Genomic DNA, 72089 nt, shown 5'->3' with positions numbered 1-72089 from the left:
ATTGAATTATTGTCTATGAGTATGAGTAGAATATTGACTGAGAAGAACTGAAGAGTTCTCAAACTATGGTAGGCCTATATTTCCTCTGTGGTTATACAAGCGTACCACTTTAAACTTTTGGTTATCAACCATGCCTTTGATCAAAGTCCTTCAGATATTGTTTTATATCACACTTGTTGTTTACACTGGAGGCTGTCATGTGACCTGAAGTCATTGAGTCTTCACACCATGTATCTGACCTTTAGGGCAGTGGTTCTCAAAGTGGGGTCCGGGGACCCACGGGGGTCCATGAAGGGGTTCCAAGGGATCCCCGGCAAAAAGTGTTAGTATTATCAGAATCAAAATAAATTTTATTGTCACATCACAGATTACAGGTGTAAGAAAGTGGGCGAAATGTGTTTTTGTGCAAGCTCCATCGTTTCTGTTGTTTTCAGTAAAATAAAAAGAAAAGAAGAGGGAGGGACAGGGAGAGCAAGGAGGAAGGAAGTCAAACAGTAAATAGAAACATGTCAGTGATAGGTGATGTATATTTATGGTCGAAAGAGTGGCCATATTAGTCTCCTGGAGAAGGGTTCAAGAAGGGAAGTTCCAGTCCAAGGTTTTCAGTTAGGTATCATTTTATTCCACCCAACAGGCAAGCTGCCAGGTTCAGGTCAGATTAGCAGAGCCCAGCATTCACATACAAACACAATAATTATACTGTCCCAAATCTGGCTCACATGGGAGGGGCAAAGAGTTAAGTCCCGCCCTTACTCCCTTTGTCAGCCAATCTCAACACAATACATGATACTGGGGAGTCGTGGCCGAACCCCCACAACACGAAAAACATTTGCATGCCTTCACAATGTATCAACTTGTGTTATGTCTAATTATCAAACTTTACTTTTGCACAAAACCTGGTTTAGTAATCCTTGTTCAACATCTTTTAAGCTTTAGAATAAGCCCACACACTTTATACTTTCATGTTTGCAAACAGCAGTTTAAGAATACAATGAGTCAAATAAAACCCCAGCAGTCACTCTAAGACTGACCCCTTCCTTTAAATTATATTTCTCTTTGTTAACAGCACCAATCTTAGTTATCAAGACTTTACTCATTTTAACTACATACTGCAGACCTAAAAGAGAAGAATATTTAGTGGGTAAACATTTTAGCTGGTTATTCCTCCAACCACACAGAGATCTTTTTAGAGATGGTAGAACAGACGCCTTCACCTCAGCCATCTCCCTTGCATAAAGACAATAGTACTATAATCAGCTCGAACCAAAACAAAAGAATGGCTCTGTTGGACTCCAGGGGGCTTCAAACATTCTGTATACAATAGGACAATAGGTCTCCCTTGTAGGTGTAAACACAAGTTTCTTTGGTTAATCAAATCAAGGCGCTGTCTCTGTACCTTCACCTGCGAGTGTCAACACCGGAATTCTAAAGATTTACTTCTCTAAAACAAGACACAAAAGGTTGGCAGAGCAGCCTGTTCCATTTCTCACCTCACCTGGGCTTCTAACACAATGGCCAGAACTTTAGGGAATGCAAATTGATCGCATCTCAGCCTCAGCCTTCATGAACAACTGGAGAAAACCCCCGACCAACATTTGAATTCATCAGTGTGTCTTTACTTCAAGCAAGTTCTGCTGTCTTATATCCTTACTTATATTCAAATACCACGCTTATGTTTGACAAGTATACATCATAGGCAACATATAATAATTATATACATAATGTAGCATAATCCAGCTGAACAGTATATGACATGCAGTGGTGTAAAGTAACTAAGTACATTTACTCAAGTACTGTACTTAAGTACAATTTGAGGTGCTTCCGGCAGCCGACATGGGCAGTCGCATGGACAATCGCTCTCTCGCGAGGAGAACCCAACTGCGTCCTCGTGTAATTTTCCTTATTCTCATCCTGTGGATTATGGATTCCCACCTCAACTCCGCATGGATTGTACACCTGAGGGATAAGGAATTGTACGAGAAAGAAAAGGTGGAATCACACAGTGACTTCTACCTAGCTACTGGATCTGAGAAAAAACATCCAGGCTACGGCATAGTGACGATCCACTCGACTCTCACAGCCAACCCGAAGCAAAGAAACAAACCCCTGAATGGTAGATTTAATCGCAAGATGTGCTTCTGCTTAATTCTACTACTTTCCGGAGACGTTGCCAGAAACCCTGGCCCAGTAACCACAAGGCAATCTGCTCGGATTGCGGCTGAAGCTAACAGGCTAGCGGCCAACGTTGCCATTAGCAACGGGGAAAAACAAAGCCAGGCTGTAACAAAGAACTTCCGGATCACCGGAGCTAGCCCAGCCAGCGTTGCTACCGAAGCTAGCTACGTCGACAACATCAATGGCTCCCCGCCAACTCAACTAGGCGAATCAACCCAAATGATCAACCGAAACACCCACGTTGTTTCCACCGCAGCCGTCGACGAGGACGCTTGCACCGACGTGCCACGGCGATCAACCGGGAGATGCAGCGTAGCCGAGGACGCGGAACCAAGGAGTCACCCAGCTGTTTTCACCGGAGCAGAGGCCCTGATGCACCGTTTTCAACCTACGGTTCGTTCCACGGCCAGGGTCCTAGCAGAGGCCGTGCTGGGGCAAGTACCTTGCCGAGAACAATCTAATTTACAAATTCCAATCTGGTTTCAGAACAAACCACTCCACTGACACATGCCTTCTCTATTTGAACGACTCTATCAAACAAGATGTCGACAAGGGCAAATATTGCGGCATGGTCATGCTGGACCCCCAGAAGGCCTTTGACACCGTTAATCACCCAATTATGATCAATAAGCTCAAAGCAATAGGTTTTGATGATACGTCGGTGAACTGGATGAGATCCTACCTGGAAGGGAGGGAGCAAGTGGTGGAAGTAAACGGCACCCAGTCCCCTCCCCTCCCAGTGACTTGTGGTGTTCCTCAAGGAAGTATACTAGGACCTTTACTGTTCCTGATATATGTGAATGATATGTCTTCAGCTTGCGACTGCAAACTGTTCCTGTTCGCAGATGACTCGGCTCTGCTGGTCTCGGACAGGGACAGGCTGCAGGTTGAGAAAACTCTCAGCACTGAACTCAACAAGATCTGCATCTGGCTCTCCGACAACAAACTTTCATTACACCTGGGTAAAACTGAATCCATCCTCTTTGGGTCCAGTCCTAACCTTAGCAAGGCTGAGAGTTTCACGATCAAAGTGGGTGATGATGTTATCACAAGAAAGGAGGAAATTACCTACCTGGGTTCCATCTTGGAGGCAAACCTCTCCGGTAACAAAAACGCCGAAAGAGTGATCAAAAAGGTCAACCAAACAACACGCTATTTGTGGAGGATTGATCGTCTAGTCAGTAAGAATACTCTGAAGATTCTTGCAGTGGCCCTCATACAAGGTCATTATGATTATGCATGCACTTCATGGTATCACAACACCTCCAAGGCCTTAAAAACAAGGCTCCAAACATCCCAAAACAAACGTGTAAGGCTACTTCTTGGCCTCAATCACAAAACCCATCTAACCCCTGCTCATTTTGCTAGGATTGGATGGCTTAGGGTTGAGGACAGAGTACAGCAACTTGCTATGGGCCTGGTCTTCAAGATACACCACAACATTGGGATCCCCCTGTATTTGTCAAAATACTTCCAAAATGTTAATGAAGTCCATGATCATAACACCAGAGGCAGCTCCACAAATCATGTTCAACCCAGATTTGGCTCAACAAAGGGAATGAACTCGTTCTCATGCTATTCATCAAAAATGTGGAATGCCCTACCAAAAGGAGTAAAGGAGTGTAAAACCCTACTCACTTTCAAAACTGCCCTAAAGATACACCTTCAGGAGGCTGCAATTCAAAAATGGCCCCTGTCCAAGTGTTAACCCCATGTCCTAACCTAACCTACCCCCCTACCCCCCCCCCTCTCTCTTTCTTCTTTTGTACATATTTTTCTCTCTTCATACCAGTAAACTGTAAACTGATTGTATGACATTCTGTATAGTAGTGTGTATATCTGTCTGTTTCTTATATGTCATCATGATTTGTGTGCATGGGGTTCTCATCTTAAACAAGCTCAGTGCTTAATGAGTTTTCCAGTTTAGTAGACCTTGTATTGTGAATTTGTACTGTCATGTACTGTTCTCATGTCTTACTAAATAAAGTATCAATCAATCAATCAGGTATTTTCTACTTTACTGGAGTATTTCCAATTTTCAATACATTTACTTCTACTCAACTACATCTCAGAGGCAAATATTGTATTTTTACTCCACTACAATTATCTGAAAAATTTAGTTACTAGTTATTCTGCAGATTTACTACATGACATGTACAGTATGTTATATTAAAACATACATTAACCACTTAGTCCTATTTCATACCATAGGCTATTTGTAAATAGACGATCTACAAGCTCACAACGGCTTGTAGATCTGCTATTTTCAAACATTTTGTACTTTTACTTTTGGTACTTTAAGTACATGTTGATTCCAAAACTTTTGTACTTTTACTCAAGTAACATTTTGAACACAGGCCATTTACTTGTAACAGAGTATTTTAATATTGTGGTATTGCTACTTGATACCCTTGATACTATGTTAGGCCTCCTTGCTGTTGTAATATGAACAGGTTGTGGCAAGCGTCACAATCAGTTTAACCACTCAACCCTATATATACATTGGCTGTTTGAAAATAGCCGATCTACAAGCTCCCAACGCGTTGCAATGCCACGCATTGTGATCTCATAGGATTTTTTTTTTAAAGTGTTTAAAAACATTTTAACAACACAAATTTTGTATGAGGGTCCCTGGCACAAAATAATTTCTGATGGGAACACATTTATTTGGCCACTGATGACAGTATCATGTCATGTCATGGTGACATGATTTGTTTTAATTATATCAAAGGGTAAAAAAATTATCAATTTTTTTTCTCAAGAATTAATAAAAAATAATAAATATTAATTCTATTTTTTATATCTTTAATAAATAATGAAAATAGTAGATCGACAAGCTCACAACATTGTAGATCGGCTATTTTCCGTAGTTTAGGTCCTGGTCAGACAAATGTATCTTTTGGGTCTCGAGCTAAAACGTTTGGAAACCACTGCTTTAGACCACATGTTTATAAGAAGATAAAAGTTATACATTCACATTCTACACCCCAAGAACAAAAAACACCAATGTTGTCTTTCATTAAAAGTATTTATTTCATAATTACAATTAGAGATTTCTATAAAGAATCACATTTTCATCTTCTATAATTGATAACATGCAGCTTCATAAAAGGACCAATCCTTAACATCAGAATCACTACATTCCAATTTTCAATGAACTCTTCTAAAGTAAATACAAAAATAGTTAGATTTATCCTTGAAAATTAATGAACCAAAATGCTGACTTGAACTTGAATGAAATACAAAATAAAATATACAATTAAGTCATTGTACAAAGAAATAAATGTAGACTAGATTTCAACAGTCTTACAAACAGGAAATACATTTTAACAACTTTAATCCTGGCGTTTCTATTTTCGGCCATGTCATTATAAGCAAAAATGTTTTTCAAAAAAGGAAAAAAACGAAACCCATTTGTTCAGAAAATAGCATACAGACAAGCTCACAAAGTGTCAAGATGCAGCATGTTGTGAGCTTTTTTTGTGCTATTTTTGAATAGCTGAAGTATAAACTAGGGTTTCACTGGTTAATATAAACACGTTTCAATAGAGAACTAATTTATCATAATTAGTCTGTAGTTGTACCTAACATATGCATTCTAATGAAAAACAAGACATTCATTTTACATTTGTGATGTATAACAGTTAAATGGCTTGATTTTACATGACAGCTAAATGAACCCTTCCAAATACACATTTGTTGTCTTAATTGAAAATTGACTGAGGATTAAATTAGTCTAATCTGTGTGACTGACAGGAGTGATGATCAGAGGAGTAGAGTTTTTACCACCATCGTTGACATTTGGATTTAGGATTGGATAGAGTTTGTCATTGAAGGTGCAGTCAGGGAAAGAGTAGAGATGAACTCTGGTCCTCACATCATAAAAGGAGACCAGACCCTCCTCATAATCCACAAACACTCCCACTGTCTGGACCTTCTCTGTTACAGGGAGGAGGACAGGAGGGTCAGTAAGAGCCTTGTACTCATTTCCATTCCTAAACCTTACAGTCCAGTAACCGTTGTTGGGACTCATATTGATTTGTTGCTTCCTGTTGATGGACTCTCTGGCCACTCCTACATTCCAATGTGTCTTCCCTTTAACCTGAACTTCATAGTAAAACCTTCCTGAGGAGAAGCTTTGTTTTCCTAAGACACGTGTACGTTCAGTGAACCTCTCTTTGTTGTTTGGAAGATTCTTCATTATTTCCCCAAGACTCACTTGTTTTCCATCCTCAGACAGGATGAGTTCACAGTGTGCTGTATCAGGGTCCAGAGTTACATTCACTGCATATTGCTGGATCCTCCTCAGTTCAGCATCACATAGCTTCTTCTCCATCTCTTGACTGAGTGTCTTCATAGCTGTCCTCACAGTCCCCACAAATGAAAACTGATGGACATTGACCTGGGTGGGTGGAGGGGTGTTGATGGAAGGGAAGTTCTGGAGGAAGTGGAGGTGGTCTTCAGTGTGTGAGAGCTGCTTCAGCTCAGAGCTTCTCTTCTTTAACTCAGTGATTTCTTGTTGCAGATCTTTGGTGAAGCCTTCAGCCTGTTTCTCTGTTGTTTTCTGCTTCTCTTCAATCACATCAATGAGCTCAGCCTGGCTTCTCTGAATACAGCTGATCAGAGCAGTGAAGACCTGCACACTGTTTGCTATCTCTCTGTCTGCATCTTTCTTACTGAGCTCTACTGAGTGTTGGACCTCCTGGATCTTCTTTTGTCTCTCCTGGATCATCTGCTGAACTTCAGCCTCTGTCTTTCCCAACTCAGTCTTCTTTCCTTCATATGCTTCTTTCAGAGATACAATTTGATGTAACTTGTGGTCTGACTTCATACAGATATGACAAACACACACGTGGTCAGTGTTACAGAACAGCTCCAGAGGTTTGTCATGTTTCTTACACATAAAGTCTTCCAGGTTCTTTACAGGGTCGATTAGCTTGTGTTGTTTTAACACTGTGACTCTCTGATGAGGCTCCAGGTGAGTCTCACAGTAGGAGATCTGACACACCAGACAGGACTTCAAGGCTTTGAGCTTGGTCTCAGTACAGACGTCACAGGACACTTCATCCGTTTCAGCAGGTTCTTGGTTTGTGCTGGAAGCTTTGTTCAGCTGCTTGGATTTCCTGAACTGATCAGCCATCTCAGAAATGAAAGTGTTGACAAGGACGTCTGGTCTCTTACAGAAGATTGTTTGACACAGTGGACACTGACACACATCACTAGTGTCCCAGTAATGTGTGATGCAGGTTTTGCAGTAGTTGTGTCCACATTGAGTGCTGACTGGATCAGTGAACACATCCAGACAGATAGAACACAGGAACTGCTCTTCAGACAGGAGAATGCTGGCAGAGGCCATGTCTACACACTGAAAATAAATAAAAAGAACAATAACTTCTCACAGCTTAATAGTTATGAATCTGATCGGGAATAGAGCACAATAGTGTTCACAATATACTGTACTACATGCTACTGTACTTCCTGTTAACCATACCAACTGAAACTTTAAACTGGGACATTTCAAGGAATATTATAATAGGGGAAGATCATGTCTGGATAAAGTTACAACTTAATTCTCAGTTACTGAATAATTATTAAGTCCTTATCTGCTTTACTCACCTTTTCACTTGCGTTCGTAAAAGTTGTGTTGAATGTGTTGTAAAGCTTGTTGTGTGGCTGCCTCAGTTTCACTGTTTTTTCATTTCACTAGATTTGCGTCACTGAGAAACTCCTCCTTGTACTGTAGTTGTTAACCCTTCACACCCTCCACTCCTCTCTGTCTGTCTCTTTCTCATTCCTCTCCTCCACTCAGCCTCTTGACGTCCACTTACATTAATTTAAGGAAGAGAGGGCTTTTCATTTCAAGGCGGCCATATCTGGGTGGAGTCACAGAGAGGTCATCTGGTAATCAGGAGGTCCCTGGTTTCTCTCCCTGATTGCCCTGAGTTAATCGGTGGGTGCCAGCTGAGCGAGCGTGGTCTAAAGAGCTGAAGGATAGTGGTGAATGATTCCTGTCACTTTGGTAGAAGTGTAGAATGTATAATGTTATGGAAACATAAACATAAGCACTGCTGTACATAACTACATGATTTAACAGAGCTTGCAGTGAAGAAAACACAAATAATTTACATTTTAAAACATCCCTGTCTGAGTCAGACGCAATAACACATTACAGGAGATAAACATTTTGAACATGCAGGGAAAAAACATGACAGACATAAATGAGACCTGGGCGTTATGGACAACCAAATATAACAATATTCTGCCTTCGATACTAAATACTTTGATAATACTGTAGACCTGAAAATACGAGCTCATCTTGTATAAAAAGTATAAAATAGTTCAAAGTATAAATTAGGGCTTAAGTGATTAAAACCAGGAAAAGATTTGAGTCTCATATGAATATTGATATTATGTTGTTGATACCATCATGTTGATATTGCCCAACTCTATACTCTGCAACTGCTGAAGGCAAAAACATGGACAGTGTACATTGTGTGAGATAATATTTAATAAATGACACCTGATGGCTTCAGTGACACAGAACAGTGTGTACTTCACAACCAGTGATAAATACAGAACAGTCATATACAGTATATACTATAAACATACATTATATATAATTGTCAAATGTCTTTTGGGTCTGCAACTGAATGGCAACATAACAAGTTGGCTTGCATTACCAATGCAACACTAAAATATATGACAGCTTGTAATGTGTGTCTGTAACAAATGACAAAGAAATATAGAAATATATAGAATGGATGGAGTGAGAATAGACAGGTGGCACACCACAATGTACAGCAATGTGTATGTAATAATAATAACAATAATAATAATATACTCGATACATGACAGTGCATTGGAGTTAATAATACCAACATAATCACAATACATTTTAACAGATAATGACAAACGTAAACAAAATACTAAACGCAATGCATTTAAATAACAGATTGAACATAGTCAAAATCTTAAGGCACTCATGTATTCATAGCAAAGATAGCTGATCTACAAGCTCACAATGTGTTGTGAGAACTTGTGACACATTGCATGTGGATCTGCTATTTTAGCTAGTTTTAAAAATGTGTGAAAAATAAAATAAAATAATAAACTAACATTTACATCAGGCCAGAAATGTGGAGGCCAGGATGAGAGCGCTTAAATTAAAATATATATTTTTTAGAAATGTTAAAAAATAAAATGGCTTTAAGTAAGTATACATGCTGCTACAAATTGCTACAAAACCTTTATATCCAATCATTTTGGGCATAAACAAGAAGTTGAAGGGTAAATTTAAGTCTGACAATGATGTACCGTGCATGTTCAAATCATATACTTTACATTACTTAAGAGCATTTTTCAAACATTTTAACATTTTGGACAAAAAAACATATTTTACCTCGAGGTACCCACACTTCCTTGGTGCGCACTCTTCTTGTATCCGTCTTTATCATAGAAACACATGACAGAAAGGTTCAAAAAACACTTTCTGTGGACAAACAGCCCTTTATATCAATATTATCTCACATCTGTAATTGAAAACCCAGGAGTCACCCCTGGTGGCTTTGAATCTCTTCTCATAATCTTTTCTCTGTCTTTCTACACAGACAGGTGTTAATAAATAAAAACAAACAAAATAAAACTAAACATGACATGACACAGAGTCTAATAACGGCGTGCCTTTCCTGCACATGTAAGTTACTGGGTGTATGCTTTATGAACAGAGCACCAGTTATGTGCTAGCTCACGGTTATCAAACGTTTTAGTTCAATGACCCCTCATTTGGTATGAGTTTAGGCCATGGACCCCCATAACTCTGAGAGTGTACGAATGGAACCAAATTGACCCTTATACAGTATGCCTGTAACTCTGAGAGTGTACCAATGGAACCAAATGGACCCATAAGGGTCCATTTGGTTCCATTTGTAAACTCTCAGAGTTACAGACCTGTAAGGATCCATTTGGTTCCTAACTATCAGTAGGCTAATTTAGCTGGGGACCCAATGGAACCTCCTCAACGACCCCTTGGGGGTCCCCGGAGAACCACAGTGCTAGCGCACTAACGTTGAGGTCAGCTGTGATTGGCCTAGCAGCGTCAGCTGAGCAGTGTGGTTCGCTGTGATTGGTCTACGATTGTGGGGGCAGACTAGCCTGGTAAACCCTCCCTCCGGAAATCTCATTTCCATTTGATTCCAAATGGAAATGGGATTTCCGGAGGGAGGGTTTACCAGGCTAGGGGCAGACAGAGATAGAGACCAACCCTGTTCTAGAGCACCAGTTGGTTCTCAAAGTGAGGTCCGGGGACCCTGACGGGTCCTTGAGGGGGTTCCAGGGGGGTCCCCAGCTAAATGATTGATAATTAGGAACTACTAAATGGCCCTTACGGGCCAGTAACTCTGAGAGTTAATGGGGGTCTGTGGTCTAATGCATATCAAACGGGGGGGTCCTTGAAATAAAAACTAAGTTTGAGAATGACTGTGCAAGATTTATGGCTAATCTTAAAGGAGTAGTTCACCCAAAAAAAATACTTATTTTCTATCAATTACGCACCCCTTGAAGCCTTGAATTCATGGGGTGAATTCATGGGCCAGTCATGACATTATTGGCTTAGGAATGGGACAAAAACAACAACAACAATGTAATTGATAGAGAATATGTAATTTTTTGGGGGGAACTACTACTTTAAGTTCAGATGGAGAAATGTAATGATGTTGCTACCGGGAGTAAACTGAATATGATAAGTAACAGCAGTTTTGTTCAATTTCAGTATAGGCTATATTGAACTGAAGTTTGAGCATAATAAATATAAATACCATCTGTAATACTGTCGTGAACACAGCTATGAAATCACTTTCTATAGTAGATCACTGGAGTTGTCTGGGTTACAGTTACCAGTTACTGAGAAAGCTACCACGGTATTTTATTATGACTTTAAAATGATATAACATTATTGTAATGTGATTGAAAATACTGTCTAATCCAGTGGTTCTCAAAGAGGTCCTTGAGGGGGGGGGGGGGATTCCATGGGGTCCCCCAATCAATGTAACCACTTTAACCCTAAATACATTAGCTATTTGAAAATAGCTGATCTACAAGCTTATAACTTGTTGCATGATCGCATCAATCTATTATTTAAAATAAATAAATAAATTGAAACATTTTAACTACACACACCTTGTATGGGGGTCCCACTCCCTGGCACAAAATATTTTCAAATGGGGGTCCATGGACAAATACATATTAATTTGGGGGTCCTTGACATGAAAATGTTTGAGAGCCACTGGTTTAAACAACATTAGCAAGGAATCCCAAATAAGCAACAACATTTTAGAAATAAGCCCCCAAAAACGCAACCCACAACCACCAATATTTGCAAGTGATTTTACAGAAAAACAAGAACAAAGTGTCTTATAATAAGTGGACTTGGCAACACTGTCAGAGTGGCGTTTGAATTGGTGGAGCACCCCCTGCTGGGAACAATGGGAATACAATTCTGAGAAATGTTGACGATTTGTGATGTTTTGAAAATAAGGCTTTAAAAGTAGTTGAAGCTAAGCTTCATAACAGTTTTGTATAAAGCTATAAAGGATTTATAGCAAAATGAGACTTTGGCAGAGGTTTATGTTGTGTTACTTGTGTAGTTACTGTGCCTTGATGTAACTCCATATATTGGTGAGAATAGTTGCTCCGTTGATTAAAAAAAAATATAATCCAAAATGATTCTCCTCATTGACTTACACTGCACAGTGAAACAGGTCTCAAAGTCACTCTTTTAACAGATATACAGTTAAAATACAAACACAATTTATTCTGACAATATCTAACATTATAAAATCTGACACATGTTGAATTTACTATTTGAAGATCCGAATTGGGATCTGTGGATCCAGTCCGGATCTTCTACCTAATTCCAACCCAAGGCACAGCCAGGAGGGCAAACAAGCGCACCACCTACGTTAACACAGTGCAGAGTGGAGCTAACAACCCTGCAGAGCTCAAGACCCTGATGCTGGACATCAGGGTGTGGAGGGCAGCGAGTTGGTGTTGGCTCTCGGATTGCATTGCATCAATAGGAAGATGCATTTTTATAAAAAAAATAGATTTCAAGTTTTAAATAATATTTAGTAGAATCTGCTTTGTTGGCATTCGTTCATGTGCAAAAAGAGTGACCATTTTCACTGTGCAATATGAGTCAACGAGGAGACTATTTTGAACTATAAATTTTTTATCAATGAAGCAACTACTATTCTTACATTAAGGCACTCCTCAGATCGAGGATAGTGATTGTCATAAAAACGCAAACATAGAAAGTACAGAGGACCCTGATTATCATAATGTCAACTAATATGGCTGACGTTTGGAAAAAACTACAAAAAGTTTCAACAACCAGTTTGTGTCCTTGAGCCAGGCACTGAACCTTACTGGTCAGCTACCAGTACAACAGTATTAAACCAAGGTTGTACTAGTGGTCAGTTCCCAGTACAACAGCATTGTGGTTCTACTGGTCAGCTACCAGTACAACAGTATCAGGCCGTGGTAGTACTGGTCAGCTCCCAGTAGTACAACAGTGTTAGACCGTGGTTGTACTGGTCAGCTCCCAGTACAACAGTATTAGACTGTGGTTGTACTGGTCAGCTCCCAGTACAACAGTATTAGATTGGAGTTGTTTTACTGGTACTACTCTGATTTAACTGTGTGATCAGTAAACCACACGTGATGTACAAAACGTTGAAAAGCTGTCACTGTACTCTGCCCTCCAGTCCAGTCCAGCTGGTTTATTCCTCAGTGCTCAGACAGTCTCCACTAGTAACACAGTATAAATGTCTTTTCACATGGGGGAGAGACTTAACATGTGCAAACTTGCACTGTGCTCTAATAGATAGACATTTCTATGCGTCATGTAGATCAAAACTCAACGCATATCAACTCTGGCAGAGTTGAGACGAGCACGAAAGCGACAGTTTCACAGGATCGTGCGCCTCCCCCCTCTCATTTAAAATGAATTACAAGACATGTGAAAAGCTCTTTACTACAATACCTCTGTTTGCAGTAGTAGACAGTAGCATGTCCACACAGTAAAGTCCTTAGTGACCCAGAAGAGTATACAAATGGAACCAAATGGTTTCCACGAAAATTTTTACTTTCAATGTGGAGGATGGCACAGTGTTCACCAAGTGACCAAGTGGTTAAAAAAAAGTCTTATGACTTTAAGATCCCAGGTTGAAATCCCTTGCCCCAACCGACCGTGAGCAAGACAATGAACCGTGACTTCCTTACCTCACTGTAAGCTGCAACGTAAGCATGCATGTCGACTACATATATATGTAAACGTAACACACCTGATCTTAAAGTCCTCACACACCGACACTCGGGCCATCAAACGCACCCATTGTTTACAATGGCTGCAGTCACACTGGAGGCACCAAATGGACGCGTCAAAACCTGCTGACACGTCTTTCAGAACTCGGTTCTGTTTTAGATTGTCGACGCATGGCCCAGACCGTCCAAAATTAGTTGGAGCAATGCAGAAAGGTAACCTCAAATTATTTCAAACTTGTATTGCACTCGTTTTCATTTGTCTGTTGACTGTTTTTAAATACACGATGTGAACAGGCGCAATCGTACAGTATGTCAATTCGCTTTGAGTGTGTCAGGGCCTTTAGTGTTGATTTAACTCGGATGAGTGTACAAAACATGTTGTACACTCATCCAAGTTTAATTTGCTGACTTCACCAACTGAGTGGTTTAAAAAAAGCATCTTATAACTTTAAGATCCCAAGTTGAAATCCCTTAGCCAAACCGACCGTGTCCTTGAGCAAGACAACGAACTAGGGGTGTGCCAATATATCGTCCTGCGATATATCGTGATAGGTTTTTTTTTTTTTACAATAACAATAATCAGGCATGCAAACAGCCCCGAGGTGAAAAGGGTGACAACATGTTTGTTTTTTTTCGGGTCAGGTGTCACACTATTGCCCTATTTGGATTCAAAACGGCTATTGTAGCTGAAAAGCTACAAGTTTGCATGTCTGAATAATGCAAAACAGAAGTATTTGTTTGCATTTGCTTCCCCCCCCCATATATTTTCATAATAAAAAAGTGCCATACTGTATATCGCATCGTATCGATATCGTATCGATGTCGTGAGCCCAATATCGTATCGTATCGTTTCATGGCACACCCCTACAACGAACCGTGACTCGCTTTGCTTACCTCACTGTAAGCCGCAACGAGTCATGTGTAAACGTAACACTTCTTACGTTATAAACACCTGTTTATTGATAAGTTCGAACCCCGCTCTCTCTCTCTCTCTCTCTCTCTCTCGCTCTCAGCACTCGGTCTCCTTGTTGTTGATCCGTCGTTGTCTCTGCAGTCTGAACGACAGGGCCTTGTCGCTCCGCCCTGCCACGGCGCCGTGCTCCGTCAGGTCCTCAAAGGAGCGGGAGCCCCCGGCCCTGGGGAAGGCCTGCTCCTCGCCCCCCCCCTCCTCCCCCAGGTCATCCTGGTCCAGGTGGGAGTCGAAGCTGGGGGCCTCCTGGATGGTGGCCATGCGAGGGCTGTCCAGCGGCGGGAGAGGAGAAGGAGGAGGAGAGCCGTGGTCGTGGTCGTGGACTGGGCTGTGGGCGGCGGAGGCGTGGATGTAGGCGTGGCCATGGCCCGGCGGGCTAGAGACGGAGACGGGGGGCGTGCTGGTCTGCTGGGGGCCCCAGGACTGGAAGGACGGGCCCCGGAGGAGAGCCGAGGAGGAGGAGAGCACCGGATGTTTGAAGATGCGGATGGAGGGCGACTCCAGGCTGCTCAGAAGCTCTACATTCTGGAAACATGCATATACGCCCGCCCGCACGCACAGACACACACACACACGCGCGCACACGCACACGCACACACACACACACACACACACACACACACACACACACTTGTGTTACTATACTTGTACTATACTATACAAACATCTTCTCTTATGAGGTCCCTGGCACAAAATATTTTTCAAATGGGGGTCCGCGGCCAAAGACTACAGTAGAGGGTCAACGTCCAGTATACTTACTTTCTGCTCATACTGCTGGTCCAACTTCTTATCCTGCAGGACAGAACACAGAGTCATCAGCATCATGATCCGACAATGTACGTTGTGATTACATTTTTGGGTCTTAGAATCCTAGACCACTGATTACCCATGTTTTGACCGATATTTTGAAAAGACAAAACCGTAAAAAAAAGACAACCACCTAAAACCTAAACACGTTTTTCTTTAAGTATATATAGTACATTAAACTTCAATGTGAAAAGAACGTTTTACTTGGATTATACAATGAACAAGCAAACAAGCAAACATTACCTACGTATGTAATACGTAGGTAAAACCTTGAGTCACATCGGCTGCATAATTACGGATTCCAAATATTGGCTGAAAAATTGGCCAAACCGATATATGGGTGGGGCTCTAGTTGTAGATGTCACATGAGCTGTTCACACTAGTTGTACATGTCACACATGAGCTGTTCCTACCACACAGTGGACCAGGATGCTGAGAGGAACCCAGAACAGCAGAGAGAAGACCACCACAGATCCCACGATGTTGTCCGCCAGGAACTTGCCAAACGTGTTGATGTCCAGCTTGTCTATGAAGTCCCACAGTCTCTCGATCACATCCTGCACCTGCTTCATGCACTTACCCTGATACCACAAACGCGCACACACACACACACACACACACACACACACACACACACACACACACACACACACACACACACACACACACACACACACACACACACACACACACACACACACACACACACACACACACACACACACACAGGGGTTTCTATAATTGTGCGGACATCAACATTTTAGGACGGCAAGTTCATGAATATCGTATTTTTTTTTACATTGTGTTTGCCATTTTTTAACCGGAACCCTAAAGCCTGAGTTATACGTAGTTGTGTGCTGGTGTCGCACACTGAAAATGAAATGAAAAACACATCGCGCTGTAGGCTGCCTTCGTGATTGTGTTAAAGGTTCTATGACGTTCATTTTGACTTTTTTAATTTTTTATGTTTTTTTTTGGGTTTTATGACCTCAATTACACCCAAAAAAAAAGAACTTTGAACATTCAGTGGATTTTCTGTGGTCTGGGGTTTTCTAAATAATTAGGCTGAAAAGTAATCTGAGCTTGGCCCTTCGACAGTGAGGTCACAGCCGATTAATCCCGCCCACTCTCCTCCTCGCCCCTCCCCTCCCCTATCCTTTCCTTTGGGGGGGGCGGAGCAGAGGCGATGATTGACAGGCAAAATCCCTCACCAGCGACACCCGCAGGCAAAGATTTCTTTTTTCATTGCAGTTGAAAAGGCTTTAGAAATGTGAGAGAAAAACACCTGCCATGGATCAATGGAGTGGAATTTTTTGTTAAAACTTTCTATACACGTTTGAAGGACCATGACAAAGACTTTTTATGTGTGGTAAAACTGAACGTCATGAAACCTTTAATGTGGCTGTTCAAATTCAGGTCTGAGTCCATGACTACACCAAGGTTAATGGCTTGGCTAGAGGTTTTTAACATTACACCGATTGAAGCTGGGCACCGACTTTCAATCTGTCTTCCATGGCTCTAAAAACAATGACTTCAGTCTTTGTAAAATTTAAGAAAATGATGGCACATCCAATTGTTGATGTGTTCAATGCATTTACTCAGTGCTTGTATTGGACCTCTGGTGATACGGTTACGTAAATGTGTGTAATAGTAGTAGTAGTAGTATTAATAGTAGTAGTAGTAGTAGTAGTAGTAGTAGTAGTAGTAACTTACATCTCCGTCACAGAAGCCCACGGTACAGGGTTTCCCCTTGCGGAGGAACAGGAAGTTCCCCAACGTGTCCTGGTAGGGAGCACACACACCACGGGCACTACGGCAACACACCTTACACGACGAGTTGGTTTCTAGTGAGGAGAGCAAGACATGGTGAGACAGAGATCACCCTCCCCTGTTAGGTTCCCACTTCCCACCCACGAACACAAAGGAGAGCCAGGCCAAGCCGGATGCACTGTGGAGAATTCAACCCTTTAGTCTCTGTGGTGGAGGCCAGGCACTTTACCCCTGTGCCACCCAGATGCCCTCAGGAGTAGAGGTTATGTTAGTACTGGGGGCGCCGATAGCAGAGTGGTTAAAGTGTATTTACCACATAGGCTCTGATGCCTGACGGCGAGCACCGGGTTCGATTCCCGAGCCCGGTGGACCTTTATTGCTGCATGTTACTCCCCAACTCTCTGTCCCTGTTTCCTGTCTCTCTACACTGTGGACTATTAAAAAAGAGTTCACGTTACCATTACAGGCACAGGACTGCAGGTTCAACATGGCCTCACAGAAGGGGACACACACTCCTCCACGACACTCCCCACTGTCCAGACACTCTGTCTTATCAGGAGCATTCTCTGGAGGAGGACACTCACTGTGGTTACCTGTTAAAACCATAAATACACAACACAACACAACACACACTCACTGTGGTTACCTGTTAACACAATAAATACACAACACACACTCACTGCTGTTACATGTTCACACTGGCACACCCTAATCAGATTTTTGTGCAATCCAGATTGGAATCAGATTGAACAGCATAAATTCACATGGAAACAGATTTTTGTGGATCTTACTTGCACCACATTCCTAGGTGGTTTTGAAATGCAATTCCAATATTATTTTTATACGCATCTCAGTCTGGAAAATAGCCTTGAAATGACTTGTGATGGCGACACGATGGTCCAAGGTCCCATAAAAGTAGAAGTGCCAGTGCCTCTGTTCCTGTATTGGTGAAACGGTGAACAAATTAACTAAAACACTTAAACCCCATAGGTTGAGCGGAGTCCCTCCTGGCTCTATACTAGTGTCTGTTCTGTTTTCTGTTATTGTGGGGAAAGCTTTCGCTGAAAATAGCCGATCGACAAGCTCACAATAGTGAGCAGTATACAATTTACAAGTAGAGGATTTTCCAACACAGCCTCCCTCGACACAGACGTACGCTACAACTATATACACTCAGTGCACTCACCTGTGCAGTAGGACCGGCCCTCACAGGTGGCGTCAATGAGCTCCTGGCAAACCTCTCCCTGGGCCTTGAACTGGCAGTCATTACAGCACACGCTGTTTCTGTCACTGCACAGGAAAACACACACACGTTCACTAGGGGTGGGACGATATGGGTATCTCACGATACGATATCTGTGGCGATATTAGGCCCTCGATAACAATAATATCACGATTATTTTTTTAATATCGATATTTTTCACAACACTGTTTCTGTCACTGCACAGGAAAACACACACACATTCACAACACTGTTTCTGTCACTGCACAGGAAAACACACACACACATTCACAACACTGTTTCTGTCACTGCACAGGAAAACACACACACATTCACAACACTGTTTCTGTCACTGCAGAGGTAGGCTGCACTAGCGCTCCTGTTTTTGTGTATAGAGGGGCGGGTGTATAGAGGGGCGGGTGTATAGAGGCGCGGAGAGATTGCGCCTGATCCCATTGGTTCACCGATCTGTCCGTCAACCCCCGCCCCGTTAACACAACATTACGAGCGACGCCCACTGCACTCTGGTTGGTTGGGGAAATGAAACACTTCCCATACCGGGTACACCGACGCGCTCCTCCAGGCTTTTATTTTTTTAGCAAAACTAAACAATAAAAGCCTGGCGATCGAGGCTACTGCACAGGAAAACACACACACATTCACAACACTGTTTCTGTCACTGCACAGGAAAACACACACACACACACACACGTTCACAACGCTGTTTCTGTCACTGCACAGGAAAACACACACACGTTCACAACGCTGTTTCTGTCACTGCACAGGAGAACACACACACACACACATTCACATTCACAGCACTATCAAAGTGTTATACCAAAGTTTAACCAGAGAGAAGAACACAGGAGAACAACACAATCATGAAACAGGAAAAAAACACAAAAAACACAACAACAAAAAAACATGTGGAAGAGGTGAGGACTGTTGTTTTTCAGAATTGCCGAGGCAGTACGATCCATTCTCCCCAGAACAGGCATGTTTGTGGGCTTAATACTTATATATTACTATACTTGTGAGGGCCAAATGTCCCCATAAGTACACTAGAATTTGAGAGACGGACATAATAAGGACAATTTTCCTGTTTTATATTTAGTTAGACTTTAGACTTACAATTAGCAATAGATTCAGATTGAGGTTTAAGGTTAGGAATCAGATTAGACATTTAGAGGTTAGGTTTAGCGGTTCACTTTAGGATGTGAGTGCGTGCGTGCGTGCGTGCGCGTGTGCATGTGCATGTGAGTGCGCAGCCCTTTACTGACCTGCACAGTGCGTGTTCTCTGAGCTTGCAGTCGGAGGTGCAGCAGGGGTCGGTGTTGAGGTGGAGCAGTCCGGGGTCACACTGCTCGCTCTGCTCCACGCGGGAGTTCCCACACACGTTACTGTTCCTCTGCCTGAAGCACTGTCCCGCCTTACTCCTCAGCCTCTTCACTATGGACTTCTTACTGCAGTTAGAGAACACCTGCACGCGCACGCACGCACGCACGCACGCACACACGCACACACACGCACACACGCACACACACACACACACACACACAGTGTTGCTGAACTATGGAGACACTAGGAGACAGGGTGTAGACACTATTGTGTGTGTGTGTGTGTGTGTGTGTGTGTGTGTGTGTGTGTGTGTGTGTGTGTGTGTGTGTGTGTGTGTGTGTGTGTGTGTGTGTGTGTGTGTGTGTGTGTGTGTGTGTGTGTGACCACAGCAGTATAGTAAAGGGGGGGGTGGACATCTAGAATGTAATGTTAAAGCTATAATCTCTAAGTGTTATGTCCTTTCCTGGCAGAGAGAGGTAACTGCAATCCTGTCAAAACTACAATAAAGACACGCACCCCTGGATTAAATACATTAAAGATACACTTCGTGTTTTTAGTGAATTAAATTGTATTTTGAGTTTGACCAATCTGTATGGTAAGAGTATGCTGATACAATATAAGCAACACAACAGTGGTCTGCCTGCTCTTCTGTTGATAACTTTAGATCCTGTGGTCTGGAGGGACCTCTACTGGTTGAAGAGTGGTACTCCCCTAAGTAAGAGAAGGCATAAGCTCTATTGGCTCAGTGGTAAAAGAAATGCAGCACTTGAGCAGGGGGGACCCGAGTTTGAACCTCAGGTAAAAGCTGCAAAGTTACAGATTGCAGCTCTACTGACCATGGGACTCAGTACTACCACTGTATTGTACTGGTATATCCACTGGGAGCTGCCCAGTCTTCTGTAACAAAAGACAACAGGAAGGGATATACTGTATCGTCTCTGTCGGGTGGAAAAGTCCAAAACTGTGACTTTTAAGGATTCAAATTCAAAAGCATCAAAAGTTGCAGATCTACAAGCTCAAAACACGTCACTTCGCGCCACATTTCGAGCTTGTGGATCTGCTACTTTTGATGCTTTTGTGTGACGCTGTAGAATGATCAAGTAGGGGCGTTCATTTATGAAAAAACACAAAGTTAAAATATGGAGATAAGAGGTTTCTACCCGACAGCAGTGTGGTTCCACAAAGATCAAACCCAGTAACTAAGGCAAGAACTGCAGTCCTCCACTGGACAATGGCCTGGGGCTTTATTAAAAAGCGTGCTGTGCGTCAGAAAATGTGAGATTGTGTCACGTTGCTACTTTGCTACTAATTGTTTTAAAGTTTTCACCTATGACCTACGCCAAGTAGTTAACTGTTGCAGTCCCTTCACGGTCCATTTATGCTACTGTATTTAAAAGAAATGGGGAAAAATGTCTACATATGTATGAAAATTATTTTATAGCAGTTACTGTATGTGCTATGCAACATGTGAGTTCAGGTACCCTGACGTTTTCAAAGCTGCTGGGGCTTTTTCAATAAATAAGAGATCTTAAAAGGACCAAGTGAGTGCTGGTGACCTTTTTAAAGACAGAACTATGGATGAGACGATAATCGTTATCGTTTATCGTGATAAAAAAACGCTCACAATAATCGTATCGCAGAGCACATTTGGTACACACAAATCGGTTCGCCAAAAATAGCAGATCTATTGTACAAGCTCACAACGGGTTCCAACGCAACCCGTTGTGAGCTTGTACATTTTTGGCCAACGTTCCCCCCAGAATAGGGATGCTGAACTGTGAACTACAACTAGCATCGCGTTGTCTTTTTTCAATGTACCTTGTTGTTGACGTGGTCTCCGCTCACAGCGATGGGGTACATGACATACTTCCCTCCCTGGTCCTCTCGGGGGGCGCAGTAGGGGATGTTGTCTGGGTCGTGTTCCGCTCCAAAGTTATGACCCAGTTCATGTGTCGTCACCAGGTCTGCCTCCTGTATATGAGACAATATGAAAGACACAGGGATTAATGCAGATAAAATCTTAGAAATACAAAGGTTTTGAGAGTGATCTGTGATTTGTGAAACAACGTGAAAGGATGTTAGTCCATGAGCCAGACAAGATTTCATTATCGAAAGAGTGGGCAAAACCATACCTATATTAAATTGTTTATAGGGTCAATATAAGTAAATAAATATATGATAACGTTTCCACAGGAGCAGCTTTTTCATATTTATCACACATTTTGTTATTTTCCCATACGTACATGACAGGTGAAAAAAAAAAATGTGTTATCATAATGAAACTTCTTCAGTTGATTACTTACATGAAGACAATGATTTATCGTATTACAAGTTTTCTGAAATTGTATACTTAAATATGCAAATTAGGCATTAGGAAAATATGCCTGAATTTGCATAACTTTCCAGAATCAACATTGGAACATTGGACAAAGCCAGCGTCAACATTCTTATTTCATTTTGTTAAGATGTTGGAGTCAAAGGTTTTTAACGAGGGAAGATTCAATATCTCGTTCAATTTTGGGGCTCTGGCTCATGGACTAAATGCCTAATTTGCATTTAGTCTTCATGTAAGTCATTTTTTCACCTGTCACGTATGGGGAAAATAACAAAATGTGTGATCAATATGAAAAAGCTACTCCTGTGGAAAGGTTATCATATATTTATTTACTTATATTGACCCTATAAACAATTTCATATACTGTAGGTATGGTTTTGCCCACTCTTTCGATAATCATTGCTCAATTTTGGGGCTCTGGCTCATGGACTATGTGTATCACTGGTCTCTTTCAAATTGGCCAGAAAAAAACATCTATCAAGAGACCACAAGCTTTATGTTCATATGCATACTGTACGTGCATACTGTACGTTCATCAGTGTAATTTCTGAGTCATTTATGGAATAGAACCCTTTCAAGCCGTGACCCCCAAAATAATCATATTTGAACTGGGGACCCCCCAAAATAATCATTTTTGAATTGGGGACCCCCCACCCTGATAAGCACTTGGAATGTAGGAGTTGAGGTATTACATTTTGTTTGACTCAGTTCCTTAGATAAATATTGGGAAAATAGCAGATCTACAAGCTCACAACACCTTGCGTTGCGAGGCGTTGTGAGCTTATAGATTGGCTATTTTCAAATGTATTTATTATATTTTGGCCAGTTGTTATAGCAGTTTGTTGATTACGTTTGATGCAGTAATGCAGTCTTTTTTCATTTCATCTCTTAAATCATTTCACTGTCATCTGGAGACCCCCCAAAATCATAGGTTGAGAACCACTGGTCTAGAATTAAGGTTCTAGTTCTATCTAGACTGTGGAACATTGCGGTGTCATGGCCACTGACCTTAGTGAGGATGGTTTTCCCATAGTTCTTGGTGCTGGTGAGTCCGGTGTTCAGGTAGATGGGTCTGTGTTCAGTGGACGAGGGAGGACACTCTGACAACAGAGACAACAGTGTTGGGGTCAACGACCTCATGAACCCTAGAGGCCCTATTCTGTGAAAATAGCCGATTTACAAACTCACAAAGGAGACCATCAAGTACACCCCTAAAGGTTGATAATAAAGTAGATTTATTTTTTGTGTCAAAATGTTCTGAATATTGTGTGGCTTGTGGCGATTGGGCAATATTTAGTTCAGTGACCATAGGGTAAAGACTCGTTCAGCTTCTGAACGAAGCCCATAGGAATGAATAGACTCCAACCTAATTCCGGTCTCCTAAAAAAGAACAGGATTTTAAACAAAAATGTAAACTCGATTTTTCACTAAAAAGGCGGCCAGCTACGTCACGCAGATACGGGAAGTAAACCGGAGATGGCGCGTCTTTCTTTAGTTTTTGTCTTGGGTTTCATTTAGGTGATGTTACTGTGTGCCAGCCGCGTCATTCCAAAGTCTATATCAGTTGTGCTATAACCACGCCCCCTTAAGCGACGGAGGTGCGCCGTCTCAAACAAACTTGAGCCACGTGAGGCACCACCGAGCGAGCTAAAGCGAGCGAGTTGCCGTGCCGAACGTTGCGAAGTTTGCTTGGGCCGACTCAGCGCCGTTCGAGTTATGCACCGATAGGGACAGAATAGTAAATCATGTTTTAGTGAGAGCGTTTGCCCCAACTGCCACTCAAGGTGGCTACTGGCCAATCACAGCGCGTCCTTGCACAAGCGTATTGGCCAATCATGCACAAGTGGTATAGATTTTGGGATGACACGTGCCAGCCAGGCCAGCATGGACCATGCACTCTAGGGGGAAGTTAGCCAGAATGGCCACAAGATGTCAACGTTGTTCAATATTCTGGAATGTAAATCGCTCTGACTGCAAAATGGTGAATGGTAGGTAAATGGTGCATTTATATAGCGCTTTTCTCCGAAGCACTTTCCCAATCCTCTTTAGCAGGAGGGGAGATTTTAGAAAGGATGTCATATAGATTATAATTACAAAGTGTACATCATTATTTTTATTGCGAAGAAAAACAGAGCCAGTCCATGAATCCCAGGAACATCAGGGACTTACTCTCGGAGCAGAGCCCCCCAGGGATGCCATGTCTGGAGGGGGCCACGTAGGCCAGGCCCAGGGTCCCCTCGTCAAAGTCCTGGTAGGTGAACAGGTGAGCCAGGCACACCTGGGACGCCTTCTCTGCGATGTCCACACTGAACTGCTGTGAGGACCATGAAAACACACGTTGAGTTTAGGGTTGCGTGTGTGTGTGTGCAGTGGTGTAAAGTAACTAGGTACATGTACTCAAGTACTGTACTTAACTACACTTTTCAGTATTTCCAATTTTCAGTACTTTTACTTCTACTCCACTACATCTCAGAGGCAAATATTGTACTTTTACCTCACTGCAATTATTTGAAATGAATACTTTTACTTGCAGTGCTTAAGTATATTTTGATGCCAATACTTTTGTACTTTTGCAAAACCAAATTTTGAATACAAAATTTCTACATTGTGGTATTGGTATAGGACACGCTGAATGTGAATGTGTGTGTTTGCGCATTCGCTGTGTCTGCTCCACCAGGCTCTGCCTGCTCTGTTGGTGTAATTAAGTTTATTGATGAATGGTTGGATGGATGGATCATGTGTTACCTCCAGCAGTCTCTTGACGTCCCACACTTCCCTGCCCTCCACTGGACTGCCTCTCATGTTGAAGTGAGCGCCCCCTGGTGGGACGGAGGTGGGGCTCTTCTCTATGATGATCTGACAACACAGCAGCAAGAAACCGTTGACAATCTGCTCAAGTTAAGTTACAGTACAATAGACATACAATAGTATATGTCAGTAGTTCTCAAACATTTTCAAGTCAAGGACCCCCAAATTGATATGTATTTGGCCGCGGACCCCCGTCTGAAAATAATGTTGTGCCAGGGACCTCCAGAAGAGAAGATTTATGTTTTTAAAAAAAATCAAAAAATAGCAGATGTACATGCAAGCTCGCAGCGTGGCACGAAGAGACGCGCTGTGAGCTTTTACATATTCTATTTTTGAATAGCCAACATATAAAGTGGTTAAAATGATTGTGATGCTATGTTAACTACTTTAGCTGGGGAACCCCTGGAACCTCTCTGCACTATGCTTAGGCAGGGGTCATCACCATGCCAGCTTGTGTGATGGACATTTGCGTCAATATTTCATTTTTGCCACGGACATGCAAAACAAGTGATCAATAATATTACCAGAAACGCATATATAGGCCTAGCCCCAAATGTACACAGTACTATGGACTCTTGATGTGCCATAGTGTCTACTCTATTCCACTGCGCCACAGATTTTAAAACGAGCCACTTATTTATAAAAAATCTAAAAATACAACAACAAAAAGGGAAACAAAGCTACAAGCTCACAACACATCACGCATGTTGTGAGCTTGTAGATCAGCAAATCTATTTATTTTTTAGCCTAAAATGGCATGCCCAAAATTGGGATGTCAGACTTAAAGTGATTAGCAATACTTTAGAAAACCTGAGACTGGGAAGTTATCCACTGTATACTGTCAGTTGGCAGTCCTGAGACAGGCATTAAATGTGGCATCATGGTCCAAGTATATTCCATGTTTGGGATTTCAATAATTGGGTCGTATCAGTACAGATAGTGCTTCCATCTTACATTGCAGGAGCAAAAGGGCCACTTAGCTGCAAAGGTGAATGGGTGCGTATACTTCATATGGTTATTACAGTATATAATATATATACTGTAATGACAGATGGCTTTTCAGAGGACAGTGTTACTTGGAGGTGACAGGAAGTTATACCAGCTAAACTAGTTTTATAGTTTGTCAACGTATAGCTTCAATAAATAGTTTCCATACGGTGAACATACTCAAAAATGTTGAGAAAGTATGCAGATGGAACAATAGAAAACGGTATGTACTGTACATGATGAGCGATCCATGAAGGGCATGTCACAATAGTTTGATGCAAAGGTGCCTAACTTTGATCAGAGGGGAGGAGGAGGTCTGGTGGTGAGGCTGTGGATCAAGGGTTTCCATGGATTATGCTTTTTGAGTGTCATTACAATTGAGTTGTTATTGTTATTATTGGACACTTTGAAACACTTTCTCTCAACTGACGAAAATTAGCTTTACTTGTCCAGTTCTGCCCTTCTTTGCCTTGGTAGCAAATAGCTCCTTCTGAACAGATGACATGCCATGTTTTTGCTCTTTTCCCACTGTGGTCATACCGTTGACTTGACTCACATACTGTACGACGTACGTGGTACAGGTATCACGTACAATACCACAAATCTCCTGCAACATATTAATGAGCATGTCATCCCGACACTTTATGAGTCACCAAAATTATTCAAACACATTTTTCAAGATTAGATTGTGAATACTAAAAAAATATATTTCGTAAAAAAAAAAAAAAAGTGCCACGGACATAGACAAGTCTTGCCACGGACATATTTGTCCATGTACGGACATGTTGATGACCCCTAGGGTGTGTAACTTCTCACCTGTTGGATCTGAACTCCGTAACCTTTGTAATCTTCATCCCAGGAAGTGTTCCGGTAGATGTCGTCCACACGATCAATCAACTCGATCTGCCAAACGCGCGCACACACACGCGCACACACACACACACACACACACACACACACACACACACACACACACACACACACACACACACACACACACACACACACACACACACACACACACACACACACACACACACACACACACACACACACACACACACACACACACACACACACACACACACACACACAATCGTCTCTGTCAGGTGGAAACCTCATACCGGTATGTCCAAAACTGTACATTTTCAAAAGTAGCAAAAGTAGCAGATCTACAAGCTCAAAACGCTTTTGAGGTTGTGGATCTGCTACTTTTGATGCTTTTGTGTGACGCTGTTGTATGATCAAGTATAGGGCAGCGCTTCTCAAACTATGGGTCATTAGTCGACTAAATCTACAGTTGATTTAGTCGACTAAAATTATTTTCGGCATGCTTGCTAGCTGCATGCTGAAAATAGCCGATCTACACTCCGATCTACAAGTTTGTAGATCAACTACTTTCGGTCTGTGACACCCGTGCACACCCATGATGACTTGTCTTAGTTCTACTGGATCTCTTCTCCACTAGTCCCTCCCTAACATTTTAGTCTAGTTTTTATTTGTTGACGAAATTGTCAGTATATTAAGTCATAGTTTTAGTCATCATAGCTAAGTTTTTATTTAGTTCTCGTAAGTGAAAAAAGAAATGTTTCGTCATAGTTTTAGTCGACGAAATCAACACTGTAGTGTAGTGTAGTGTAGCGTAGCGTAGTGTCTAGTGTAGAGTAATGTAGTGTAGCGTCATATCATAGTGTATCCTACCAGATAGTTGAGTGTGGTGCTCTCCTCCTCTCTGCCCATGTGCTTGTAGTGTAGTGTAGCGTAGCGTAGCGTAGCGTCATATCAGACTGTATCCTACCAGATAGTTGAGTGTGGTGCTTTCCTCCTCTCTGCCCATGTGCTTGTAGAAGCGGTGGTCGGCCACCAGTAACAGAGGACAGGTGTTCTTGGTGTGGTCCACCGCCTGGCGCTTCCACCGCACCGCAGGCTCTGCAACACACAGGAGACAAGTCAAGCATCCTAGACCAGTGGTTCTCAAACTTGTCCAAGGACCCCCAAATTAAGATTAATTTGGCCGTGGACCCCCCCCATCTGAAAATGTTTTATGCCAGGGACCCCCATAAAAGATTTGTATTGTTAAAATGTTCCAAAAAATATTCCAAAGACTTTTGTAAAGATCTTTTGAAAACAGCCAATCTACAAGATCGCTATTTTCAAATAGCCTATGTATACTGTAAGGTTTACACTGGTTAAACTGATTTTGATGCTATATTAAGTAATTTAATTGCTATATTATGCTATATTAAGTAATTTAATTCTTGGGACCACACTTTGAGGATGCACCACGGTAGACTCGAACCCACAACCGCCGCAGTGGTGGGCAGATACTTTACTACTGCGCCACCCGAGAGCTAGCCTACGATCCGTAGGTCGTACAATCAACCCCACCCCCCGGTAAAACGCTTGGCTTTGTTTGCAGTACGCCGCAGGCTTCACTCACCCTCTTCCTCTGGGTCTTCAAACATGGCGGCAGTCAGGCCGCCAGGCAGCAGGTGATTGAGGTCATAGTTGACGTAGCCACACACCCGCGGCTGGGCCAGTCTGCTGAGGTTCCTGATGTCCTCCGAGCGGTAGATCAACAGACGGCCATCGGGGGGCGCCGTCGTAAACCTCCACAGAGGCTGGCAGGGAGATAACGCAACAGGATTTTAAGGCTGCAACAGTTAATCAAACTCATCGATTTAAAAGATTATAGAAAAATAAACGATTTTACTAAAATAATGATTAAAAAATGTTGAAAACAACTGATCTTAATGAATTGAATACACAGGACCACAATGGAAACAAGCCCCTAGGGCTTTTTGTGTTATCCTTATAACAATCATTGTAAACCGTACCTCTGTACAATTTGCAAACTGTTTATTAAGTATTCAATCAATCAATCAATCAATCAATCAATGATCAGATCAGCTGTATTCGCTTTTTTCTGGGTGGCCCTGTTGTATGAGTATAAAATAGGACTAATGTTGTTAATCAGACTAATTAGTTAGTTAGTTAGTTCGATTATACAAAATGAATTAGAATTATTCTGGCTCAATTCTCCACGCGATGAACCGAAGAGTCAGAAGAAGACAAGAAAAGTGTGCTCATCGGAGCGCAGGTCTCCGCCAGGCCGACTTGTCTACCCAGGGCCAGCAAATTATTTTGGAAGGCAGTTATAGACGATTGGAATGGTATATGAGAAATCTGACATCTTGATCACATTCAGAGATATTGTGCATCGATGTGTGAGAGCTTTGGACAAAAGTTGTAGGAGTTGTTTGGGAACCACTGAATTAAGCCATTAAGAATTGAGGCCGATTCTACAAATGCCTACAAGCTCGCAGCGTGGCACGAAGTAACGCGAGCTTGTAGATCTGCTATTTTTGAGAACCACTGTTTCCTAATAGTTTTCTAAAAAACGTATGATGCTATATATTGCTGAAATCTAAATTGACACAGATGCTTTCCGGGCTTTAACCACTTTAAATCTGGCGTGCATTGTGCATATGCATTATGTATTCTAGTTTGTATAAAAGTACCTCCATGTTGTACTCTGCCTCGTCTGTCAGGATGTGGGCAGAGAAGTCGTTGTCATCGATGTGAGCCTGGACACGAGAGTTCTCCTCGCCTGCAAGTCAAAGACAAGTGGTCCACTGCTCTTACTACACTGCTTCTCAACCATTTTCATGTCGAGGACTCCCAAATCGCCATGCATTTGGCCGTGGACCACCCCCCACCCCCCTTTGAAAAGATCTTGTGTCAGGGACCCCCATAAGAGAAGATGTGTCAACATTTGTCAAGATGTGTCAACATTTTTCAAAAATAGCAAATCTACTAATTTTCGAATAGCTGAAAAATAAAAAAGGCTTATACATTTTTAAGAGAACCAGTGTCTTAAAAGACAGAGAATAGGACAGTTGAGAATGTAATCTCTGAAGACAGATTCTGCTAACAGCAGAATCTGTCACCACTCAGCACCACTGACTTAAATATGTATTATTGTTGTTGTTAGTAGGAATAAACACAGAAGCACCTGGGAGGAAGTGGACTAAGAAAGGGGAGGAGCCAAACCGAGTTCCTGTTTTACACAAAAAAGGAGGTGGTGCCCCCAGAAGCCGAATGGGTTCCCAGATTGCTGAGAGGGAGACACTGTTTGTAGGAGAGACAAGATCAGGGACGAATTAAGACTCACTGAGGCCCTTGGGGTCTTTTTTTTTTTTTTTTTTTTTTTTTTGATGGGCCACTTGGCCCAGGGCCCAGCAAGGGGACCCTGGTAGTCAAGGACCCCTGGTCACTGGCCCGTCCATAATCTATCACTGGACAAATCAGTAGGAAAGCTGAGAGAGAGACAGTGTAGTACGGTGGTTCTCAAAATGGGATCCAGACACCTCCAGGATTCATTGAAGGGTTTTCAAATAGACCCTTACAGATCTGTAACTCTGAGTGTACAAGTGGAACCACCCTCTCAGAGTTATGGGGTCCATGGAATATGCTGAGCCAACAGTGTAGGAGAGAAAGACAGTAGGACAGCTGAGAGACAGACAGTTTAGGAGAGACAGACAGACAGACAGACAGACAGACAGAGGTACCAATCACATGTCCAGTGAAGTAGTTGTGTCTGTTGACAGGGTAGATGTTCTCCTGTCCGTCGTCTCCGACCACTATAGCTCTGAAGTCCTCCGTGAACAGCTCTGTGTTGGTCCTCAGGTACAGCCTGAAGTGTCTGCACACACACACACACACACACACACACACACACACACACACACACACACACACACACACACACACACACACACACACACACACACACACACACACACACACACACACACACACACACACACACACACACACACACACTACTATACTTGTGAGGGCATCCACATTTTAGATTTTTTGGCAAATTTATCGACTCGAAAAAAGTGTGGCCCCTTCCTACTATTCTGAAAGTCAGTCTGTCAGTAACTCTCTCTCTCTCTTAGTTACTAGTTACTTTGTAGATTTTGATCATTATTACAAAACACACTAACCACTTCAGCCCTATACATATTTCGGCCATTTGAAAATAGCAGATTTTGAACACGTGAGATGAGACATTCTGCACAATGAGTACTTTTACTTTTGGTACTTAAAGTACATTTTGATGCCGATACCTTTGTACTTTTACTCAAGTACATTTTGAATACGGGACGTCTACTATGATCAATAAGCTCAAAGCAATAGGTTTTGATGATACGTCAGTGAACTGGATGAGATCCTACCTGGAAGGGTAAGTGGTGGAAGTAAACGGCATCCAGTCCCCCCCCCCTCCCTGTGACTTGTGGTGTCCCACAAGGAAGTATACTAGGACCTTTACTGTTCCTGATATATGTGAATGACATGTCATCAGCCTGCGACTGCAAGCTGTTCCTGTTCGCAGATGACTCGGCCCTGCTAGTCTCGGACAGGGACAGGCTGCAGGTTGAGAAAACTCTCAGCTCCGAACTCAACAAGATCTGCATCTGGCTCTCTGATAACAAACTTTCATTACACCTGGGTAAAACTGAATCCATCCTCTTTGGGTCCAGTCCTAACCTTAGCAAGGCAGAGAGTTTCACGATCAAAGTGGGTGATGATGTCATCAAAAGAAAGGATGAAATTACCTACCTGGGCTCCATCTTGGAGGCAAACCTCTCTGGTAACAAAAACGCCGAAAAAGTGATCAAAAATGTCAACCGAACAACACGCTATTTGTGGAGGATTGATCGCCTAGTCAGTAAGAAGATTCTTGCAGGGGCCCTCATTCAAGGTCATTATGATTATGCATGCACTTCATGGTATCACAACACCTCCAAGGCCTTAAAAACAAGGCTCCAAACATCCCAAAACAAACTTGTAAGGCTACTTCTTGGCCTCAATCACATAACCCATCTAACCCCTGCTCATTTTGCTAGGATTGGATGGCTTAGGGTTGAGGACAGAGTACAGCAACTTGCTATGGGCCTGGTCTTCAAGATAGACCACAACATTGGGATCCCCCTGTATTTGTCAAAATACTTCCAAAATGTTAATGAAGTCCATGATCATAACACCAGAGGCAGCTCCACTGATCATGTTCAACCCAGATTTGGCTCAACTAAGGGTATGAACTCGTTCTCATGCTATTCAGCAAAAATGTGGAATGCCCTACCAAAAGGAGTAAAGGAGTGTAAAACCCTACTCACTTTCAAAACTGCCCTAAAGATACACCTTCAGGAGGCTGCAATTCGAAAATGGCCCCTGTCTAAGTCTTAACCTACCCCCCCCCTACCCCCCCCCTCCTTCATTTTCCTCTTTTGTATATATTTATATATTTTTTTTTCTCTCGTCATACCAGTAACCTGAAAGCTGATTGTATGACATTCTGTATAGTAGTGTGTATATCTGCCTGCCTCTTATATTTCATCATGATTTGTGTGCATGGGGTTCTCATCTTAAACAAGCGTTATGCTTAATGAGGGTTTCCAGTTTAGTAGACCTTGTATTGTGAATTTGTACTTCCATGTACTGTTATGTACTGTCATGTACTATTCTCATGTCTTTCTAAAATAAACTACATCAATACTCGTAACAGAGTATTATCTACATTGCAGTATTGATACTTTTACTTAAAAAACATGTGAGTACTTCTTCCATCACTGTTAAAACCTCATGTCCGTGTGTACAGTACGTCCACAGAGAGGAGTACAGTATTACAGTACCTGTGCAAGGCGGTGAAGGTGATCCGTCTCTCCACATGTGTGGGTTTCTGGGTGTCTCTGCGTCTGACAGAGTGAGCCTGCAGGCTGGAGAAAGGCAACACCTCGAAGTCTGACAGCATGGAGCCCAGAGTGTCTGCAAACACAACACACATTATTACTACATTATTATTACATTATTACTACAGCATGGAGCCCAGAGTGTCTGCAAACACAACGCACATTATTACTACATTATTATTACACTATTACTACAACATGGAGCCCAGAGTGTCTGCAAATAAAACACACATTATTACTACATTATTATTACATTATTACTACAGCCTGGAGCCCAGAGTGTCTGCAAATACAACACACATTATTACTACAGCAAGGAGCCCAGAGTGTCTGCAAACACAACACACATTATTACTACAGCAAGGAGCCCAGAGTGTCTGCAAACAAAACACACATTATTACTACAGCAAGGAGCCCAGAGTGTCTGCAAACACAACACACATTATTACTACAGCAAGGAGCCCAGAGTGTCTGCAAATACAACACACATTATTACTACATTATTATTACACTATTACTACAGCCTGGAGCCCAGAGTGTCTGCAAACACAACACACATTATTACTACATTATTATTACATTATTACTACAGCCTGGAGCCCAGAGTGTCTACAAATACAACACACATTATTACTACAGCATGGAGCCCAGAGTGTCTGCAAATAAAACACACATTATTACTACATGTCCAGGTGTCTGAGTGTTGAATGTTTAATGGACCACAATGGAAACATGCCTCTGGCTTTTTTTGTGTCTCATCCATTTGGCGTGTTTTTAAAGGGACATTTCGCCGATTTTGCATCAAACCCATATTTGTATCTAGGTCTAGGACCCATAAACATGATCCTGGTGTGTTTTTTGTGTTTTATCTGTATTTTTAGATTTGTATCCATATCCTCAGAGACTATGAGTCATTTGACTCATAGTCTCTTTATCTCACCTTATTTCCTGACTACAATGTAGACCACACCCCCACGCAGCCTCCCCTTGCCACAAGGAAGGGCAGTGCCCCAAAGCATTATGGTCATTGTAGTAATGCAGCAGTCCAGTCAAATCCCAGTCAAACACACAGACTTCTATATTTTTCTGGCCATAGGGTGCAAATTTTAAATTTTGCTACTGTTATCTACTACAGATATTATTAACATTGAGTGACTGTAAGTTCTTCCAGGGGTGAAATGCTCCTTTAACTCATCTGTAATACTCAAAATATTCAATCAATCAGCCAGTCAATCAATCAATCAATCAAACATGATCACTGTTATTACATATTACAAATTATCATTACATAATTATTACATCCTGCAGGGAATATTAACTTATTTACCTCCAAAAAAACAATAAAGAATACATGAAAAAGTAATTGAAAAAACACAGCCCCTTCACGCATTAGAAAGACAATATCAGTCACCAGAACCAGGGATGTGTGTTTTAACTGAATCTATCATGGTTATAAAATGGAGTATACCGTTCCAATAGGTTTGTTTAGGAAGGGGGCGTGTCTGATAAAATGAATATCAAATATCTAGAAACTGAATCAAACAACTTTAAAACTGTCTGGGGTGAAACACAAAAGCCAGATGTTAAAATGACCCCACACATGTTTGAAAGTGAAATATCCATTTAACCTCAGTGGTTATTGGGGGGGGTCCCCAGCTAAATGTTTTGATAGTTCATCTTCACTATTATTACATACATGTATAAATACATGCAACTAACAGATCACTGTTATCTCTATACCTACAGTACATAGACAGTAAAGGAAGTATGGACCAAATGACAGTCACAGACCATATCAGACCAAAATCATGTCTAACAATAACACATGTTCTTTATTACAATCTCATCAAATTCGGGGAGAAATGAAAAGGTTTTAGAATCACTTGCTTTAACTTCATATCGTCTGTCGGGTGGAAACCTCATAATTGTCCAAAACTGTTACTTCTGAGGATTCAAATTCAAAAATAGCAAGAGTAGCAGATCTACAAGCTCAAAACGTCGCGAACAAGCTTGTAGATCTGCTACTTTTGATGTTTTTGTGTGACGCTGGAGTATGATCAAGTAGGGCGTCAATTTACGGCAAACAAAAACAAAAATATGGAGATAAGAGGTTTCGATATACGATATATACAATCTGATGTGAAACCAATCACTAGCTTCTTCTAGTGAATTGAATAAGAGTTATCTGAATAGTTACAGTATTACAGTGGAGTCAGTACTGCCGTATGGGGCTGAGACATGGACCCTCACAGCACAACAACAGGAAAGGGCCCTGGATGGAGTCTGCACAAGAATGCTACGAATGGCACTTAAGAAATGTGGTCCTCTACGGGTTACAGACAGAGTCAGAGAGAGAAGGATGAGGCTGGCAGGGCCCTGTGTCAGGAACCCGGAACTAGTGGCAAGCAAACTGACACTATGGGAGCAAACCCAGGGCAAAGCCAGGAAAGGCAAGAAGCGCCTTGATGTTAGATAGGACAGTGTGGAGGCTAATAACTTCTATAGCCAGTGAAAAAATAGTGTCATTAAACTCTTCCTCATTTTGCTGGGGACCCCGTGTAAACCCCTAAATGACTCCTGGGGGGTCCCCCGGACCCGCCAAACTTTGGGAACCACTGGCTCTCAAAGTGGGGTCCGGGGACCCCCAGGGGTCCTTGAGTGGGTTCCAGGGGGTCCCCATGCAGCAAAATCATTGATAGATAACCAAATGGACCCTTGTGGGTCTGTAACTCAAGAGTTTTAAAGGAACACCGAGAATGTGGGGGTCCCATGATTAAAACGGTATAAAATGGGGGTCCGTGGTCTAATGCGTATCAAACTGAGGGTCCTTGAAATTAACCCATTAAAATCGGGAAAGTATCTGTGTCATTTTAGATTTTCTTGTGTAGGCTATTCAAAAACAGCAGATATACACGCTCACAGCGCGTCACTTCGTGCCCCGCTGCGAGCTTGTACATCTGCTATTTTTGAACATTTTAGAAAAATCTTGAAAGAACTATTGGTTTAGAAGGCATTTGTAGAATCGGCCTCAGGTTTTAATAGGTTAAAAAGGTCGAGAATCACTGCTATAGAACCACACCGTAAAAAAATCTTCTCTTAAATGTGGGATATCCCTGGCATATCTTATCAATTTGGGGGTCCTTGACATGAAAAGGTTTGAGAACCACTGGCTCTACGTGACATCATGGGTGCAAACAAAGCCAGTCCACATGCCCTAGCATGTCCTAGCTGTAGCCCCTCCCCTTTCGGTCATGTTCTGGGTAGCGCTTTGAACCCTGTCCAACAAAGAAACCAAATAGGCTACATCAGACACACACAGCATCCACACAGTTACACATGAGTGAAAATAGACGAACTATCAGCTATTTCCACAACTCTTCTTTCTTTTTCCAATGTCATTCCTTTTCTCTTTTCTCCCCCCCACCCCCCTACATTTTCTAAATGTCAATACAGCAATACAATTCCAGCATTTTTTAGAAGCACGTACTTTTGAATGCTGATTTTTATTTATTTAAAGCTAGTACTCCAGTAGACTACTTTTAACTAAGTTTCTCTGACAGAGAAACTTTGACTGGTGGTGGTGGAGTAACATTTTACCAGGAGTATCTATACTGTCTTTGACTGGACCGACCGAGTACTGGAGTGGTTGAGTAGCTATACTTTGTCCACAACTGCAGGGGTTCTTGTGGGAGTTTCAGGGGGTCCCCAGCGAAACGATTGATGGTTAGGAACCAAATGGACCCTTATTTGCCTGTAACTCTGAGAGTGTACAAATGGAACCAAATGGACACTTATTTTGTCTGTAACTCTGAGAGTGTACAAATGGAACCAAATAGACACTTATTTTGTCTGTAACTCTGAGAGTGTAGCCTACAAATGGAACCAAATGGACACTTATTTTGTCTGTAACTCTGAGAGTGTACAAAAGGAACCTTATTTTGTCTGTAACTCTGAGAGTGTACAAATGGAACCATTTGGTTCCATTTGTACACTCTCAGAGTTAATGGGGGTCCATGGTATATTAACGCATACCAAACTCTGGGTCCTTGAAATAAATAAAAAGGTTTGAGAACCACTGCATCTAATATGTACCACCACTTCTTCCATTGTCATCATAATGACTCTCTTCCTAACCAGAAGGTCATGAGTTACATTGAAGACAATAGCAGTGTTCACTGTTCAGCAGCCATGTGCCCATTAACCATTAACATACCACAACTCACTCATTGTATGTGTATGCTGTTCTGGAAACTCTGCTGCAGTAGTTATTAATTTAACTACTCAAAATAAAAGTCGATAAAATACATTTTATCGATCTTGATCTTAGATATATTGATCTTAGATGTATTTTATCGACTTTGACATTTGTATATCTCGAGAGTCTTAGCGACCACACCCCCAGTGCGCCCTGGACCCACAAGTAAAGCCCGTACTTCTCCGAACATGTACAAATGCAAAAATAAGGTGCTGACCCGGTTGCCCCAAATGTTCACTAGCGGTCCGGAGTCTTTGTGCAAAGTATTAGTCCGTATTTTTCAATAAAAGAAGTGTTTTAATCCCGTCTATGGCCGAACGCCATTTCCCCCCTCATTTACTTCCTGTTTACATTGCGTGTAATTCCGGCTTTCACCAGATGCGCCCCATCCCTACCACACGTTGGGAACTTCCGACAGAATCGGCCAGACGGGATTAAAACACTTCTTTATTGAAAAATATCGACTAATAAAATAAACAAACACGCCGGACCGCTAGTTAACATTTGGGGCAACCGGGTAAGCACCTTACATATTTTCTTTGTACATGCACGGAGAAGTACAGGCTTTACTGGTGAAAGTCCAGGGCGCACTGGGGGGCTGTTGGCTAAGACTCTCGTAGATAGCAATATAAAAAAATCGATACAAATCTACGATAGTCTTGATCTAAGGCTAGAGCCAAAAGGACCTGAAGGGTCCATTTGTACACTTTAGGAGTTAAATTAAGACCTTTAAAGGACGATCGGTTAAATGCCTCAATGTTTTCTAGCTCGAGTATGCTTCTTATGGCTCTATCTACTGTAATAAAAGTTCCAGCCGGGACTTTTTTTAGGAAGAAAACCTGGAGAGGCCGAAAAACGGTTCGACTATGAGTCAACTTTATTGAGAAACATTAAAGTGAAGACGTGTTACAGTTGTGAAGTCTGTTTATAAAGTAAACAAATCAACTCACCATAGTCCTGTCTCAACACATCTGCGGGCGTTGTAGTCGCTTCAGCCGTTAAAAACACACTTAATAATAATAATATTAATAATAATAAACTGCGTTTCATCATTATGTCCGCTACGTCAACACTAAAAGTAAAACAAAATCCCTAGGATCTTTAAAAAAATAAAAAAATAAAAAAATAAAAAAATGAGGTTTTGACTTGAGGCAAAAAAAACTGCAACAATGTTGCCTCTTAATAAACTGTCAACTAAAGCGCGGAAACATTTTTAGATACATTTTCATTGCAAAAACAGCTCGTTTTGAAGTGAATCCAAAAGAGATCCGGATCGGTTTGGAAGTTCTTTTGTGTTTTAATGGGGATCCGGATCGAACACGGGTCTATCTGGATGGAAGAAGTCTGGAGGTCCTGGACTGTCTGGGACGCTGATGATCCGGAAGAAGTCACAATACAAAAAGACTATATACAATATAATATCGCAGGGAGCAAAAAGTCCACAAACAAATACAAATATAAAGTAATATTGTTGTATTCGTATTGTTGTCCATATAAAACGCCCCCGGCTTAGCTGTTACTTTCATGTCAGATTAAACATGGTGGATGTGTGTGTGTGTCTGTGTGTGTGTGTGTGTGTGTGTGTGTGTGTGTGTGTGTGTGTGTGTGTGTGTGTGTGTGTGTGTGCGCGCGCGCGCGCGCGCTTAAGCTTTAATTTAGCATATTGCCCGTCTCCGTCGCTCGCCTCCAAAGAGCAGATCTACAAGCTCACAACGCGTCGCTCCCGCCACGCGTCGCGAGCTTGTAGATCCGCTCTTTGGAGGCAAGCGACACCGTCGTACGGCGGGAGTATAAATGAGGCGTTTACATAATGATAAACCAGATCTGACTGACATCTATTTTTAATAATGGCTGGAACAGCATCATCATCTGGGACACACGTAACAAACAAAAAAAAGCCTGGGTTTCCGAGGCTACACCAGTGGTGTAATAGTAACTAGTACATTTACTCGTACTGTACTTCAGTATAATCCTTTACTGGAGTATTTCCAATTTCCAATACTTTTGTATACACCACTACATCTCAGAGGCAAATCTTGTACTTTTTAATCCACTACAATTATATGAAAACTTTAGTTACTACATTAGTTACTTTGTAGATTTGTATGATTATTACAAAACATATACATTAACAACTTCAGCCCTATACATTTCGGCCAATTGAAAATAGCAGATCTACAAGCTCACAATGCAACATTTTATACATTTGAAAACTTGTGAAATGGGACATTCTGCATAATGAGTACTTTCTACTTTTGGTACTTTAAGTACATTTTGATACTTATGTGAATTCCTGACTTTTACTTGTAACAAGAGTTATTTCTACATTGCAGTATTGATACTTTTACTTTTACTTAAGTAACAAAAAATAGTACTTTTTCCACCACTGGACAAATCTCTGCTCTAAAGTTAGTCTCTACACACTGTAAGGGAAATGCAGGAGATTTGTTACTTTTTAAAGAATGTTGTCAAGTAAAAATCTAGCAAAAACCAAGTCAACAAGGCAATTCTTCTTTTGTGTTATTCTTATTATCTACAGTATATGCATATCATAGTTTGAGGATTATATTTGTGCATGTTTGATATGGCTGGCATGCTTTTTATTTGTATTTACTTTACTGTATATCACTTATGGTTCATTGTTGACAACTTGTTTTATCATTCTGCAAACAAAAAAAGAAAAAGAAAAGGAAATGCATGTATCCTAAATAAATGAATATAAACCTATTTATAGCTCAAAAAGTAGAGCCAGAGTTGAACACAATGATTTATTCAAGTCAGTGAGAAATGCAGCGTATATAAAAGACATGAGCTGTAGCATTTATTATGTAATATAATGAATATTTGATATGGTAGAATAAGCAGTTCTGAACTATGGACTGCAGAACTCTATACCAGTGGTTCTCAAACTTTTTCATGTCAAGGACCCCCAAAATGTTATGTATTTGGCCGCGGACCCAAATCTGAAAAGGTTTTCTTTTGTGCCAGCCAGGGACCCGTCAACCCCCAGAAGGGAAGATTTATGTAAAAAATAAACAAATCAAGATTCAAAAATTTCCAAAAATTTTCGATATTTTTTCAGAAATCAAAAAAAAAAGAAAAGCAGATGTACAAGCTCACAGCGCGCTGCGAGCTTGTAGATCTGCTATTTTTTAATAGCCAACGTGCGGATAAAGCATTTATTTAATTATTGTGATGCTATATTAACTACTTTTACTGGGGACCCCCTGAGGTCCCTGGACCCCACTTTTTTTAGAACCACTGCTCTATACGTGATCCTTGAGAAGAGGAAAAGGACCACCAAAGGGTCCACTGTGGGGGGTGAGAGAGACTCAGCATTTTGATTAGAACATTCCCAAGAAGTCAGAACAATAACGAGATAATAATGAGAATATGGTCCAACAGGACTTTACCACTTAAGTCATTTAGGCAGGTTAAAAACCATTTAAAGCTGTACAACCAATAGCAAAAATAGCAAATAAAAAAAATAAAGTCTCGTACAACACAACACACTTAGTAGTTACATTGTATTAACATTAACATTAACATAATCGTCTCTGTTGGGTGGAAACCTCATATTCCAATTTTAATGCTATTACTATTATTATTATCCTCCTGCCTTTATTTGTATGCCATTGTTTTAAATTGCTTCAATGTTGTTTTTTCTGCTTCGTTGTCGAATTGTGTTGCTTTTTCTGTAAGCACTTTCACTTTATTCTATTTTCTGTCTTTCACCCTGTAAAGCACTTTGAGCTGCATTTATGTCATGAAAGGTGCTATATAAATAACGTTTATTATTATTATGTTTTTTTTATTATTTCCAAATTTATGTCCAAAACTGTTACTTTTCAGGATAAAAAAATAAATGTAAGATGGTAAAAGTAGCAGATCTACAAGCTCGAATCTGCTACTTTTGATGCTTTTGTGTGACGCTGTAGTATGATCCAGTAGGGCGTTAATTCACGGTAAAACAAAAGGTTAGGATATGGAGATAAAAGGTTTCTGCCCGACAGCAACGATATTAAGTTGCTGTCGGGCAGAAAAGTCCAAAACTGTTACTTTTCAGGATGAGCAAAATTAGATCGGTTATTGTCCAACTTTTGTGCGATACTGTATAACGACATAAAATGTTAAAATAAATCATGGAGATAAAGAGTTTTCTGCCCCACAACAACGATTACCTTGTATTAACATACAGATTGGTTCAAATAACATTCTATTCACTAAAAAGGTTATGGACTGATGCTTTAAACATAGTGATTTAATTATTATTTTGTCCATGTAGAATAAACAGCGTGTATATGGTAGAAACATGATTTAACGCAGCGGAACCCCACCCAATCTGAAAAGATTTTGTGCTCCCATAAGAGATTTGTAAACCATTGTCCAAAAGATAGCCTCACAACGTATCGCATTACGAGCTTGTAGATCGGCTATTGTCAAAAAGCCCAAGTTAAAATAGGGTTAACGTGGTCAAACTGATTTTGATGCTAATTTTGCTGGGGACCCTGAAACCCCCTCAAGCTCCCCTGGTAGTCCCGACCCCGACACGCGTTGTAAGCTTGTCGATCGGCTATTTTCAACAAAAGCTTTCCCCACAATAACAGAAAACAGAAAATACACTAGCATAGAACCCTGTGGGACTCCGCTTAACCCATTAACCCATTAAGACCTGGAACTGTGTCATTTTTAGATTTGAGCTAAAAAGCATTCTTTCACACTTTGGGCTATTCAAAAACAGCAGATATACAAGCTCATAGCGCGGCACTCGGTGCCGCGCTATGAGCTTGTATATCTGCTGTTTTTGAAAAATCGTGAAAATGTGTGCAAATCTTTGAATATATATATTTTTAAAGCGAACATTTTTAACTCAAATCTTTGCTTCTGGGGGTCCCTGGAACAAAATATTTTGATGGGGGTCCGCGGCCAAATACATATAATTCTGGGGGTCCTTGACATGAAAAAGATTGAGCACCACTGATATAGAAACATAGGTTTTTCAGAATACTGTTGAGATTTAGGAGACATGTAGAATCGGCTTCAGGTCTCAATGGGTTAAGCCATATATTGATTTTTTAAAGCGAACATTTGTAACTGAAATCTTTGCTTCTGGGGATTCTACAAATGTCTTCTAAATCCTATTAAACGTTTTTTTGAAAAAACTTAAGTTGCTATAATATCAGTGGTTCTCAAACTTTTTTCATGTCAAGGACCCCCAAAATTGTATTGCATTTGGCCGCCAAAATATTTTGTTCCAGGGACCTCCCAGAAGCTTTTAAAAAGAATATATTCAAAGATTTGCAAAAGCGGCACTCGGTGCTGTGCCATGAGCTTGTATATCTATTTTTTGAAAAGAATAGAAATCTTAAAATGACACAGCGTTCCCGGTCTTCACGGGTTAACCATATAGGGTTGAAGTGCAATTGATACCGACCATCCTGGAATTAAGACTCAATAAATTCTCACAAAACGTGTGATTTATAAAATGTATTTTTTTATTATTATTATTATTATTTCATGTTATACGTAGCTGATTACGCAGGGCATGGGGACATCTTCACAAGGCTGCAGGGATTACAATCAAAAGGTTACCAGAAAGACGACAAAAAAAACCGAAAACAATAAAACAATAGTGGTTTGAATCTCTTACATCAACCGGTGGGGAAAACCAGACACGCTCTCACAATGTGCACAAACCAGGAAGTACTGGCTTCTTCTTTGACTAGTAGGAAGGGTTAATCCAGAACCTTCTAGAAACCTTCCAGAAACCAGTTTTTAAGTCGTGTGATGGTTTCCCCCCCCCCTATAATAACCAGAACTACCACTGAAGCAGGAGGTAGGCCCAAAAAAAAAAAAAAACTCATGAAATGTGAAAATAGCCGATCTACAGACCAGCTATGTACGCCATTTTTTGGATTATTTTGACTCAGGGTTAGTAGCCTACTACCTCCCGAGCAAATTAGGTTCTGAGAAGAACCTTAATGTGAAACCCAGCCGTAGCGATATGGAAACAAACCCAGAACCTGTGACATACTTTATACCAGGGGCCTTCAACGTTTTCCAGGCCAAGGACCCCTTAGCTGAGAGAGAGAGAGATGAAGCAGGGACCCCCACGACATATTGTATACAATTGGGGTGCAGATTAATTTTTTTCATAGATTTCATGAATCGCTTCAGACTTGTTTGAGCACTATTTTTTTTATGATTTCTTTAGTTTTAGTTTAGTTTACACATCTTCTCTATTAATATGTTGGATTCACGTTAGTGTGTATTTTCAGACATTTAAACCACTTAAACCCTCAATACTTATTAAACTTGACTGTTGGCTCTGTACTTGGCCTGGTCTTTTTCCCCCTAGGGGTCCCGGACTCCCTGTTGAAGACCCCTGCTCTTACACAGCACGACACTGATCACCTTACTTCCTGTAGTAAAAAAAAAAAGAGCCACATTTATAACAGATCTGTTTAGTTTTGTGATTGTATTCCCATTCCAGTGTTACAGTGTCAAAAAAAGGCATGCATGTACATTTTCATATTTTTTTTTGTCTTTTTGTGGTCATTATAACATAACGTGCCACTTTTATTTCTTTTTAGAAAGACATGCAATCTGAGGGAAAGGAAGTTTCATCGAGGGGGGGGGGGGGGACTGGTTATGACGTAACGCAAGCGGAAAGAAAGAGCGCTAAGCGTTTCTGACATGCGTGTTCCGGTCTGGATTCTTTGCCGTCTATCGCCGCTGCGCGTCGATCAATTTGTCACTTCATTTCGGAACTGACTGGTCTGAGATGTGTGGAGTCCAGCAGTGCAGTTTAAAGCACAAATCGCGGTGGTTTTACTACACTTAGTAGATTATATCCGGTATGGCAACCAAGGAGATTGATTGTTGTAGGGATGCACGATACTGAATTGTTTGCCGATATCCGATCATTTCAGCTGATGCCGATATCTTTCTTTGACTGCAATAATGCCACGTGTCTTTGCGGCCGGTGTTAACCATAACACCGTGTACTGTGAAGCAGGATGTTTGTTGCAGGCTTAAAGCCTGATGCATACTTCCATCGAATGCTGAAAATAGCTGATCTACAAGCTCTTGTGAGCTTGTAGATCTGCTATTTTCAGCATGCGACACCTGTACGAGATAAATGAAGTATAACATTTCTACCCATCTCAAAATTACTGCAACCTTTAAGTATGGACAACATACAGTATAACATTTATTTTGGCAAGCACGCAGTCAATCCATCAACACAAAATCAATACCTCATCTCAGCGTGACATATTGGGCAAAATCCAACATAATGATACCGAGCCCGAAACAATAACACAAATCTATCGTTGGCCGATACCGACGAGCTGACTCTTATCGTGCATCCCAAAGATTGACGTTTTTATTCTCTCCTTAAAATTACATACAGTACACTAAAACCGTTAAGACCAATAGGCTCTATGCAAAGCAGCCATATTGTGAAGACATTCACAGGTGTTACCAATGATACTAATGAAGGCTCTGTTCCATTTAGTGTAGCACAGTGGTTCTCAGATTGCTCAATTTCCACGACCCCCATAACTCCGAGTGTACAAATGGAACCAAACAAATGGACCTTTACGGGTCCATTTGGTTCCATTTGTACACTCTCAGAGTTACACACCCGTAAGGGGCCATTTGGAAACCCCTTAAGGAACCCCAGATTTGAGACCCACTGGTGTAGCAGTGTTTCCAGTGAGCCAACATGCACAATATCAGCACCCGGACTCTGTTTGAGCAGAACGGAACAGAGCCTTCATTAGTATCATTGGCAACACCTGTGAATGTCTTCACAATATGGCTGCTGTGCATAGAGCCTATTTCAAGCAGTCCACAAGTTGGTAACCGTTTTATATAAAATTTCTTTTGAACCACAATCGTGGGTCACCTCGCTGGACTCTCTTGCGAGTCCCTGCACTTCATTGGTGTAACTTAGCTCCGCCTTCCGATTGGTCGATACAGCAGCTAGCCGTTTTTTTATTTGGAGCGTTCAGTCACAAGTTGTATTTCGTTAAAACGTGAGGTTTGTGTGTTTTCTCCTTAAAAAGCACCAAGACTGGCATTGACACGTTTTTTTTTATCCTCAGTTGTTGGTTTATTGATTGGTTTTATTTATGGACAGGAGGCTGCAGGAAGGTGCAAGGAGTGGAATAGCAGGTCAAAAAATCTGGCACACGTATTCTACATGCAAATGCACGCACACGCACACACACACACACATACAGAACATAATAACCATGTTGAAGACAATTAATGAACTCAATTTTCTCTCTCTCTCTCTCTCACACACACACACACACACACACACACGGAGGGAACATATCGTTGCTGTCGGGCAGAAACCTCATATTTCCATATTTCAATCTTTTGTGTTTTCTTTCTCAAATCAACGGCGTACTTCATCATACGTACCAATGTCACACTAAAGTAGCAAATCTACAAGCTCAAAACACGTCGCAGCTGCGTTTTGCAATTTTTTTTAATTGAATGCTGAAAAGTTACAGTTTTGGACATATGAGGTTTCCACCCGACAGAGACCATATTAACCATGTTGAGAACAATTAACTCATTATCTCAATTTTCACAGACACACACTCTTTCTCTCTCTCTCACACACACACACACACACACACTCTTTCGCTCTCTCTCACACACACACACACACACACACACACACACACACACACACAGGGGCTATGGAGACACTGGGCGTTGACATAATATATTCAAGTGGAACGATAAAGGAATGAAAGAACGTGTAAAAAGGTTGTAGTTCTCTAGGGGAGATGACAGGGGGCGCTCTAGTTCTCTCCTTCGCCAGGCTCGGCTTCCTCTGCTGCGTTGTCAGACGTCCATAACTAGAGAGAACAGGAACAACCATGATGATTATTATTATTATTATAATAATGATGCTTTCCCGGTTTTAATGGGTTATAATAATTTGACGACCGGGGTTGTCTCTCCATGAATTCAAAGCTTCATGGGGTGTGTAATTGATAGAAAAATAAGTCTTTTTGGGTGAACTACTCCTTTAGTGGGTTAAAACAAGTCTGTGTGTGTGCGCGCTGTGGTGTAAAGTAACTAAGTACTCAAGTACTGTACTTAAGTACAATTCTGAGGTACTTTTACTTTACTGGAGTATTTCCAATTTTCAGTACTTTTACTTCTACTGCACTACATCTCAGAGGCAAATATTGTACTTTTGCGTCATTACAATGATTTGAAAACTTTAGTTACTAGTTACTTTGCAATTATCAATTATTATATTATAAAACATATAACCAATTTTATACATTTGCATACCCATTTCATACCTAGGCTATTTAAAAATAGCCGATCTACAAGGTCTGCGACGCGTTGTGAGCTCGTAGATCGGCTATTTTCAAACATTTTAGTACTTTTACTTTTGGTACTTTAAGACCATTTTGATACCAATACTTTTACTCAAGTAAATTTGTTACTTGTAATGGAGTATTTGTATATATTGCAGTATTGATACTTTTACTTAAGTCAAATATCTGAGTACTTTTTCCACCAGAGTGTGTGTGTGTGTGTGTGTGTGTGTGTGTGTGTGTGTGTGTGTGTGTGTGTGTGTCTGAGTACATACTGTCAGGTTGTCTCTGAGCAGCTGCATGATCAGTGTGCTGTCTTTATACGAGTCTTCACTGAGCGTGTCCAGCTCTGCGATGGCCTCGTCAAACGCCTGCAAGTACAACAGTCAGTGAGCATCATGGTAGTTCATTACATGACGTAATAATATAGTACACTGTGGAACACACTCCCCGTTGCAGTCGGAACTGTAGATTCCAACCGTAATCTGGAGACACACTTCTTCAGACTCCACCTTAGCCCATATAGCACTTGCCCTAGCCCAGGGTTGATTTTGTCGACTAAAACTATGACGAAAAATGTTCGTCGACTACCTTTTTTCACTGACGAAAACTAAATAAAAACTAAATAAAAAGATATGATGACTACAAAACTATGACTAAATATATTGACAATTTCGTCAACAAATAAAAACTAGACTAAAATGTTAGTGAGGGACTAGTGGAGAAGAGATCCAGTAGAACTAAAAGACAAGTCATTTTATATTTGGTTGCACTCCGGTGTTGCACTCTGAAAATAGCAGGCTATTTTCAGCATGCAACCAAGTGTAAAATAAGTCATTACAACGCCACCGCCACAATACATTTTAGTCGACTAAATCAACTGTAGATTTAGTAGACTATAATCTTATGATATTTAGTCGACTAAAAGTAGACTTAACAGTAAAATATTTCAGATGACTAAAATACGACTAAAACTAAATGAAATGTTATCCAAATGACCATGACTAAAACTGTCAAAATCAACACTGCCCTAGCCTTGCCGACTTATGCAAAGGTTGTAAATTGTAATTTAGATGTTATGTAGACAGATGCCAGGTTCATTGTTCACCTGGTATACGATAGTTTCTATAGTTTCAATGTACAGATTATTATTTTTTGATAGTATATTGCAGGGGTCATCAACGTTTTCAGGCCAAGGACCCCCTAGCTGAGAGAGAGACGAAGCAGGGACCCCCTCTATATTGTATAAAGTTGTGTTTCAGATTTTCTTTATTGCTTTTTCATTGGTCTGCTCTTTTTCCCCCTCTACACCAAACCTTTTTGCCAAAAATAGCCGATCTACAAGCTCACAACGCCTCGCAGCTTTTAGATCTGCTATTTTTGGCTAAAGTTCTCCTCAGAATAGGGATGCTAGGGTTTAAGTGGTTAATGTAAAAAAGAAAAAATCATATCACACAAAGATTTGGTGGCCCCCCTGTAGTAACTCTGAGGACCCCCTGTTGAAGACCCCTGGTATATTGTTCAGACTGATAGGTTCTTGGTTTACCTAAGATCCTAGTTTGCTGAGGCACCACACACTGTCTCTCTGTATTCTATGTATGTGTTTACCTTGCTTACTGTAAGTTACTCTGGATAAGAGTGTCTGCATGAGAGCGTCTGCTAAATGCCTACATTGTAAATCCTACTGTTAATGCTGCCATTAGATTCGAGCTTCTCCATGTAAAAGTAACATAGATCAGCATGGACTGCCGGGACAGACAAGAATACAAAAAAGGGTAAAGTGTGTGTGTGTACGTTTTAGGAATGTGCACAGACAGTTGACTAGTCTATAAGATCTGGAACGCATCTGTGTCACTTTTTGATTTGAGCTAAAAAGCATTATTTTACACTTTGGCTATAAAAAAATAGCAGATCTACAAGCTCATAGCGCGGCACTCGGTGCCGCGCTATGAGCTTATATATCTGCTATTTCTTTTAAATCGTGAAAATGTGCGCAAATCTTTGAATATATTTATTGTTTCAAAGCAAACATTTTTGCTGTAGAAGAGTGTCTGCATGAGAGCGTCTGCTAAATGCCTACATTGTAAATCCTACTGTTAATGCTGCCATTAGATTCGAGCTTCTCCATGTAAAAGTAACATAGATCAGCATGGACTGCCGGGACAGACAAGAATACAAAAAAGGGTAAAGTGTGTGTGTGTACGTTTTAGGAATGTGCACAGACAGTTGACTAGTCTATAAGATCTGGAACGCATCTGTGTCACTTTTTGATTTGAGCTAAAAAGCATTATTTTACACTTTGGCTATAAAAAAATAGCAGATCTACAAGAGCTAAAAAGCATTATTTTACACTTTGGCTATAAAAAAATAGCAGATCTACAAGCTCATAGCGCGGCACTCGGTGCCGCGCTATGAGCTTGTATATCTGCTATTTCTTTTAAATCGTGAAAATGTGCGCAAATCTTTGAATATATTTATTGTTTCAAAGCAAACATTTTTAACTCAAATCTTTGCTTCTGGGGGGTCCCTGGAACAACATATTTTGAGATGGGGGTCGGCGGCCAAATACAATTCTGGGGGTCCTTGACACGAAAATGTTTGAGCACCACTGATATAGAAACATACGTTTTTCGGAATGCTGTTGGGATTTAGAAGACATTTGTAGAGTCGGCTTCAGGTCTTAATGGGTTAAACACTGCGCATACTAAATCGTTACTACTGATCGTTTTGATATTTTTACTTGTGTGTGTGTGTGTGTGTGTGTGTGTGTGTGTGTGTGTGTGTGTGTGTGTGTGTGTGTGTGTGTGTGTGTGTGTGTGTGTACCTTCTTGGCCAGGCTGCAGGCTGTGTCAGGCGAGTTGAGAATCTCGTAGTAGAAGACAGAGAAGTTCAAGGCCAGGCCCAGCCTGATGGGGTGTGTGGGCTTCATCTCCTTCTGGCTGATGTCCAACGCATCCTGGTACGCTGTCTGAGAGTTACCGATGGTCTCTGACAGAGGGCACAACAACTGAGAATTAGAGAGTTTTGCTGCGGTCACACAGGCAGTGTCAAAAGACACTGTTATAAACGTTTTTGGCAGTATAAGAGTTAAGTGTCACACGCCAAACACTCATTGACGCAATCAAGCGTGCGTCCGCTTGGCTTAAAAGAAACAGGGAACTGACTGATGGAAACAACACATTTTTCCTGCATTACAAGAATGAATTGTGTGGAGAGCGGTTGAACGGCACTTGCTCGTTTTGAAGCTGCCGTCGTGTGAAGTCACGGGTCCATTTGGTTCCATTTGTACACTCAAGGACTTATGGAGGTCTTTGAAATTAAAACGTGCAACGAGAACCAGTGGACTGCATGGGTACAAACTGTGATTCTATTGCTACTATTGTCGTCGCCATCATCATCTCTCTTTTTTTTCCAACCCAAGTGGTCGAGGCAGATGGCCGCCCCACCTAGAGCCATGTTGGGTCTCTGTACATTAACCCATGAAGACCTGGGACGCATCTGTGTCATTTTTAGCTTTGAGCTAAAAAGCATTATTTTACACTTTTGGCTATTCAAAAATAGCAGATATACAAGTAGATCTGTAGATCTGCTATTTTTGAAAAATCAAGAACATTTGCGGCCAAATACATATACATTTTGGGGTCCTTGACATTAAAACGTTTGAGAACCACTGACAAAGCAACATACGTTTTTTCAACAAAAAGAAAAGTAGAATCGGAACCTCAGGTCTTAATGGGTTAAAGAGTACCGGTATGTCATTGTTGTTGGGTGGAAACCTTGTTGTATGCCCAAAAAACGCTCTTATTTTAGTCACAAGTTCTTGTTAATACATTTCTTTGGTTAAATATGGGAGGTAGAGATGGTCTCTGACAGGAAGGACAAGAGGTCAGAACACGGTTCACCTTCATGTCGTAGAGGATTACGTACAGTACAACACAGATGTGGAGTTGGCGGATTGAACACATGGTGTTGCAGATAGGCCGTATGTAAAGTTGTTACTGACTGAGCCACCAGGACATTTAAAAGCCAAGCAGTCACGTTGAAGCAGCGTTGATTTCGTCGACTAAAACTATGACGAAAAATGTCGGTCGACTACCTTTTTTCACTGACGAAAACTAAATAAAAACTGAATAAAAACTAAGCTACGATGACTAAAACTAGACTAATTATGTTGACAACTTCGTCAACAAGTAAAAACTAGACTCAAATGTTAGGGAGAGACTGGTGGAGAAGAGATCCAGTAGAACTAAAAGACAAGTCATTTTATGTTACAAGCTCACAACGCGTCGCGCTGCGACGCGTTGTGAGCTTATAGATCGGCTATTTTCAGCATGCAACCAAGTGTAGAATCTGCCATTTAGACGCCATCAAGGCACTGCCAAAACACATTTTTGTCGACTAAATCAACTCTAGATTTAGTTGACTATAATCTTATGATATTTAGTCAACTGAAACTAGACTAACAGTAAAACATCTCAGATGACTAAAATATGACTAAAACTAAATGGAATTTGATTCAAGAGACTACGACTAAAATTGCTGTCAAGATCAACACTACAGTGAAGACAGACAAACAGACAGACAGACCTTTCTTGTCCTCTCCAGAGGCGACCTCGGCCAGGTATCTGAAGTAATCTCCCTTCATCTTCAGGTAGAACACTTTACTCTCTGGGTTAGTCGCGTTTTCAATCAGATACTTGTTGAGGAGACCCTGAGGACAGACAGACAGACAGGAACAGAGGTTAACAGACTTGCTGGGCTGGTACGACATTCTTGATAAAGGCTGAGCAGTCAGAAAGAAAGTCATTTCTCAACTTTAAAACCAGGCTGAAAGACTAGAGGAGAGGTTAAGGACTCAGGCCGGTCTTCATTTCTCACATGTTTCATGGAAAACGGCAGAATGACTCCTGTTCTTGACGAGTAACGAATCCTACATACAATTATACGTTTTAAGGTGATGAACAACACACACACACACACACACACGAGGAACTCAACTCATACCAAAGACAGAGGTGTAAACCAGTTGTAAATGGTAAAATGGTAAATGGTGCATTTATATAGCACCTTTATCCAAAGCGCTTTACATAGATTGTGCATTACATTCACCCATTCACACACACATTCATACCGATGGCGGAGGAAACCATGCAAGGCACCAACCTGCTCATCGGGAGCAATTAGGGGTTCAGCGTCTTGCTCAAGGACACTTCGACACCAACTCTGGGGGAACCCCACGAACTGGGAACCTTGCGGTTTCCAGTTCACTCTACCCCTGAGCCACTGCCGCCCCCCGGTTGTAAAGGTGATACACATTTTAACCATTTATTTATGTCCACATAAAGGACAATACGTAACAGGGACACAAATACTGTATTATAGGTGCAGTAAGGTTACATTCACAAAATCATGGCACAAGTCTTCATGATACAATAGGCATGTTTGATTGATTGATTGATTGATTGATTGATTGATTGAATACTTTATTAGCAGTTTGCAAAAAGCACAGGAAAGTACAGTTCAATACAAGGTCAGCTAAGAGGATTTTAAACCCTAGAAAACACTATGACTCGTTTCTATTGTGGTGCTTTGTACTCACTCAGTACTCTATGGGTATCAGTAACAGCGTCTCTGCCATATATGGCGGCTGACAATTATAGCAGAGATAGCACACACACACACGCACACGCACACACACACACACACACACACACACAACAGATGTGTAAACCAGTGTGCCATGTAAGCCGTATGTTATCAGAAATGTGTTAGAAATTCTTTGAATTGAATATAATCGTTTGTGTGCCTATAATAACAACATGTGTAAAGTGATCACTTCTAAGTCACCAGTGTTTCCGCCACTGGCAGTGACTTCACCCAGAAAAGCCACAAAGATACAAAGAATCAACCGTGTTCCACTTCCTGTGTGAACGAGAACAACACGAGTACTATGTTTCCTGCATGAACTCAAAACCCACCGTTCCTTTTATATTATTTAAAAAAAACTATGTAAAATAGTGAAAATAGCAGATCTGCAAGCTCACATCGCAACGCGTTGTGAGCTTGTAGATCGTCTATTCTCATTATTTTTGTATGACGAAGTAGGGCATTCATTTACGAAAAAATAAACGTAAAAAGTTGAAATATGGAGATACAAGGTTTCTGCCCGACAACAACGACTTCCTGTCCCTGTTAAACATGTTCATGTTTAACACATGGTCAATGTCTGGTAGAAACCTTGTATGTCCAAAACTGTTGCTTTTCAGGACATGGGGAAAAAAAGGAACCTGTGTTCCAATTTATTTATTATTTAGTTACAAGCTATTTTTAAATAATAAGGATAATAGCTAAATCTACAAAGCTCACAACGCATCGCATGGCATCTGCTGCGGCTTGTAGATCAGCTATTGTTCTGGGATAATAATAGGAGGCCCCAGATTAGGCCCCGCCCGTCATCTGCCCCAACCTGGAAGAAGGGATGAAAAAGGGAGTACGCGCTGGGTGAGCAACTCCATATAAGTGAATGGGTGGGGATTTATGGTTACCTCTCTAGATCAGTGGTTCTCAACCTTTTCAGGCAGTGACCCCCCCCCCCCAAAATAATCAGATTTGCGTTGTGAGCTTGTAGATCAGCTATTTTCACAATTTCGCCTCTTTCTTATAATATTTGACAATTTGGCCAAGGTATTATAGTATAGTTGGTTGATTACTTTAGATGCAATAATGGTCTTTTCTTGTCTCAATTTCTTTTTGAGGTATTAAAAAGGTCTTAAAAGTCCTTAAATGTCACTTCACTGTCATCTGGGGACCCCCTCAAAATCATGTGGGGACCCCCCCCCCCCCTGGGGGTCCCAACCCACAGGTTGAGAACCCCTGCTCTAGATATGGCTGAGCCTCTTTCTTTGGTGTTTCGCCCAGGCGGACAGGGGTTTGAGGTTAGGTTTAGGCCTTATTTCTGTGAGGTTAGGGTTAGGCATAGTGTTTGTGAGTTTAGGGTTAGGCATAGTTTTAGCTATGCAATCAAGGTGAAACGCCAAAGAAAGTCCCCCTCTAGATATATATATAGTATAACTCTATTGTGACTGGGCTTTAGGCTCTGTAAACAAAAAATGCACTGGGCAGATATGACAAATAACGGTAATATACAAAGAAATGACAAAATGAGCGGTACAAAAAAAAGTCTAAATAAATAAAGTACTATGACCAAAACAGACCACGTCCTTTGCTGTCGTCCACTCCACACAGCCTAGAATGCATCTCAATTTGTTCGCAAACAAAGATCACTTACATACTGTATTACCTGATCTGGACACAACAAGACGATGTCATTAAAAGAGCGTACGAGAGCTTAAAAGAATGATGTGGAAATAATGACGGAAACATGACATTTCTGTTTTTATACAGATGAATGAAATGTATAATGATTATTCAATATCATGCAAAATAATTGTGATTAACTCAAATAATCAGGCGATGTGTAATTTAAAATTACACATGTGCAATAAGTCATGCAGTCATGGGTTACAACCCTGTGTGTGTGTGTGTGTGTGTGTGTGTGTGTGTGTGTGTGTGTGTGTGTGTGTGTGTGTGTGTGTGTGTGTGTGTGTGTGTGTGTAGACAACAGTGTTATGTAATGATGACTGTAGCAGCAGCTGTTCAACCAGATGCTACAATAACACAACTACAACACATCAACATACACTGACCTACATGTCACACACTCACACACAAGCCTAGTGTGTGTGTGTGTGTGTGTGTGTGTGTGTGTGTGTGTGTGTGTGTGTGTGTGTGTGTGTGTGTGTGTGTGTCTGGGTCAGAGATTCCTCACTGCTGAGGATTAGAACACCAAAGTGGTGCAATAGAAGCATCTAACGTAGCGTTGTTGTCGGGCAGAAACCTCTCATCTCCCCATTTTAACCAAGCCCCCCAGAGCCACGGTAGAACAGTGAAGCGGGCGTCGCCTGGTGGTCAGATCTGGTATTGCAATACTTCTGCATTTAAAACCCCACGGCGCATGCTGCATGCTTCTACCGTTTGAAACCCTAGTGCGCCTGCTCCTGAAAAGTAACAGTTTTGGACATATGAGGTTTCCACCCAACAGAAACGATATGTTGTATTAGAGCAGCACGTGTGTGTGTGTGTGTGTGTGTGTGTGTGTGTGTGTGTGTGTGTGTGTGTGTGTGTGTGTGTGTGTGTGTGTGTGTGTGTGTGTGCGTGCACACACATGGGGGGGTGCATTAAGACTGTCTGTGGATTAGTGACTTAAAGTGAATATGTAAGCCTGCTGTATAACTATGGCTCATATATCCATATTGTGATATATATATATATATATATATAACACTAGAGATTATCTGGTATTTTGGATATTATCTAGCATCAGAGACAAAGAGAGATGTACACTGAGCTAGTATGAGAGAGAGAGAGAGAGAGAGAGACCGAGAGAGCGAGAGATGTATTCTGAACTAGCATCAGAGAGAGAGAGAGAGAAAGTGAGATCTATTCTGAACGTGCAGAGAGAGAGATGTATTCTGAACTAGAATCAGAGAGAGAGATGAATTCTGAACTAGCACCTGAGAGAGAGATGTATTCTGAACTAGCATCTGAGAGAGAGATGTATTCTGAACTAGCATCTGAGAGAGAGATGTATTCTGAACTAGCATCTGAGAGAGAGATGTATTCTGAACTAGCATCTGAGAGAGAGATGTATTCTGAACTAGCATCAGAGAGAGAGATGTATTCTGAACTAGCATCTGAGAGAGAGATGTATTCTGAACTAGCATCAGAGAGAGAGATGTATTCTGAACTAGCATCAGAGAGAGATGTATTCTGAACTAGCATCAGAGAGAGATGTATTCTGAACTAGCATCTGAGAGAGAGAGATGTATTCTGAACTAGCATCTGAGAGAGAGAGATGTATTCTGAACTAGCATCAGGGAGAGAGAGATGTATTCTGAACTAGCATCAGAGAGAGAGAGAGATGTATTCTGAACTAGCATCAGAGAGAGAGAGAGAGATGTATTCTGAACTAGCATCAGAGAGAGAGAGATGTATTCTGAACTAGCATCAGAGAGAGAGAGAGAGATGTATTCTGAACTAGCATCAGAGAGAGATGTATTCTGAACTAGCATCAGAGGGAGAGATGTATTCTGAACTAGCATCAGAGGGAGAGATGTATTCTGAACTAGCATCAGAGAGAGAGATGTATTCTGAACTAGCATCAGAGAGAGAGAGATGTATTCTGAACTAGCATCAGAGAGAGAGATGTATTCTGAACTAGCATCAGAGAGAGAGAGAGATGTATTCTGAACTAGCATCAGAGAGAGAGATGTATTCTGAACTAGCATCAGAGAGAGAGAGCGAGAGAGCGAGGGTGGTGCAGGGTAAAGTACCTGCCCACCACTGCAGACTCTAGGGGTTTGACTCAGACACGGGGCATCCGGCTTGCTGAGCATCTATATACCAACACAGTTAGCTGTATTCAGGGGAACATCTATACCAACACAGCTAGCTGTGTTCAGGGGAACATCTATACCAACACAGTTAGCTGTGTTCAGGGGAGGGAAGACAGGCATCCTCATAACATGAAAAAAAATCATATATCTATGAATCAATAAATTATACTTCTTGTACAACGGTGTCACCGAGAAATAGTGAAAATAGACGATCTAAAAGCTCACAACATGTCCCATCCCCAACGCGTTGTGGGCTTGTAAATCAAGCTCACAACTTTTTGACAATTTTAGGAAAATAATTATAACAATTCCTCAAATCAATAATTTTATTAAAATATATATATATTTTTTTAAATCAACAAAAAATGTATTAATTAAATTAACTGCTCCACTCTGTCTGGTCTCTGTCGGGTGGAAAACTGTAACAGGATTCAAATTCAAAAATAGTAAAAGTAGCAGATCTACAAGCTCAAAGCGCGCCGTTTCGAGCAGCGTTTCGAGCTTGCAGATCTGCTACTTTTGATACTGTTGGTGTGATGTCGTAGTATGATCAAGTAGGGCGTTAAACACAGCAACGATATAGAAAGACATCATTTACTATTTATTTTCCGTATTTTGAGCATTCATTTGAAACATTTAAATACTGGTCTTGTTCTGGGTTAACCTTTGAGGAAGGACCTTTTTGACAGAGGACACAAAGGGGGGAGGGGTTTGAAGCTGTGACATTTCCTGTACAGTGTTCACTGAGCATTTCAAAGCCTCTTGTTCTGTATGTGTGTGTGTGTGTGTGTGTGTGTGTGTGTGTGTGTGTGTGTGTGTGTGTGTGTGTGTGTGTGTGTGTGTGTGTGTGTGTGTGTGTGGCCCATAGTGCAACCAGACAAACAATACAGCACATATAGCTACACTTAATCCAACTGCACCGCCAATCTCTTGACCCAGTTACAGCACACACACACGTATAACTATACTTGTGAGGACAACCAAATTTCTGATTATTTTTTTCACAATTTCTTCACCATAACCGTAAAGCCAAAAATAGCTGATCTCAAATTGTACTATATACTTGGGGGGACCCTCACTAGTGTAGTAATACAAGGACAAGTGTGTGCGCACACACACAGACACACACACACACACACACACACACACACAGTTTTGCTGAACTATGGAGACAATAGGAGACAGCATGTAGACACTATCGTGTGCGTGTATTGTGTAGGTGTGTGTTAGAGTTCTCAAATTCTGCCCGAACCCGACCATACCTGACCCCCAAAATCTATGCTAATTAGTGGGGCCGGGCCGAGCCTCGGGTTCCGTGAAGAAAAAAGAATTACCCCCAAAAATATACATTTCAACTGCCCCTAGCGGCCTAACGGTAAGGCCGGCGGAAATGGCAGTGGATGTGTTGGATGCAACTCAAATTGAACTTTCCTCAGGTATCTAGTTTGTCACTGTTCGACCTTCCTAGACCGTGCTATTAACGCAAAACAGGCGACAATGGCCAAAACTCAATCGAAAATTGGCGTAAGTGACTGTGAATGTTTTGGACATTATCTCTGGAACGGAAGGTCCAATCTGCTCAGGTCGAAGCTTGTTGGATGAGTTACTTTGAGGACATTAAGCACATAATGACACAATTTTGGGGGGCCTAATTACCATACCTAAAGTATGGTAATTGTTCGGGCCGGGCCGAGCCGAGCCTGGGGACGGACCAGTAGGGCCCAGTTAGGGCCGGGCCTTAACCCATTAAGACCTGGAACGCATCTGTGTCACTTTTTCATTTGAGCTAAAAAGCATTATTTTACACTTTGGCTATTCAAAAATAGCAGATATACAAGCTCAGAGCGCCGCGCTACGAGCTTGTAGATCTGCTATTTTTTTTTTATCGTGAAAATGTGTGCAAATCTTTGAATATATATTGTTTTAAAGCGAACATTTTTAACTCCAATCTTTGCTTCTGAGGGGTCCCTGGAACAAAATATTTTGAGATGGGGTCAGCGGCCAAATATATGTAAGTTTGGGGGTCCTTGACATGAAAAAGTGTGATCACCACTGATATAGAATCATACGTTTTTTTCAGAAAACTGTTGGGATTTAGAAGACATTCATAGAATCGGCTTCAGGTCTTAATGGGTTAACTCTCAGGCCCGTTGACAACTCTAGTGTGTGTTTGTAACCACAGCAGTATAAAGTAAAGCTATAATCTGTACGTTTTATGTCCTCTCCTGACAGAGAGAGGTAACTGCAATCCTGTCAAAACTACAATAAAGACGACGAATATCTAGTGGCCAATCTGGCTGCACCTGCTTCTAATAACTTTATTGACACCGTCAACCAGTTAGGTGTCCTACCCGACACCGGGGTCTAAAATGCTCTCAATGGCAGGAATGGGGAGATGCTTGTAGATATGCTGTTTTGACAGTGACACAGTCACATAACCCTGTACATATGAGGTTGTAGTGTTGTAAAACAGGAGACTGTGTGCAGTACATTATTCCATTAAGACCGGGAACGCATCTGTGTCATTTTAAGATTTCTTTGGCCATTCAAAAATAGCAGATCTACAAGCTCATAGCGCGGCACTCTGTGAAAACTATTCACATCCGATCTGTGCTTCTTCTGGGGGTCCCTGGAACAACATATTTTGAGATGGGGGTCCGCGGTCAAATACATATCATTTAGGGGGTCCTTAGGCTGCACTAGCGCTCCTGTTTTCGTGTATAGAGGGGCGGGTGTATAGAGGCGCAGAGAGATTGCGCCTGATCCCATTGGTTCACCGATCTGTCCGTCAACCCCCGCCCCGTTAACACAACATTACGAGCGACGCCCACTGCACTCTGGTTGGTTGGGGAAATGAAAAACTTCCTATACCGGGTACACCGACGCGTTCCTCCAGGCTTTTATTTTTTAGCAAAACTAAACAATAAAAGTCTGGAGATCGAGGCTAGGGGGTCCTTGACATGGAAAAGTTGGACCCCGTGGTCAGTCAAGGGACTTTCCCCGCCTTCCTCTTACAGCACTGAGGACACATTCTTAACCTCCTACGTTCACCTCAAGACCTTTATACATACTAGAGGTCCGCGCCGCTAAGCGGCCCTCACACCTACGCTGGAGATAAGAGGTGTCTTCCCTTACAACAGCGATGTGTGCTCAGGTATCAGTGAGACACACTGTAATGAGTGTCCTATAGATCATTGGTTCTCAAAGTGGGGTCCGGGGACCCGCCGGGGGTCCTTGAGGGGGTACCAGGGGGTCCCCAGCTAAATGAGTTACAATTAGTTACTAAATTAGCATCAGAATCATTTTAACCACTTTAACCATTATGTTATACTTTGGCTATTCAAAAATATATAATATAAAATATAGTGTACAAGCTCATGGTGCAAACGTGAAAATGTCTGCAAATCGTTGAATATAAATGTATTATTTAAAGCGAACAAATCTTTGCTTGAGGTCACTTTGACAAAATACGAGATGGGGGTCCGCAGCCAAATATGTATCATTTTGGGGGTCCTTCACATGAAAAAGTTATGAGAACACTGCTATAGATTACGGTAATGTTTTTTTTTTCATGCTAACGTGGTAGCAGTGAAACCTATGAGCTCAGGTATCATGAGACACTGTGTAATGAGTGTCCTGAAGGCACACAGACACATGACTGACATCACACCAGCAACCAGCCTGTCTGCCTTCAAGCGCGCGCACACACACACACACACACACACACACACACACACACACACACACACACACACACACACACACACACACACACACACACACACACACACACACACACACACACACACACACACACACACACACACACACACACACACACACACACACACACACACACACACCCCTTCTGATTCCCAAGCGGTCACTCTACCTCAAAGTCTAGACACTATAGCGGAGTTATCTCCACACAGATCATTGGAGTTGCCTCCAATGATTCGGTCGGCGCTAGCTTGCCACCATTGGTGTGTGAATGTGGGAAAAGTGGGGACGCTGGCGTCGACTGTTCGCCGCTCCACCTCCCAATGCCCCCCCCCTGTATGAATGAATGAACCATTGTAAAGCGCTTTGAGTAAGTTTGAGTACTTAGAAAAGCGCCATATAAATGCAATTCATTATTATTATTATTACAGTGGAAACCCCACCCCCACCCACCTGGCACACCCTGCTGTGTGAAACAAACACTCTGATCTAGGAGTCATAGAGCTGATACGACTGTACTACTACTGTATAGTGTGATGCTCAGTGTGGGTTTAAATTAACACTGGGGATGTTTTACTGTGCATGTAGTCCAAGTTACATGTACATATATCACTGATGGCTGACAGCAGCTATCACCCAGGAACAAAGACAAGAGAGAGAGAGAGAGGGAGAGAGAGACCCCCCCCCACACACACAGAGAGAGAGAGAGACAGAGACGTAGAGAGAGAGACACACCGAGAGAGACACAGAGAGAGAGAGAGACATCAAGGTGAAAGGTCACAGTCTCACCGACGGGGAATTTGCCCCCCAGACTCCAGTGCATCCCACACAGCCTGATGATGTCACAATGACACCAGTGTACAGTGTTGACACACACACACACACACACACACACACTTAATGATTCCTAACATCTCCAACATTAGAAGAATATTTCAGAAATGTCATTCAGGAGGTTTATGGAAGGAAATCGTCGCTGTCGGACAGAAATCTCCATATTCTAGCTTTTTGTGTTTTTTCATAAATTAATGCCCATTTTTGTAACTCAAATCTCAAATCTACAAATGTCTTCTAAATCCTAACAGTTTTCTGAAAAACTTTTGTTTGCTATAATCAGTGATTCTCAGTCTTTTTCCAGGTCAAGGACCCCCCAAAATGATATGTATTTGGCCCGCCAACCCGCATCTCTCTGAGCGCTATGAGCTTATAGATATGCTGTTTTTGAATAGCCACACAGAGGCGTTCCTAGGGCTGTCGCGATTACAAATTTAAGTTGACGATTAATTGTCACTCAAACAATTGCGATTAACGATTTAGACGATTTACAACACGTCACTTCGTGACGCGTTGTAAGCTTGTAGATCTGCTATTTCAGCTTTTTTTTAACATTCGGAAATGTGTGAAAACGTTTCAACATGGAAACGATTATGACAATTATGCAAAAATAATGGCGATTATCCCAAATAATTGCGATCAGACGATTATGTAATAATTGTGACAGGCCTACGCGTTCCCGGTTTGAATGGGTGAAAGGAAGGTCATTCCACTGACCACAGATCAGCTGAGATCAGAGGCAGCCTATGGGAGGGGGGCAGGCAGAGAGAGAGGATGAAGGAAGGTCATTCCACTGACCACAGATCAGCCCGACTATAGCACAGAATCAATGGCTGCAGGTTTTCTGCTTCCTGATAGGGATCACCCTGAGTGACCACGCCACTCCGCTCCGCAATGTCACCGTCTAGAGGCGGAGCGGAGGGTGCGGCCGAGTGGTTCTCTGGCAAGGATCTAGCAACACCAGATCTGACTCATGTCAGGTGACCTCGCCCACTTAACACATTCACTTAACACATTCAAACCGGGAAAGTAATTTTTGATTTCAGCTAAAAAAATACTTTGGCTATTCAAAAATAGCAGATATAAAAGCTCATAGTGCGGCGCCGAGTGCCGTGCTACGAGCTTGTAGATCTGCTATTTTTGGAAGGTTGTGATTTTTTTTAACTCAAATCTGCGCTTCACTGGAACACAATAATAGAAGTAATCAATTAAATAATAATCGCAAAAAAGGGGGAACAAATTAAATCAAATCAAATGTTTCTGTAAAACTGATAATCGGCTGATTTGTTAACCAGATCCAAAGCCACTGTGAGAATATGCTTTAGGCTGTGTAAACCAACTATTGATGAATCTGATGCTTGGCTCTCTGGAAGGAGTTAATGTCTCTCTGGGTCGCTGCTGGAACTCAACTCTGTCAAGGCACAGGCATGCAAACAGCCCCGAGGTGAAAAAGGTGACAACATGTTGTTTTCTTTCGGGTCATGTGTCACACAATTGCCCTATTTGGGTTCAAAAAGGTGACTGTAGCTGAAAAGTGACACTTTTGCATGTCTGAAGGCAGGTCAAGCCTTTTTGTACCGTTGGCTGCGGCCCTAATGTCACTACGGTGATGTCAGGTAGTGTCAGGCATCCCCATATATGGAGCGGCCTATGTCAGTTTTGCCCAAATCTGGGACTATGACGTCAGGTCAGTCCTAGACGTTTCGGTTATCTCCATATATGGAGTTCCGGGAGGGGTTCTCTGATGTCAGAGCTAGGTATGCCAGGTATCTCCATGTATCTAGGATACCGTCTAGGAGATCCTATGATGTCAGACTTGGGGAGGTTGGTTGTCTCCATCTATGGGGATCTCCATATTGGAAAGTTGGCATCGACTGGGTCATCCCCTTATATAGGTTTTTGGGCATCCTGCCATGATCCCCCTTGCGGTATTATCCATCTATGGCTAATACTGGCAAATATGCCCTATGTTCTTTACAATTTCTATGTTGCCAGGTTTCGCAGGTATTACTTGTGCAGAGTATAGCAGTGAATATAAACGTCCCATAAGGGGGGGCTTTCCTCTCAGAGCTTCATAGAAGTACTCATTATGTGCTCACCAGTACGACAGGAACACCGGATAATTGTTCTAACATTGTAAACGCAAGAGAACCTTGTATAGGAGGAGAGACAGACACCCACACACACATTTTGACTAGATGCTATAGGGCAGTGGTTATCAACCAGTGGTCCGGGGACCACCGGTGGTCCTTGAGGGGGTTCCAGGTGGTCCCCAGCTAAATGATGGAGTAGGTAAGCAAATGGACCCTTATAGATCTGTAACTCTTGAGTGTAAAATTAAGCGGTCCATTTGGTTTCATTTTACGCTAATAACATCTGCATTACTTAATTAAAGAATTGTTATTTTGATCAACGTCCGCCTGTTATCTCTCCTATGGTACCAACATCAATAGCATGGAATTGTGGACAAAATCTTATCCTAAGTCTTGGATCTGAGAGGCTAAAATCTCATCAAATGGTGGTCCGTGGCAAAAATGCGAATAAATAATGGACCTTGATATGAAAAGGGCTATAGAGTGGCGGTGAGGTGCTGTCGTTTTATGTTTTTTACTGTGTGAGTCGGGTGTGTCCAAAAACAAAACGGTTGCTTTTCAGGAAAGGGGAAAAAGGAACCTGTGTTCCAATGGACCCCATGTAGTCATTATTGACTTACAAGCTCTTGTCAATACTTTTCAGTGGTTACATGAATATTTTATTTTTAAAAAAAAGCACAGATACACTTTATCACTTTCAACCTGGCTGTCCAGTGTTCAAAAACAAATAGTCGATCTGCAAGATTGTAGATCGAACTGGGGACCCCCCACCCTGATAAACACTTGGAATTGTAGCAGTTGATGCATTACCTTTAGTTTGACTCTGTTCCACAGATCAATATTTTGAAAATAGCAGATCTAAAAGCACTCCTTATCTGCAGTAAGGAGAAGCAAATACATTATCATACCGGTCCTACAGTAAGGAGTAGCCAATAGGCTCTATGCACAGCAGCCATATTGTGAAGACATTCACAGGTGTTACCAATGATACTAATGAAGGCTCTGTTCCATTTAGTGTAGCACAGTGGTTCTCAGATTTTTCAATTTCCACGACCCCCATAACTCTGAGAGTGTACAAATGGACCAAATGGACCCATTTGGTTCCATTTGTACACTCTCGGTGGTTCTGGTGGTTGGTTCCGGTTGGCGTCACATTGTTTTTGTTCCCCACATAATGCCATACATTCAGTTTATTCTCGCTACGAGTTAGAACAAAAGATGGACATACCAAACGATTATTAGACCAAAAGAAACAAAACTATTAAACCAATTTAAACCAATTTTAAACTAGAGGAATCATTTTGGAGGTGCACGGCACCGGTGGTTCCGGCCGCCTGATGGCGTAAAGTCATTTCAGACCGGATCAGAAACCCGAAAAATTGTATTTGATCCCAGGCTATTTTGTGGTTTTCCTGCTGCTGGGTGCATGGATTAAAGCAAAATTGAATCTCACGACAGAAAAATGTTTGTATGACCAAGTCCTAATGTGCGATTTGTGAAACAGTTGTGAAATAAGCCCACCCTGTAGCACTTTGAGGTGTGCAAAAATGTCAAAAGTACGTTATAAATCAAACTTATTATTATTATTATCATTACTCACCAGCACGTCGTTGCAGATGTCCCTCAGCTCGCCCTCCACCTTCTCCCGGTACTCCTTCACCATGGCCAGCTTGCGGTCGGCGCTGCCCTCCGTGGTCTTCTGCTCGATGGCGGAGATGACGCGCCAGGCGGAGCGGCGGGCGCCCACCACGTTCTTGTAGGCCACCGACAGCAGGTTGCGCTCCTCGCAGCTCAGCTCCGCCCCCTGCTCCGTCACCTCCTTCATGGAGGCGGCCATGTCGTCGTAGCGCTCCGCCTGCTCCGCCAGCTTGGCCTTCTGGATCAGCTCCGTTTTGTCCATGATGGATGGATGGCTGTTTGTTTGTTTCACAAGGTAGCGCTAAAAAGGAAGGGATATTGTTTTTTTGGTTAAAAGAAAGTTAATGCTTTGTTGCAGTGGTGCCGCGCTATGAGCTTGTAGATCTGCAAAAAAAAAATAAACTCGTGAAAATGTGAGCATGTCTTTGAATATACATATTTTTTTAAGTGAACATTTTTAACTAAAATCTTTGCTTTTGGGGGTCCCTGGAACAAAACATTTTCAGATGGGGGTCCGCGGCCAAATGTATATCAATTTAGGGATCCTTGGCATGAAAAAGGTTGGAAACCACTGCTCTATTGCAGTGGTTCTCAACCTTTCCAGGCCGCAATCCCCCAAAATAATCATATTTGAACTGGGGACGCCCAAAATAATCATAATTGAACTGGGGACCCCCCAAAATAATCATATTTGAACTAGGGACCCCCACCCTGATAAGCACTTGGAATTGCAGGAGTTTAGGCATTACATTTAGTTTGACCTATATATTGTGAAAATAGAAGATCTACAAGCTCACAACACCTAGCGTTGTAGATCGGCTATTTTCACAATGTTGGCCTCTTTCTTTTATTATTTGACAATTTCGCCAATGTTTGACCAGTTTTTATAGAATAGTTTGTTGATGACTTTTGATGCAGTAATGGTCGGTTTTCCTTTTCTTTTCTTTTGGTATTAAAAAGTTCTTAAAAATCCTTAAATTGTGACTTTACTGTCATCTGGGGACCCCCCCCCCCCCCCAGAAAAAAAAAAAAACATGGGGGGACCCCCCTGGCGGTCCTGACTCACAGGTTGAGAACCACTGCTTTATTGCTGTGGTAGGCAACCTTAGGCACGGGTACCAACACCAACTGGCATACCGTTTTTTTATTATTATTAAATATCCCCCCCCCCCATCTACAAATATTTTGTTCCAGGGACCCCCAAAGAAGCAAAGATTTTAGTTAAAAATCTATATATATTCCAAGATTTGCACACATTTTCTCTACAAGTGCCGCGCTATGAGCTTGTATATCTGCCATTTTTGGATAGCCAAAAAATCTAAAGTGACACAGATGTGTTCCTGGATTGAATGGGTTAAGTTCCCTCACATCTGTATGCAAATTCATCCTGCGAATAATTCTACCTTCATTCAAAATGCTAACTCTGACTGGGGAGAGAGTCTGGGAGATATGTGGGTTATTGTTATAAGTCTAATGTTCAGGGCAGGAATTTCAGGGGTCACGAAGGCCATGGCCGTCGTTCCCCTTCAGTTTGGCCTTGTGCCCCTCAAAAAAATGGCATGCCCTGAGGCATGTGGCCTTAGTGCCCCAGCTGACTGTACCACTTTCTCCTCTGTGTCTTTCTTGTCAAATTTTGTGTAGACACCAGTGTCTCTCTCTTGACAATATTTAGACACCAGTGTCTCTTTCTTGTCATGTAGACACCAGTGTCTCTTTCTTGTCATGTAGACACCAGTGTCTCTTTCTTGACAATATTCAGACACCAGTGTCTCTTTCTTGTCATGTAGACACCAGTGTCTCTTTCTTGTCATGTAGACACCAGTGTCTCTTTCTTGACAATATTTAGACACCAGTGTCTCTTTCTTGTCATGTAGACACCAGTGTCTCTTTCTTGTCATGTAGACACCAGTGTCTCTTTCTTGTCATGTAGACACCAGTGTCTCTTTCTTGTCATGTAGACACCAGTGTCTCTTTCTTGTCATGTAGACACCAGTGTCTTTTGTTGAGATTCTGAATTCTTAACTCCCCTGAGTCCCCATCTTTAAAGGTTCTATGACATTCATTTTCCCTTTTTTTATTTTTTATGTTTTTTAGGGGGTTTTATGACCAACATATTAAATGTAAAATCATCCTTAACCTTTAAATTCAATTAATTATTTCAATGGACTAAAGTCTTGTTTTATTTCATGGCCTTCCTGCCCTGGCATTTGGCCTTTGTGCCCTCAAAAAAAGGACAGCACCAAAGGCCAAGTGGCCTTGCCCCTAAAATGACCATTACATCCTGACGTGAAAGAAAATATTTCTAAAGAAGAAGAAAAATAATAAAGGTTGCTATGTATATGAACAATCAAAATCTATTGGAAATATAACATGTTGATGGTGGTGTCATAATTAAACTTAATGTTGATGTGGCACACTGACTATCAAGAAAATAAAAACATGGCAAATGTTGGCTTTAAAAAAATAAATATTATATATATATATATATATATATATATATATATATATATATATATATATATATATATATATATATATATTATATTCAAAGATTTGTATATCTGTTATTTAGCCAAAGTATACAGTCCCCGGACCCCACTTTGAGAACCAATGTCTTACTGTACCTCGTGCTGTTTAACATTTCTGACTAATAAAGTACTCAATCAATCAATCAAACAAACAAAAACAGACGTACCGTCAGTAAGGACCAGAGAGAACGATGCACAGACTGTTGCTATGTGGGAGGAGGGAGGGTCCTGGTGCTGGGAGGGTAGGGTCCTGGAGAAGTAGCTTTAGGTTCACTGGCACTTCCTGTTAGAAACCACAGAGATAAGAGGAGAGTCAGTCATATATGTTGTTGTTACGGCAACAACTGATGCAACAAGGGTCCATGCTTCTGCTTTTGATATCCATGGTGATTCAGTTTTTATGATGTCCGGTGAATCACACTGAATGAATATTATGCATTTCCTTTTGGGAAAATGGAGACTGACATGATACGTTTGATATAGTCTGTGTCAGGTGGAAACCTCATATGTCCAAAACTGTTACTTTTCAGGATTGAAATAAAAAAAGAAGTAGTGAAAGTAGCAGATCTACAAGCTCAAAAAAGCTTTTGTGTGACGCTGTAGTAATGATCAAGTAGGGCGATATTTTTTTACGAAAAAACACGAAAATGTAAAACATGGGAGATAAGAGGTTTCTGCACGACGGCATAATTAAAGTGAACAGTTCAATTAAAAATGTGACCATGTTAACCACATTAATTCCTGCATTCCTATTTCAGGTAAACGCATTCATCAAATTGCCTTGTGGGTGGAAGTGGTGGGCACTGGGCTGTCACAAACCTACATGCCCATATATGTAGGCCTTTCACAATCATTACGTAATCGTCTGATCGCAATTATTTTAGCCAATCGCAATTATTTTTGCACAATCGTTTCCATGTTGAACATTTTTCACACGTTTTCAAATATGAAAAAAACAAGACCAGGAGACCTGGTTCTGCCAGACCCAGACTTCACATGACGTGTCAGCCTGTGTCTATGCCCATGTATGGACGAAAGGGGGACAGACTTTTATGGCTGGGGCCTAAGGACAAAGTGACCATGCCCATGTATGGACGAAACAGGTACAAAGCCTCATGTAAGCCGACCCCTTGGGTCTGGCAACAAAAAGCAGAAATGGCTGATTTACAAGCTTACGTGTCACTTAACGCATTGTAAGCTTAGTTGCAGATCAGCTATTTCTGCTATTTTTATATCAATATGTCAATAATTTATTTGCATGTTTAAGTTATTTGTCATATCTGCCCTGTGCAATTTTTGGTGGACGTCACAAACGTAAATTGCCCATATTAGTCCATGAGCCAGAGCCCCAAAATTGAGCAATGATTATCGAAAGAGTGGGCAAAACCAAACCTACATTAAATTGTTCATAGGGTCAATACGAGTAAATAAATATATGATAACCTTTCCACAGGAGCAGCTTTTTCATAGTTATCACACATTTTGTTATTTTCCCCATACGTACATGACAGGTGAAAAAAAAAGACAAGATTTAAAAAATAGTTATCATAGTGAAACTTCCTGAGTTGATTACTTACATGAAGACAATGATTTATCGTATTACAAGTTTTCTGAAATTGTATATTTAAATATGCAAATTAGGCATTAGGAAAATATGCCCACATTTGCATAACTTTCCAGAATCAACATTGGAACATTGGACAAAGCTCCAGAGTCAACATACTTATTTCATTTTGTTAAGATGTTGGAGTCAAAGGTTTTTAATGAGGGAATATTCAATATCTGGCTCAATTTTGGGGCTCTGGCTCATGGACTAAATGCCTAATTTGCATATTTAAATATACAATTTCAGAAAACTTGTAATACGATAAATCATTGTCTTTATGTAAGTAATCAACTCAGGAAGTTTCATTATGATAACTCTTTTTTAAATGTTGTAATTTTTTCACCTGTCATGTACGTATGGGGAAAATAACAAAATGTGTGATAACCATGAAAAAGCTACTCCTGTGGAGAGGTTATCATATATTTATTTACTCGTATTGACCCTATGAACAATTTAATATAGGTATGGTTTTGCCCACTCTTTCGATAATGAAATCTTGTCTGGCTCATGGACTATATATGGAGATATGTCTAAATGTGCCAAAATGTCAAAAATAAAGAAATAAAAATAAAGAACTATAACCACAATGTGTCACAATTCTCTCTTCTTTTTTCATGGAAGCTGCCTGGATACAACTGAAGCCAAAAGGCCTAAACATTAAGCGAAGGGCTTTTCAGCAGGTCAGTGTGTCAAGTATGCTGATGCAAGAACGAACCGTGAAATCTCTAAATATATCCCTGAAAGACAAGGGCATGGTCCAAAGACTTTGTGCTGAGATTATACGTTTTTTAAATCATTTTGCACCTACACAGCCTTGGAAAAGCAACAAATCAACACGTACATAATATACATTTCAATACAATATTAACGTGAAATAAGACATAAAATCATTTCAGCAGGAAACATATCAGGGTCAATCATAACCTACCTATAGTCTCATCTCAGATCTAATCTAGACCAGAATGATGTAATGTCATTTTATCAAGTGTAGTAGTCAGAGCTCCATGTAACCAAGCTCTGCAAGATTAAGACTAAATACCTGACACTTTAATTTAGATAGAAATGCATGTTATTATGGATGTAGACAGATGCCAGGTCATGTGTAGACCTGGCATCCTACAGTTTATATAGTTTCAATGTACAGATTAGATTTATTTTTGATATTCTACAGTTTAGACTGATGACAGGTTCTTTTCTTGGTTTACCTATGATCCTAGATTACTATTGCTATGCATTTGATGTATTACCACGTGTTTTACTTGATTACTGTGGTCACTCTGGATTAAGAGTGTCTGCTAAACGCCTAAATTGTAAGGAATATTGTAATAAATAATACAAATCACAATCGCCCTGTCTGTGCAATGCAATTCACGTTCAATGCAGTGTAATTATTCATAAGGCAAGGCATTTCCAACGCTGCAGTGCATTCTTTCAATTTCACTTCAGTCAGTGCAATTCATTCCTTCTCGATGCATTGATTCAATGCATTTCTTTCAACGCGTTAAAATCAAAAGATTTAACCCCCCCCCTGATTTAAGATTGCACTGCATTGTACAGTAAGTAAAGTGAATTACGCTGCATTTCAACCAAGCCACTCAACATACACCATCATCATCAGAAACTGTATCCATCTCATTGCAGTGTCATCATCATCATTTCCATAAAGCCATCCATGTTTTACATTATGATCATCAAAATCATAATCATCGCACACCTTAAACCTCACATTAAAAATAAGACATTATAACACTAAATGTAAAAAAAAATACATGTATCATCATCATCAGAAACTGTGTCTCAATGCAGTGTCATTATCATTCCATACAGCATCCATGTTTTACATTGTGAATGATCATCATAATCATAACTGGAAACATCACATATCTAAACCCCTCACATTAAAAATATAACACATTAACAACAAATATAATAGAATAAAAAGATCATAAAGTCATCCATAGATCTATAAACGTTTGGTTTTATAACCCACAGGGCTCAATCAGGTTAGCAGCAGCATGACGTCACGCTGCTACTAGCCGAAATGGGGCTAGTAAAGCGCCTCGCGCCGAAAAAAGCCGATCTGCAAGCTCACAGCGCGTCGCGTCAGCTACGCGCTGTGAGCTTGCAGGTCGGCTATTTTCGGTAGTAGTGCCGCCGAATCGGGCTTAACTGTGTGAAAAATGACATTTAAATGGCATTTTGAGGGTCGAGTCCGGCGGAGAATCACGTCAAACGACGTCTATTGACGGGATAAGTGGATATATGTATAAATATGTATAAATATGTGTATATATGTGTATAAATATGTATATTTTCTGACCTGTTTCCGAGCTTCACTCTTCTATGCTGCTCGCTCGCGCTGCTGACTGAACCTAAGCTGCTGTGAGCCGTACGGAGGGGAGGAGCCTGGAGGAGGGGAGAAGGAGGAGCCTGGAGCGAAGTACAGGAAGACCTACAACCTAACTTGACTGTGTGGTGGTGCTTGGGGGCGGGGTGGGGCCCCGGCTGCGTCACGCGAGCCAATCGGAGACGTAACGTTCGACGGCTGCCGGCCAATGACGAATCGTGGCCCCCCGCCCCGCATGACGAGCAAAAGGGGAAGGGAGAGGGAGAGGGAGAGAGATGGAGGGAGGGAGACAGAGGGAGAGAGAGAGAGAGAGAGAGGGAGAGAGAAAGAGAGGGATGGAGAGAGATGAAGAGGGAGAGTGAAAAAGGGAGAGAGAGAGGGAGAGAGAGGGAGAGAGAGAGGGAGGGAGGGAGGGAGAGAGAGATAATTGAATTGAATTGAATTGAATTGAATTGAATTGAATTGAATTGAATTGAATTGAATTGAATTGAATTGAATTGAATTGAATTGAGAGAGGACTTAATTTTTATTTATTTTTCATTTGTATTAAAATTGTATTAAATTTGTATTTTATTTATTTTAACAAAAAATATCTTTTGTATTAAGCATTTTAGCTGGGGTCCCCCCCGGAACCCCCTCCTCAAGGACCCCTGGGGGTCCCCAGACTCCGCATAATGAGAACCACTGCTGTAAACAAAAACAGTGCAACAACATCACCCATTTTGTCCTGCCAAAGTGTCCTTGAGCAAGACACACGTGGATTTGTACTTTCTAACTTGTCGTACATACCCTACTGTAGGCCTATGTTACTCTGTTGCTATAATATTAACACGTTTTGCTGGGGACCCCCTGGAACCCCCTCAAGGACCCCTGCGGGTCCCCCAGGCACCACTTTGACTACCAGCGGAATAAATGACCTGGTTCCCAACCTTTTCAGGCCATGCCCGTGACCCCCCAAAATAATCATATTTGAACTGGGGACCCCCCAAAATAATCATATTTGAACTGACCCCCCCCTGACAAGCCCTTGGAATCGTACAGTCAAGGCATTACATTTAGTTTGACTCGGTTCATATTGTGAAAATAGTCGATCTACAAGCTCGTAGAGTCTGTAGATCAACATTTTTCCTCCTTCTTGTATTATTTGACAGTTTTGCCAATGTTTGACCATTTAGTATAGTTTGTGAATTACTTTTGATGCAGTAATGGTCTTTTTTCTTTTTTTGTTTGTTTAAAAAGGTCTTAAAAGTCCTTAAATTGTCACTTCACTGACACCTGAGGACCACACATCCCTCCAAAAAAAATGTCAGCCCCCAAAAAACCTGTGGATGAGAATCACTGGAATAAATGACTAAATTATAAATGTAACATTAATTCTCTCTCTCTCTCTCTGTGTGTGGAGAAGAGAGAGAGAGAACCGTGGGCTGGAGGGGGCAAATGTCAGCTGTTTGAAGAGCTGATCACACACTACTCCCCCAACACTCCTCCCTGATGCCTGGGACTAGTCACGACTCTCCTATCCTCTCCTCCCTTCTCCTACCTTAATTCTCCTCTCTCCTCTGTGTGTGTGTGTGTGAGTGTGTGTGTGTGTGTGTGTGTGTGTGTGTGTGTGTGTGTGTGTGTGTGTGTGTGTGTGTGTGTGTGTGTGTGTGTGTGTGTGTGTGTGTGTGTGTGTGTGTGTGTGTGTGTGTGTGTGTGTGTGTGTGTGCATGTGTGCGTGTGTGTGTGTGTGTGTGTGTGTACAGCGAGCGCAGGTTGCTTACTC

The 72089-nt window shown here is 41.5% G+C and overlaps 3 protein-coding genes across 3 annotated transcripts in view; all 3 read right to left on the bottom strand.

The window, feature by feature from the left end:
- LOC308102626 (uncharacterized protein) overlaps window positions 1-7988 on the bottom strand; it is an 11916-nt gene extending 3928 nt beyond the window's left edge. The window contains exons 1-2 of the mRNA XM_080452427.1: window positions 7792-7988; window positions 5924-7540 (exon numbers count right to left, since the gene is read on the bottom strand). Coding sequence (XP_080308553.1) covers window positions 5924-7531 — 1608 coding nt within the window. The 5' untranslated portion in view covers window positions 7532-7540; window positions 7792-7988. The remainder of the gene's footprint in view (window positions 1-5923; window positions 7541-7791) is intronic.
- A 694-nt stretch (window positions 7989-8682) lies between these two features.
- LOC308103783 (disintegrin and metalloproteinase domain-containing protein 17-like) lies at window positions 8683-38279 on the bottom strand. Its single transcript, XM_080453951.1, has 18 exons — window positions 37698-38279; window positions 32436-32568; window positions 30303-30436; window positions 29253-29341; window positions 28172-28352; window positions 27530-27660; window positions 26548-26634; window positions 24682-24792; window positions 24106-24250; window positions 22945-23036; window positions 21420-21572; window positions 19544-19743; window positions 18228-18331; window positions 17500-17634; window positions 16985-17115; window positions 15685-15852; window positions 15224-15256; window positions 8683-14989 (listed from the first exon to the last, which is right to left on the bottom strand). The coding sequence occupies exons 1-18, from the start codon at window positions 37798-37800 to the stop codon at window positions 14504-14506; spliced, it is 2616 nt and encodes an 871-aa protein (XP_080310077.1). The 5' UTR covers window positions 37801-38279; the 3' UTR covers window positions 8683-14503.
- A 6562-nt stretch (window positions 38280-44841) lies between these two features.
- LOC308103247 (14-3-3 protein theta-like) lies at window positions 44842-70366 on the bottom strand. Its single transcript, XM_080453153.1, has 7 exons — window positions 70298-70366; window positions 66539-66654; window positions 63806-64144; window positions 50691-50814; window positions 48928-49091; window positions 46379-46474; window positions 44842-45629 (listed from the first exon to the last, which is right to left on the bottom strand). Exons 3-7 carry the CDS (start codon window positions 64103-64105, stop codon window positions 45573-45575), a joined length of 741 nt encoding a protein of 246 aa, XP_080309279.1. The 5' UTR covers window positions 64106-64144; window positions 66539-66654; window positions 70298-70366; the 3' UTR covers window positions 44842-45572.
- Between the last annotated feature and the right edge of the window lie 1723 nt (window positions 70367-72089).

Source organism: Gymnoscopelus braueri (assembly GCF_963280865.1).
Source record: "Gymnoscopelus braueri genome assembly, chromosome: 16".
In the NCBI taxonomy this organism is placed as follows: Eukaryota; Metazoa; Chordata; class Actinopteri; order Myctophiformes; family Myctophidae; genus Gymnoscopelus; species Gymnoscopelus braueri.
The sequence above is the reverse complement of the archived record's forward strand: the minus strand, read 5'-3'. Positions and strand labels throughout refer to the sequence as shown.

Coding starts and splice junctions, on each gene's coding strand:
- LOC308103783 (XM_080453951.1), bottom strand. CDS start 37,800: ATGATGAAACGCAGTTTATTATTATTAATATTATTATTATTAAGTGTG. Junction 17,635..18,227: donor GGGCCGGTCCTACTGCACAG/GTGAGTGCACTG, acceptor TGGTTTTAACAG/GTAACCACAGTGAGTGTCCT. Junction 17,116..17,499: donor GCAGTCCTGTGCCTGTAATG/GTAACGTGAACT, acceptor TCTCCTCACTAG/AAACCAACTCGTCGTGTAAG.
- LOC308103247 (XM_080453153.1), bottom strand. CDS start 64,105: ATGGACAAAACGGAGCTGATCCAGAAGGCCAAGCTGGCGGAGCAGGCG. Junction 49,092..50,690: donor CTCTGGAGAGGACAAGAAAG/GTCTGTCTGTCT, acceptor GCCCTCTGTCAG/AGACCATCGGTAACTCTCAG. Junction 45,630..46,378: donor TGCTCAGAGACAACCTGACA/GTATGTACTCAG, acceptor TGTTCTCTCTAG/TTATGGACGTCTGACAACGC.